The sequence below is a fragment of the Pinus tabuliformis genome, chromosome 7 (genome assembly GCF_031772625.1).
Source record: "Pinus tabuliformis cultivar Carrire ecotype Pingquan chromosome 7, CPIR1, whole genome shotgun sequence".
NCBI classification, from domain to species: Eukaryota; Viridiplantae; Streptophyta; class Pinopsida; order Pinales; family Pinaceae; genus Pinus; species Pinus tabuliformis.
Window position 1 is genome coordinate 1,362,244,525 of NC_142293.1, and position 72,089 is coordinate 1,362,316,613.

A 72,089-nucleotide genomic window follows, 5' to 3' on the forward strand; every position below is an offset into this window, starting at 1 on the left:
TGCAATAACCCCATCGAAGATTTTTGGGTTCATGACTCTTACAAATGGTTCTCTCCTGGAGTGTACAAAGTAGTGAATCCCATGGGAGTGATTGTTGGTGCTCCAACCAGTGCTCGGGTTGTTTCCATGCACACCATTTTGATGTGGGGTTTTGGTCCATCTAGAATTCTTCTACTATAGGGTCTCTTCTAGCCATCATGAACGCCTATATTTTCCCTAAGTTCCTCTTTGTCCTGCAACCATGGAAGCTAAATCCAAGATTCCTCTCAGAAGAGAGACATTTGGTTATTCATAACTTCCCAAAATTTGTGGTCCTGGATGAGGGAATGATTTCTCGATGCCATATTCCATATACAGACCCATTTGGAAGGTGTTTCCCCTAAGAATTGTTGTTGCATTCATATTCAGTGCGTACTTGTGAGACCATATCTATTTCCATAATTCTGAACCACCTTGTAGCCACCTCTGCCACAATTTTTCCCACATGACCTAGTTCAGGGTTGTTGGATCTCATAACCCCAAGCCTCCTTGTAGTTTGGGAAAATAAACCTTCTCCCATGCGACCAAATACCATTTCTTTCCTATTTGAACTCCTTTCCAAAGAAAGTTCCAAAATTTTGAGGCCAGATCTTTCAGAATGCACTAGGAGGCTGGGAGTGATGAAAACTGATACACTAGAGGAGCTTGTAAGACAAAATTTAATAAAGTAACTTTTCCTTCCAAGTTTAAAGCCTTAAATATCTAGTTAGCAAGCCTTTGATCTATCGTATCCAGTAAGTCCCTCCAACAGTCCACTCAAAGAGAGTTAATGGTGAGAGGCACTCTAAGATATTTACTTGGGAGGGAGCCAATCCATAATACCAGAGTGTGAGCCATATGAGCTTGGACACGATGATTAGTGTTGAAGAAGTAAATGTATGATTTATCCTCATGTTAGGAAAAATATTGAGAGGGGGGGAGGGGGTGAATTAGTATTTTAAAAAATTACTTTAGTTTTACTTCTCTTATTCCAATTTCTATACATGATTGTTATTCAGTGAACTCGCGTATATACACGACTATGATGAAGGAAAACTGTGTATATCCAATCAACTAGATTTAGATATAATTTATCATCTTTTAAAATTTAATCAATGCATCATTACTTCATTAAAACATGTATTAAGCAGAAACTATGAGAAATAGAGAGAAGATATATCATCAACACGTAAGAAACACATGAACACCAAGATTTTAGGTGGAAACCCAATGTGGGAGAAAACCACCACTGTTGTCATATTTATCTTCTTAAAAAAAATAATCTTCTTAAAATCTTGTATTGGTGCAGATTTTAACCAGTAAGCATACTCCTACTTGAAGAATGCTACAACCTTCTCTAATTTTCCAGCTCCTACTGGAAGGGAGCTACAACCCCATTTTTGAATACTGTTATCCTCAGCTCTTTATGGATCTATTTTTAGAATGTTTCAAAATGGATCCACTTTCAACTATTCCGAAATCAATTACTCAAATATTGAACCAACTAAATCATCAAATCAACCAATGTAACCATTGCAACTAGATCAGAACAGATCATGCCAATGCAAAGGCACTCACTAATATACCAAGCCAAACATTGTTACCCATCAAAGAAGCCAACTACTTCCACTGCAAACCCATCAAACATACATTATATTGTGTGTGCTATTGTTCTTAATCATACCTGTGTATGTACGCACTTCTCTTGAAGCATACCCAAGTATAGATCTCAAAATGCTAATAACTGAATCTAACTTACTGTCACATTGAAACAATCACTGCATCACATACTAAACCTATCATAGATCACAAAACCAAACACATATAATTATACAATAGAATCATCACTTAGTTAACATTTTATTCCATAATTAGTTCAACCCAAACAATACCGTCAAACAAAGATCATTATGAGAGAGACATCATTGACAGAAAATAAAAAAACATATATGAAATTATCAACCATCATTAATATTTCATGCTTCAAAACCCTAGCAGTTCTACGTAACTTTTATAATCACACCCACGTATGTACACACTTTTAATATTTCACACTTGCGTACAAATTCTGAAATTTTGCAAAATATATACCCAAACCCCCTGAAGTATATCCACATATGTACATTGTTATCACCTGGATTGAACCTCAGGCTGAAGGAAGGCAATGCCAAGGTAACAACAAACCACGCTTAGCCAAGTAGCTAGCTCTACTAGGCCGGGAGAGGGCTATTTCCGTAAGGATCTCAGCCAAGATAACTAGATCAGGTAAAGAATATTTGGCTAGGTACAGTAGCATGAAATATTGATTGGATTTTGAAGGGGTTTTGCTAGATCAGGAGGAGCTAGACAATTTAGGGCTAGGGAATTAGGTCAGAATTGTAGGGTGTTAAATGGGGCAAGTTAGGCATAAGGTTTACCACTCTAGGGCTTGATGGGGTGAGATGTTTTAGACTGGTGAGAAGCTAAGAAGAGCATGTGAAAACCATGGATCCTTCCTAGACTGCAGAAAACATGAAATGGTGAATGTTTTCCCAAAGCAAAGCATTGATGCGATGAATTCTACCTATCAACTTGAAAGCATTCACTTAGAAGCAATGAAATGATTAATGAAGTACACAAAAAACATTAACATATGATCACAAAATAAGAAACTGTACTAAACTTCATATCACATGGATCCCATAAAAATAGCTACAATTCTTATTATCTCCTGCTAAACTGCTTACAAAAAGATGTATAATCAAGGTCTGAGCATCCAGCCGAGTCCAACCCTTTACAATGAGAAAGAAGAAGAAGATATAGACATGAATTCAACCTCCTCCCACCCTCAAGGGTCGAATCCCTAAGATGAGGAGCTAATCTAACCAACACTGAACAAGAAACAAGAATATAGGCATCTCAACAACTTGCCTCTAAAAGTGAAAAATTGATTCATTTGAGCTCAAACTGACTTCTAAAGCAATGAATCTACCCTTTATTAATATTTATCTATCATAGCTACATGCCAAGTCATCATTTACAAATGTAAATCATCCTCCATGAGAGAAAATCCACGAACACAGTCAAAAACTGGAAAAATGGGCATCCTGTGCAAAATTTGCCCTACGCGCAGTGCCACTTTCAGGTGCCTTTTGGAGGCCTTCCCGACATCCAAATCGAGCTCATGATATCTCATTGGAAAGGTATTCAAGCCTACTTTACAAAAAAAACTAGTATTTCTGCATTTGAAGCTCATTTGACCCCTCAAAACTTGATTCTCCCAAGACTGCTTTTGTGTGTCCAAAAGGTGGCAGAAAAGTCATTTTTAGGGTGTTTTTTGACCTTTTGGTGGACTAGTTCTGCCCCAAAAACTTTGAAAATATCTAGGATGCATGTCATCATTGCTATGAATCCAAAATTGCAAACTATTTCTTCATTGAGTGCCCCTAGGAAAATCGTAGCGCCACCGACAGTTTTCCGTTGTGTAAAATTTCAAAATTTGCAAGTGACAAAATATCTTCCAAACTTGCTGAAAATTGGTGAGAAGCACCATCATCAAGTGTCCTGATGAGCCAAAGAATCTTTAGCAAGAATCCTAAGCCTATGCTCCTCCTTTTTTCCTTTTAAATCCCACCTAATTCTAGCTTTCATCTTTTTGATCCTCATATTACAAATCTTGTTTCGGGTCTTGTAATGATAGGTCATGTGTCTGATCATTTGATTGTCTCTATTGGCCTTCTATAGCAGCTTCTCAAGGTGCAAGTTGACTCTCTCAAGCTAATTATATCTATCATCTTCAATCTCCTTCTCAATAGGAGTTAAAGTGACTTGTGCCTCTTTGCCACTTTGTAATTTTACCTTGAGCAGTTCCAGCTCCATGAGGACTTGTTTGTCACTCAACTGCTTGCTTTCTTGTTCCAAATATGTGATGACATACTTTTCCCTCTCTAAGTTTTCCATCAGAGCTTGTACTTGAGCCTTCTTTTCTTGTATGATGATGTCTTTTATGGTTTCTTCGCCCTGAGCCTCTAATTCAATGATTTCCACTCCATGATGAGTATAACACTGCTCCAGCTCATCATGCTCTGTCAAGTCAAAGTCTCTTTCCTCCTCATCATCAAAACTCTCCTTCGACATCTTTTCCTTCCCTTTATGCAACTGTTGCACCTGTACCTGTTGCGCTGATGAAGATGGCAAATCCCCTTCCACATCCTGTGGAGCTAGCATTTGCCTATGGGTTGATGAAGAAGGTAGGGTCCCTTCCACATCCCGTGGAGAAATCACTTGCCTGTCAGTTGCAAATAATATCCTTGTGCCCCTCTGATATGTCATGAAGGTCCTGGACACCTCAGTAGCTTTGGTCTCTTTGGCCTCCTCATATGTTTTCACTTGAGCAATGCTAGAAGGCCCCCCTGCTTCTTGAGACACTGGTGGAGGAATTTGAGGACCCCTGAAGATGTCATGAACAATAAATGTCTCCCAAGAGATGTTGAGGAGACTAATATGATGAAACACAATGATCTTGATCAGGGAGTAATGATAGAGACTGCTCATCTGTTGAGGGTATGGCCTCTTCTAGAAAAAATGAGCCATCTTATCAATATTCCTGAACAAGAAATAAGGAAGGTTTAACATCCTCACCTTGGTAAAATGCATGAGGAGCCTGATGTGATAGGTGTACAGCCTGGAAAATCTGCCCTCAAAAGTGAAATATTTCATGATGATTTTCATCATGGGGACATACTTGTCTTCAAGAAATCTGAAAAAAAAAAGTCTCTTCACCTCATTTCTGTACTGGGGTTCGATATAAGGCTCATAATAGTGTTCGTTTAGGTCCTGGGACATGTACCACTTCTCCCCTACATTCGGAATCCTGGTTGCATCTGAAATGATGGAGGGTGAGACTATGAATGTTACCCCAATAAAAGTCACCTTGTTGTCCTGAAGATGAGCTACAAAAAGTGTGGTGAGCTCCGGATGATATTGAACTCTCTCTACCTACTCAGAGAACTCATAACAGCCAAGATATCTGAAACATGTGATAGCCAGCTGAGAGACCTGCAATTCTCTAAGGTTTGATGGCTCTTCTCTGATAATCCTGCCTCCCTTGTGAGGTTTTCTCTGCTGCCTAGCTCTATCTGCTAAGGTGTCACTCCCTGTGTTTTCCTCCTCCTAATTATCTTGGTCCTCTTTGTCCATGTTTACAGAGCTGAGATTGTATGAAGGGAATGAGTGAAAGTGTTTTAGGAGTGAGGGGATGGGAGATGAGCTTATGGGCTAGAAAATGAATGAAGGAGTAGGACTGATAAAAATGAAAGGGAGGGCTTGTTTTATTTGAGAAATTTCCCTTTGGGAAGAGGGATCAAAAGGGATAGGAATGATATGGAATAGGGATAAAGGGATAAGGGGATAGGGAAATAGGGATAGGAAAAGAGTTTATAGCTGTAGTGATACATGATAGGAGGAACAAATAGGGTTTAGGGTTTTTAGGCATAAAAGGGAGAATTTTAGGGTTTAGGCACTTGCCATGGGAAAATTTAGCTTAGAAGTTAAATTGCAAACCAATCAATGTATTATGGAGGACCACTTACTTGTATGCAGGTAAGAGAGGGAAAATTTGAAGTTTGTTGAAGTTTTGAGAGCTTTTGGGCCCTTCTGCTAAACGCGCAACACTGATGCACAGATGCGCAGCGCCACCCTCGAAGTGCAACGCAGTGTAAATTTACATTGTGAAATTTCCTAGATGCGCAGTGCCGGGCCTCAACGCGCAATGCCAAGTTCTCAACGCACAACGCCAACCTACCTTCCTGAAACGTGCATCACCAGTTTGCCAACGTGCAACACCACTCCTCCACTGCTCCAAACGCGTATCGCCACCCTCCAGAAGCGTAGCGCCAACTCTTCTTCGCCAAAAACTCGCTCAAGCTTTCCTCTTCCTCTCACTTTTGGACTTCTTACTTGCCAAATGAGAATAATGAACTTGAAAATGAAATGTGAGAGCTTAGATAGGAGTAGATTCTGATTTTTCACTTGAAAAACCCACTTTCTAATGTTTCTTGTCCTTCTTCAAAACTTCTATTTTTAATGCCTTTTGCTTCTTTGTGTCTTTTCAGGTGGATAATGCTCAATTTGAACTAATTTTTGCAGTGTTTCTTTGTCTTGCAGCAAGGAGAGATGCTCTGGTGCAGGTGGGATCATTTATTACATAAAGTGACTTAAAATTACATAAGAAATACAAATTAACTCAAAATACTCTATTTTCACCTCAAAAGCATGTTTTTGAGGTGAAAATTACATTAGGTTAAAAGATAATGATATAGTGACTATGACCTACAAGCCATCATTCTTGACTTATTTATCATCCTCATACCCTTTCTGCCCTTTATTTACATTTTTAAATCATGCTCTTGACCTTGGTGATGAATCCCTAAGATCTAATGAAAACCCTAATGAAAACATGCCCTATGACCTAATGAAAGCATGATTGCAAATTGACCATGAAACCATGACTGAAGAAAACCTGAAGAAGGGTCAGCAAGTATACTCTATGAGGGAGAACTTTGACTTCCAGAAGAGAAGAAAACCATCAGTGGATCAGTTTGACATGACCTAATGAAATGATGTAAAATTTTCAGTATGGGACCCCTAAAATGAAAATGCAAAGAGCAAATTTTGATCCTTGATGGAAGTATGCATATAATGACATTAACATTGGCCTTATTAGGGATTACATCTCCTTGGAGGTGTCAAGAACATCGTAGACCAAGTGCCTCATCCATTGGGTAATACGATCAAAACAAAAAAGTGAAAAATGACTCAATACAAACTGAAAACCGACTCACAACCAAACTGACTCTAAACTTGACTATAAACCAAATCAACCAAACTTGACACAAATCATTCAAACTTTATAGCCTTCACTTCGGGCCCCAATCTCAAATGACAATGTACTTGAAACCTTGCAAGGAAAAGAAAACTGGTATATACAATGAAGGTGAAGCAACTTCAGGGAACAACCTCAAAAGTAGTAGTGCTTTAGGAGCCTACCATTCACTGGCCCTCCTGAACATTCCTGACCATCCATTTCCTTCAACAAAAATGCATTATGTCCTCGATAAGCTGAGATTTTAAATGGTCCTTTCCATAAATTATAAAACTTACCATGCTTTCCCTTTTCCTCATTCCGTGCATCCCACCACAGCGCTACATCTTCCAGCTGAAACTTTTCTACCTTGGTTTTGCGGTCATAAATCTTCTTTATCGTCTCTTGCAACCAGAAAGTTTTTTGGGAAACCTCTTCCCCTGTTTGCTGAAGGTTAATCATTTGATTAATTATGTGTTGAATATCATCCTCTTTGCTGCCAGCTTCCTGTAATAATCTCATGACCGGGATTGCAAGTGATGTAGGAAATATTGTATCAGTACCATAAACCAACTCAAAAGGTGACATACCTATGGATTTCTTGCTGCTCATTCTATCGGCCCACAAGGCATTAATAAGCTTACGATGCCAATTCTTCTTGTTTGCCTCCAACATTTTATTAATAATGTTCACCAAGGATTTATTTGATGACTTGGCCAATCCATTGCCTTGCGGGTAGTATGTCGTAGAATGACCCAATGTAATATTGTACTTGTTGCAAAACTCAACCATCCTTTTGGACTTAAATGTTACTGCATTATCTGTTATAATCCTGTGAGGGCAAAACGAGATAAGGTATTAGATTCTAAAAATTGGATAATTACCGTATCCATGGCTTGCCTTGTCGGAATGGCCTCAATCCACTTGGTGAAGTAATCGGTAGCTGTCAAAATCCATCTGCGTTGCGCTGATGATGTGGGATGTAATTCCCCTATGAAATCAAGTCCCCACTATTGGAAAGGTTCATTTAATTCAACTGGATTCAAAGGAAGAGGAAGTAACTTCCTTTTTCCTTGAAAAACTTGGCATTCATGGCAACCCATCACTGTCTTATATAAATCTGAAAACAACGTCGACCAATAATATCCTGCTCTAAACACTTTGTTAGCTATTTTTTTCCAAAACAAATGACTGCCACAATCACCTCTATGAAAATCATTCATTACCTACTGAGTTCATCTTCAACCAAACAATTAAGAAGAAATCCTCCCGGGTCTTTCCAATAGAGAGCGCTATTTAAAATGCAGAATTTTGTAGACTTTAGTTTCAATGATCTACCTTTACTTCTTGACATTCTAGGAGGTGACGAAAGATGCTGAAGAACATAAACTATATCAGAATACCAAGGTGATTTGAGAAACATTTCTGATACTTGAATGAGTGAGCCAACATCTTTGTCCTCTGACATTGCTGTGATAAGATTTATGTCTAGAGCATGCAGATTTGATTTAGCCATCAGTTTTTCCAAGCCTTGTCCTTTGATCAATTTGGTAGGTTTAATCTCAAGATCATACTCCAACATTTCTACTATCCACTTACCTCTTCTTCCCTCTGGATCAATTTTCATGAGAACAACCTTGACTGCTGTGTTAGGAACATATGCTATAGTATGTGAATGCAGAATGTATACTTTGAAATCCTTCAATGTTTTTATAAGAGCCAACACTTGTTTTTCAATGATATTTTAATGCAAGGAAGCATCTCGAATAGTCCTACTGAAAAAAGCAATGGGTTGCTCCACTTGATCCCTCTGTTGCATCAATAACACAACCATGGTGTGCTTGGATGCAAATGAAAATATAATAAAATCATGAGTATAATCAGGACTAATCAAGACTGGGGTTGTATTCAAAGAAAAATTTACCAAATTGAATTATTTCATGGCATCCTCGGTCCATTTCACGGTGCTGTCATTTTCCAACATATTAGTTATTTCACGCAAATGCTCAACCAAATTTGGTATAAATCTGCGTAAGAAATTCATCTTACCATTGAAAGCCTGAATCTCCTTTTTGTTGCGCGAAAAGTCTATATGCTGGATTGCCTCCACCCTTGGAGGATCAATGCGAATACCATCTTTAGAAATTATAGGACCAAGGAGCTTACCCTTGTCCATGGAAAAAAGGCTTTTCTTCGGGTTTAGAGAAATCCCGAACTTCCTACATTTCTGAAAGACAATCCTTAAGTGGTGAAAATGTTCACCATCAGAACCAAAAATACTGTAAAGTCATCTAAATAAAACACCAAGTAAACATCCTTTTCATTAGCAAAAGCTATGTCCATCGCCCGCTGAAAAGTGGCTCCGCATTCTTCAATCCAAATGGAATTTTGGCATACTGAAAAGTTCCCCAAGGTGTTGTGAAGGCAGTTTTGTCTTGGTCTTTTTCATGCACCAATATCTATTTATAGCCTGAGTAACCATCAATTAGTGACATTTGTGATGCTCCAACTACTCTTTGTAGAATATGGTCCATCTTAGGAAGAGGGTAATTATCCTTTAAGGACACCTTATTGAGGTTCCGGAAATCTATACACAACCTTATCTCTCCGGTCTTCTTTCATACCGGGACCAAATTTGAAATCCAATCAGAAAATCTAATTGGAAAAATGATGCCAGCTTTAAATAATCTATTTACCTCTTTCTCAATGGATGGCAACAGCTTTGGATTGATTCTTCTCAACTTCTGTTTAAAAGGTTTTTTATCCGGATTGATAGGAATAATATGTTGAATGATATCTTTGTCATACAATTTCAAATATGGATAATCCCAAGCAAAAACATTAGAAAATTCATAAAGTAATCTAACATACTTAGCCTTTACTTAGGGGGACAATGTTTTTTATAACTTTACAAGCTTGGCTTGTCAGTTGTTCCAAGATTTACATCTTCAACTCCTTTTTCCGTGGGAACCAAGGTTGGTTTTCTTGCCACATAGTCCTAATCAAAAAGCTCCTCTAAAGGTATGAGACCTCTAGGAAAGATATTATCCTTTAGCTGTAAAACCTCCATCTGATTTACTTCAATCTCTTGTTCATTGGAATCACAAACATCATCAATCGAAGCATTCTTAAACATTCCTTCATTCTAAAAAAAGGCATTAATTTCATTATCATCCCAAAACACTTGGCAATACCTCAAATTATTAGGAACAACAGGCCTATGTTTGACATTGGAATCTTCAAATTGCTGGCTGTAGTGGCGAGTGAATTTGCAACGATGTTTTGAGTTTGGGGTACTATTGTCAAGGTATACTTTGGAAACATCCTCAAAATATCCAAAACTGCATTTTTGTAGGCTCTCATCCTTGGATGCTTTGCTTGATATTCTCCTTTTATTTGTTCAATCACCAGCTCTAAATCACCATAAACAGAAATCCTTTTCGCATCAAGCTTCTTCAAAATTTTAAGACCTGTAATCAAAGCCTCATACTCCGCTTCATTATTAGAGAAATCAAAAGCTAACTTGTAGGAGCATACTCTAACATTACTTGGAACTTTGGCAGGTTGGAAAGCAGGGCTTCAAATCCAAATTCCAATACCAGCACCATCCTTACCCACAACGCCATCAAAGTCCATGCTCCAAAGGCCAGCTTCATCTTCTAGATGCTAAAATTCTGTTTCTTTCTCAACCTTACCTTTGTTGATTACTTCATTTTTTTGTTCTTCACTAACCTTTTGCAGCTGTGTAGGTTGCTCAGAAGAAACTGCTATTTTTTCTTTTTCTTGATTAAGAACTGCTCTAAAATTCTCAGAAATTTCTGGTACATCATCTACTTCTACAAGTTGAATATCTACATCATTCAATCCACTATTAGAGTACAAAACAAAGGACTCTAAATTAGTATGTACAAAATTTATTGGATGATTCACAGGCTTCTCTTTACTAGTGATCATATACTTCATTTTCTTTTCTCGGTACAATTGTCTCAATTGACCGAAAACAGGGATGGTAGTATAAGAGAAGTCAAGTTGTAAAGTGCCTTTAAGTTTAGCACCCCACGATCTAGATAAGAGAATGCCTAATCGAGGCGGTATATCAACAACTACCACATCCATCAAGACATTTTTGGCTAGGATTTGATCTAAGGAAATCACCAAATCTTTGATGAGACCAATCCAATGAACTCTACCAAAGTCAAAGGAGTACAAATAATGGTATTTCCGGGTGATACCCAGGCCCAACTTTTCCATAATGGCTTTAGGCATCAAATTTTGGGAAGCTCTGGAATCTAACATAGCATTATGGAGAATGTACTCATGCAATCTAAGACTCAGATAAAAGGGAGGAACTTCACTATCTTCAGGCTGACCTTCTATAGCTGGACCAAAAATGAGTTCAGTATGATCATCCTCAACATTCACCATGTCTGACAAAGGATCTATTTGCAATATTCTAGATACATGGTGTTTGTAATTGCTATTCTTAACAAGCTCAATCAAAGGAATGGACACTTTTAATTTAGAAATTTCACTTTCTAAATTAAAGGATGAAACTTTTTCTACCTCTTTGACACCAATGTCCTTCTTATTTGCTTGCTCTTTTGCTTCACTATTCTTTTGCTGATTGTTCTTCCCATTTGCAGTGATACTTGTTTATGGTACCTTGCTAGGATTCATATTAGCAAGCTCTTTCCCTTTCTTCTGAGTGTTTGAGGAATCATTCTTGGATTGCACATCCTTTCTTTTCTTAATGGTATTGACCGGTACATATTTGCTCCTTAAAGAATACTGCCTTTGATGTGCAGTCAAAGCATTCATATAACCATGATGATAATCATCAGATTCAGGCTCCAAAATCACATCATTTTCTAAGATGTAATCCTCATCCCTTTGAATGTTTGGAACTTCTGCATATTCTTCATCTTCGATAAAAAATATAGGCATACCATCAGCAATGAAAAAGTGATTTGTTTCAATTACCGGATCTTCATCATCTTCTTCTTCCATTCCTTGAACATAATTCTGCTGTAAGGGAGTTCCGATCTACTGTTGTTGCGTTGGTTTCTCTGGTGCCTTTTGTTCTCTCTGCTTGATTCAGAATTGGGGCTGCTGCTCTCCTCTAAAATTTGGATTCCAAATTGGTGGTTTAGGTCTATCTATGATGGTTAACCGGTCAACCATCCTCTCGATTGTTCGAATCAATGTATCCATCTTTACATCTGAAGTAGATGCTTCTTCTTTTATGGTCACTCTTTTCTCAGATCTCATTCTTGCTCTTTTGGCCAGCAAGTTTGCTTCTACACTCACAACATTATCTTTCATGTCTTCTAGTGTGGTAGGATCACGTTCCCACAATTGATATGCCATATCAACATCGAAACCATTTGGAAACTTGAGCAAAGCCAATCCCTCTGGTGGTTTAATGTTGGCAGGAATAGCATTGTATATTGCATTAAACCTCACACAATAGTCTTGCACACTCTCACCGACATTTCTTTTGATGTTCTCATACTCAGACAAAATCTGAAGTGGATTCTTCTTCACCTCCCACTGATCCAAGAACTGCCTATGGAGGATTGGTAAAATGGTGATAGAAGCTGCGGGTAAAGCTCTGAACCATTTTTGAACTTCACCTCCAAAGCTTTGTACAAATAATCTCATCGTCACATCTTCAATTTCTACTTCATGGAGGTCAAATAAATCATTCATTTTATCAAAATGTTGCTGAACTGTAATGGTTTGAGTGGCATCAAAGAAAGGTATTTTGGTTTGTGGTGAGCACCAGTATTGTAGCAATAATGCTGCAACTCTTGGGGCTTCTGACTTTACTTTTATCAACCTGGTAGTTCCTAACAAACTTGGAAGTGACGGTGTTGTATGCACAAGTACTAGTTCTTACTGCAGGCTATCACTTGGTCAGTTGGCGCAATATCACTAGGAGCTCAAGCCAACGTCTATGAATTCTAGAAGAAGCTTTATATGTGATGAAATAAATCAAAGCTTACTCTACAGAGACTATTCTACTTGCAGAAAGAGAAAGAAGACCGAAATGTGAAGTAACCCTAGCAAACCCTAATTTACCGACTAACCCTACTTTTGCAAAAAGAGAGGTGAAAATCTAGGAAAGGAGTGCCATTACCTACTGAGGAATTAAACTACACCTATTCAAGCTATTTCTAGAAGGAAATAAGAAAAAAACATCTTTTTTGGATTTTTATGTATTTTATGTGAAATTTTTATGCATGTAATTTATTTGTTTGTGGATGTGGCAGCGATTAGGTGGCGATGGAGGGCGACTTTGGGATTTTCAAAGGTGTAGGAAGGTGTGGAGGGGTCCTAGGAGGCCTCTGGTAACCTTCTGGAGGCTTTCCTTGGAATCGGACTTCAAAAAACCATGTACAAGATATCCTACAAGAGGCTATAGGGGATTTACAGGAGGATGCCGAGGGCTGTTTTAGAGGGTTTAAAGGTGGAAAAATGGTGGGAAAGGGTAGCTGAAGACTAGAGGGATGTTTTAAGGTGTCTGAAGTTCATCAAAGATGATTAGGAAAGAAAATGATGGTTGGATTTGTTCAAGAGACGAGATGAAAGCTTATGATAAAAGTGCAGGAATTAGGGTAGATTTGTGAAGGGCTGTGAATGACATGTGAAACATGTAACAAAAGAGATGGTGATGACAACTTTATTGACTTATTATGAGCAGAGATGTACTGTAAGAGAGTTGCAAATCAAAACACTGAATCTGAGCAAGAAAAGAACTAGCTGCACCAAAAAACAGAACTATATCTCATGTTAACCTAAATTCTGATCTAGGAAAATAAAATGTTGAACAATGCTATATGGAAAGGAAAGCATGGAAAGAGATTTATTGTAGAAAAATAAATAAGTATGGAAAAATGGATCTGAAGGAAAGCATTAACCTCTAAATCAAGTTGTAACACTAGAAATTGCATGGAGGAAGCAAAACTGTGTTTTTATGGCAGCAAAAGCTGCAACAAAAGTGCGAAAATTTGAATAACATCCAACAACCTAATGAGGCCCTAAGCCTCTCTATTTATACCACTAGAGCCCCCAACAAATCTCCTAAAATCAAGGAGGCTTGGCTCCCAAGACTTAAGATAGACATCAGTTCCTCTTCACTTGCGCGGCTGCCCCTTTGATGCATTGATGTGGCTGCTTGTGCTCCGAGCCTTCTCAAGGAGGATTTGAAGTAGGGAGTCATAAATGAGGGGGACACCCTCCTACAAATCCTCTCCCTTGTTTTCTTCAAATATTGGCTGCCAAAGGCTCATTATACCTTTGATTTTGTCTCAAAATTGACCAAAAATCTGCATAAAGCACACATTATACTTTTTGGCATAATGACTAACCCAATTCACTCTATTAGCATAAATATAATAAAAAACATGCAATAAACTAATGAGAATGGTGGATTAAGCTAAGTTAGGAGGCCAAATGAGCCCATATAATTACACATTTATGGGGCTCATCATCACCCCCTATTGAATGTGTTGCTCATCCTTTGAGCAACTAGTCTATCTCCTCATCCTTGATGGCCCTGACGGAATCCCTAACACCCCATGCTTATGATGTGAGATCCTCCTCCTTATCATGGAATTCTGCCTTTTTGTCCACCTCTTTCCACTGCTTTTGTTCTGCTTCTTCTTTTACACCTTTTGGTAGGCCTAGCAGCAGTGGAGGACTCAATTTGAGGCTAATCCAATTGGCCTTTAAACTCTGCATATAGCACTTGTACAAAGGCACTCTCCTTAATACTTCTTTCATCCTTGTTGGGAAGTGATACTCCCTGATTTGCAGACTATGTGGGAGAGTGTTCCACCTCCTTATACAAGCATGAATACAGTCTTCCCCAAGTAATCTTTCCATGTCTTCAAAATGTGCAATAGCCTGGGCCTGCTCATTGATATACTTAGGGGCACTTTGAGGATTATTTGCAAGCAGCTAGTGGACACTGATGAGAGCCATGGGGTCTGCTGGCTCAGCTCTGATCATTAAGGGTTCATTTTTCTCTTCTGCCATAAACTTTTTGATTTCTGCTGCCCTTTTCTCCTCATGATTCATCCATGATGTCATGGCCATCAGCTGCAAGTCCCCTAGCCTAGCGTTGGGGTCCCATAGGTTTGTATTAGTGAGGGCCAAGTTATGCAAATAAAACTCTGCTATCTTTGCCTTGTCTTCTACTGAACTTTGGTCACATAGGTCCATAAACTGTCTATAATCTTGGAAATGCATTGTGCCTCTCTGTGCCAAAGTCCTGATCTGAAACTGCAGCCATTGGTCTTTGAGGTATACTCCATATGATTTTGCTGGTGTTCCGCACTGTAGTGCCTCCATAGACCAGTTGGCCATGCATGCCAATTGTGTCTCCTTTTCTTGTAGTTTTCTTCTTAGCAACTCATTTTCTGTTTCCAAGTGAGTTCTTGTGATTGCCTCTCTATGTCTTACAGCACTTAACTCCTTGCCCATTTCTCTAAGCTTGTTCTCCATGTGGCTAATATCCTCTACCCCCTGTCATTTTGCTTATACCCCTTTTGAACGCCCAAAATAGAGATGGAGACAAGAATTTTGAAGGAACAGGAAAACAAAGAAAAACTGTGTTTTTTTAAGAAAACAAGAATTTTTTTGTTTTTTATTTTGAATGGAATTCCTCTTCTTCTACGGGCTCAATTCCTCCTTAAAACTGTATCATTCTTTGCACATATTAATAATCAAGGTGGGTATGTATAGAAACTACCTCTTCAAGCCAGAATTCAAGCAAAAATCCCGTGTTTTCTCCTTAAAAACTGCTTACTACCCCTCCTATAGAACTGGCTGTAGGTGCTCCTGTAGAACCTGTTACTGCTCCTATAGAACGCCGATAGCAGAGGGATGGCTAAAAATGATAGAGAACGATGGTTTCAAGGCTATGGAGGTGGTATAGAGCTTGCTGTAGCTAAGTGGACGAGGATGAAATGGAAGAAAAGATGGTGAAGGAGTTTCGAGGAGGAGTACTTATGTTTTCTTTGAGATATTTCCGGTGATGGGATGAGCTAGCGAAAATGCACATTGCCAGATTTGGACCATTGGTCCCCACTTGCCTTGTAATCATGGTTTCTTCCCGCAATCACCTCTCATCATTGCATCGGAGTTTTCAAACCCTCCACTACCTGTCCTTGGGATTTTTCTCTGAGTTGACTATGTGCACGTGTGGTGGCATCTTCGGATGAGCGTAGTCAACTGGATGAGGGTGGCCAGTTAACTGGCCAACTGGCCACCTTGTCTCATTCAACCCTAACAATCTCATTTTCTTATGCATATCTTTCAAATACAAAAATGCAACAGAGGAGCGGCTTAGTCACTTACCTGTGAGTCGAATGTATGTGCTGTGAGGTATTTTGGCTCCTTTTGCTGCTGCATGTTTGTATTTCTTTTGTTGCATGCCTGTATTTCCTTTGCTGCATGCTCTCTGTTGTCTGATGTGTGGCTTTTTTTCTTGTTTAGGTATCCTCTGGCTGGATCTAGCTTCAAGAGTCTGCTTCAACCTTTAGATTTGCACCCTCATGCTGCTGATGCTAGATTTTAATGGGACAGTGACTTGTTTTGTCCATATCTCCCAAACGGTAGATTGGATTGACCTGAAATTTTCTGAGCATGTTTCCATCATCATTATGCACCTCCCATAGCAAAATTTTTGTCAGTGGATGCATGGATTTCGAGAAAAACTGAAAATGGCTGAAGGTGATGGAGGCCAATTTCTTGGAAACTGTGCACTGTAATTGGCTGAAATTGCTTGGGCATGTTACCATCATCCATATGCATCTCCCCATGAAACAATTTTTTAAATGGATGCACGAATATTGAGAAAATGCAAGAATGGTTGAAGGTGACGGAGGCCAATTTCCTGGTAACCGTGCATTGGAAGTTGCTAAAATTTCTTGAGCATGTTACCATCATCCATATGAAACTCCCCATGATTTTTTTTTTTTAAATGGATGCACGGTTTTCAAGTGATGAAAAAACGAATTTCTGTTCTATGCATTTTTGCATCCTATAGTTTTTTGGACAACAAGGAAAATGAGCTTGGGGTGCGATGCAGGCTTGAAAATGATGGAAGAGAGGTTTGAAGACTGCATGAGGATTATATATCTTGTATGAAGCTTCTCTATTCCCAAAACCGCCTTTAAAATACATTTCTAACTCTCTGTAATTCCTACAGGAGCCTCCAAAAAACACATTTTTCAAAAAAGAAGCACAGTGAGGTGAAAAGAATGTCAAGAATGATGGAGAAAGGTGAGGGAAGGTGGGATAGGTTCTGTTATTGGTTTCAAATCTCCCTTGGCACTTGTTGCTGCTTCCTATAGTCCTCCTGCACCTGCAATACAACTGGAAATTCATTTTTCTTTTTCTTTTTCTCTATTTTTTTTTTTTGAAAACAACTAAGGTGCCTCAGAGAGGTTTTCACCCTAATTGCTTGCCCTGGGCACCTCCAAGGGAGGTTTTCACCCAGGGATCTTATTATTTTTCCTCTTTTCTTCTTTCTAACCCATTGACTGCCTCATGGAGGTTTTCAATCAATGAGCCAATCTGAGGCACCTCCAAGGAGGTTTTCACTTTAGATTTTTATTTTTTTCTCTTATTTTTCATTTTTTCATTTTTTTTTCTCTCTAACCTACCCTACTTGAAAAACAAAATCATTTTCAAGTATAAGAATACTTCCAATGGAGCCATGTGCACATCGAGATGATAGACAAAATGATGTGGAGGCTAGAAATGTATGCTTTGACATATATCCGGATTTCAAAGACCAAATGATTTGACTTTGAAGGGATCAATCATAGTTGAGGAAGAGAGTGATGTTGCAACTTAGTGACTGTCTGGAACCATATCTCAATATAGTTGTGATGTCCTTGGCCCTTCTACTGATCTGGATCATTCTTCATGTATTCTTCTACCATGACCTTCATATATTCCTCTTTTTGTTGATTTTTCTCTTGAATACATGGAGGATTTGATGGTAACTATGAGGGAACTCTCTCGATCTCTGATTTGGATGTCTTCTCTTCATCAAGTGAAACCCATGGTTCTTTGGTCTTCTCTTTTGAATCTTATTCTGCTGGATGTGTTCCTTCAATGATATCAATATAATCTCTTTTTTTGCAATACTCTTCCTGAGCTATGGTGAATATCATTGAGCTCAAGAGGAGTTGTTTGGAAGTGTTGTATCTCACCATTGTAATTGGGTTGAGCTACTTCAATGTGCGGGTTTGGAAATGGTGGTACGGGTAGTTGAGTGGGAGTGTATTTTTGAGATGGATGTGGATGGGGTTGTGGGTGGGTAGGTGGTGGAGGCAGAAGAGCGGGAAGAGAGATGTATTTCGGCCTCCACCCTGATGAGATGCATTCCACTAAAGTTGCAGCTGAGCACAGGGTTGAAATGATTGGGTGGCTGGTTGGGCATGATATGGAGATGTGAATGACCAAGCAGGAGGTGTGGACTAGGAAGGATGAGTAGTGGGGCCCCAAGAAGGTATGGATGTGACTTGGTTGGGGTTGTAGTATGCCTGAGATGTCCCTTGCATCCCCTACTGGTATGGTTTAGGTCCATGCGGCCCCCTTTGGTTTATGTAATAGGTCTGTTCAGTGACTCTTGTGGCTCCTTGGTATACAACTTTAAGTCCAGGCAAGGAAGGGCACTTATCTGTAGAATGATCTTATTTGTAGACTGAACAAACCCTTATAGAGTTCAATGGGCATTCATTCCTAGGATGCCTCCTGGTGCATCTAGGGCAAAAAATGGCCAAAGCCCTCTCTGATTCCTCTTGTTTCCTTTTGATATGTAAGGCATCCATTTTCATGGCAAGAATCTGCAGCATCTCACTCTTGAGGTCTTCCAGCATGCTTCCAATTTCACCTTTAATGGATGAATTGGAAGAAAAGGTACTGCTCCCAACATTTCTATTTTCAGCCATTAGCTCTAGAGGAATGATTTCATCTTCTTATTCCCATATAGGTTCTTCAAATATGTCTAGCTGTTAGCTAAGGGATTTTCTTGATTGTAGCCATCGAAGAAGAGAGAAGGTTGGTTGTGTGAAGCAGTGGGGGTGTTGGGCAAACATTTTCTTGAATTATCTCTATTCCTACAAGGCATGAAAGGAAATCTTTTTGGTTGTTTTTTGTTTGTTTTCACTGCTTGTACCTGCAAAATTGAAATTGGTTGAACAAACAAATTGCAACTAACTGAAATGAACTTGTTGAAATGAAATTGAGAACTAAAAAGGAAAGAAAATGAGATGCAGAAAGGAAAGCAGGGAAATGACTAATCTACTTTTGTTGAAATGGAAATTGCAGAATTGAAAGGAAAGTAGGGAAATGACAAATCTACTTTTGCTGAAATGGAAATTGCTGAATTGAAAGGAAAGCAAGGAAATAACTAATCTACTTTTGCTGGAATGGAAATTGCAGAGTTGAAATGAAAGCAAGGAAATGGCTAATCTACTTTTGCTGGAATGGAAATTGCAGAATTGAAATGAAAGCAAGGAAATGCAAGAATTGAAAAAAACAACTACTCTACTTTTGCTGAAATAAACTACTTAGCAGAATGTTGTAGTAGGAAATAGAAGAAAAGAAGTAATCAAAAAATACTCTGACGTTTCCCTGGGAACGACGCCAAAAAGTGGTGAGCACCAATATTGTAGCAATAATGCCGCAACTCCTGTGGCTTCCTACTTTACTTTTATCAACCCGGTAGTTCGTAACAAACTTGGAAGCGACGATGTTGTATGCACAAGTATTAGTTCTTACTGCAGGCTGTCACTTGGTCAGCTGGCGCAAGATCACTAGGAGCTCAAGCCAACTTCTATGAATTCTAGAAGAAGCTTTATATGTGATGAAAGAAAGGAAAGCTTACTCTACAGAGACTATTCTACTTGCAGAAAGAGAAAGAAGACCAAAATGTGAAGTAACTCTAGAAAACCCTAATTTACCGACTAACCCTACTTTTGCAAAAAGAGAGGTGAAAATCTAGGAAATGAGTGCCATTACTTATTGAGGAAGTAAACTACACCTGTTCAAGCTATTTCTAGAAATAAATAAGAAAAAAACCATTTTTTTTGGATTTTTATGATTTTATGTGAAATTGTTATGCATGTAATTTTATTTGTTTGTGGATGTGGCAGAAATTAGGTGGCGATGGAGGGTGACTTTGGGATTTGCAAAGGTGTAGGAAGGTGTGGAGGGTTCCTGGGAGGCCTCTGGTAACCTTCTGGAGGCTTTCCCTGTAATCGGACTTCAAAAAGCCATGAAAAGGAAATCCTACAGGAGGTTGCAAGGGATGTATAGGATGATCTACAAGAGGATGCCGAGGGCTATTTTAGAGGGTTTAAAGGTGGAAAAATGGTGGGAAAGGGGTAGCTGAAGACTAGAGGGATGTGTTAAGGTGTCTAAAGTTCATCAAGGATGATTAGGAAAGAAAATGATGGTTGGATTTGTTCAAGAGACAAGAGGAAAACTTATGAGAAAAGTGCAGGAATTAGGGCATATTTGTGAAGGGCTATGAATGATCTGTGAAACATGTAGCAAAAGAGATGGTGATGGCAAGTTTATTGACTTACTATGAGCAGAGTTGTACTATAAGAGAGCTACAAATAAAAACATTGAATCTGAGCAAGAAAAGAACTAGCTACACCAAAAAAACAGAACTATATTTCATGTTAACCTAAATTCTGATCTAGGAAAATAAAATGCTGAACAATGCTATATGGAAAGGAAAGCATGGAAAGAGATTTATTGCAGAAATAGAAATAAGTATGGAAAATGGATCTGAAGCAAATCATTAACCTCTAAATCAAGTTGTAACACTAGAAATTGCATGGAGGAAGCAAAACTATGTTTTTATGGCAGGAAGCAGATCTTAACCTCAGTTCATGGTCCCATATGGAGGAAAGGAGGTCAAGGCCCTATTGATGGCATTTTTTTATCTTTCTCTTACCACTATTTAACCTACTTTAGAAACCAAAATGGAAACAACTATGTAAATCACCAAACAACAACCTATTTTACTAATGAAGAAATCTATCTAACAACAACTACTTCATGGACTGAAAAAAAGAACATATAAATACAAAAAAAGAGGTGTTGGGAATCTTGGTTTGGGCCCTAACCCAATAGCTTTAGCTCCCTGGAAGAACTCAGTGCTGGCTTAGAAAATATTTCATCTCCATTATCAAAATAATAGTCACATTACGTAAAATTGTTCACAAAAGTAAGCTCAAAATGAGCTGAGCAAAAGCTGCAACAAAAGTGCAAAAATTTAACTAACATCCAACAACCTAATGAGGCCCTAAGCCTCTCTATTTATACCACTGGAGCCCCCAACAACTCTCCTAAAATCAGGGAGGCTTGGCTCCCAAGACTTAAGATAGATAGTAGTTCCTCTTCACTTGCTCGCCTGCCCCTTTGATGCATTGATGTGGCTACTTGTGCTCCGAGCCTTCTGAAGGAGGTTTTGAATTATGGAGTCATAAATGAGAGGGACACCCTCCTACAAATCCTCTCCCTTGTTTGCCTCAAATATTGGCTGCCAAATGCTCATTAAACCTTTGATTTTTTCTCAAAATTGACCAAAAATCTGCATAAAGCACACATTAGACTTTTTGGCATAATGACTAACCCAATTCACTCTATTAGCATAAATATAATAAAAAAAATGAAATAAACTAATGAGAATGGTGGATTGAGCTAAGTTAGGAGGCCAAATGAGCCCATATAATTACCCATTTATGGGGCTCATCAGTTTGATAATCAGCAGGCATGGCACCAAGATTCTTAGGTAAAACAAGTGGTGCATACTGGGTAGCCATAACTCGAGGTGGAGGTGGTGGATTTAGAGAAAGGATTGGGCTTATAGGAGTTGATAAAGTAGTTGATGGAGAACTAGGAGTAATAGGTGATTGATGGGGAACGATAGGTTGATAGGGATGTGAAGGTATGAATGGAGGTAGGGAATGAACTTCAGAGGTTAAAGGGAATAATGATGAACTAAGGATAGTGGAAACCGGTTCATAAAGCTCAAGGATTTTAGTAGTAGTGAGGGATGATTGAGGGTAATTTAGAATATACTCATCAATTGACCGATTTTCCTTTTGGAGTTCGAGATCTGCAATAAACTTTGGATCTAGAACTATTTCATCAAGTGCACTTTCAAACCTGGTTCTAAATAGGGAAAGATCAAACGACATATCAAATGGGAGGTCTTCAAAAAATAACCACTCATCAGGGCATGAATCTACTTTTATTGAAGGTGTGGGATTGACTAAACTTTCTTGTTTTTTGAGTCTTCTCGAAATTAGATTGGGATTATCCACAACTGGGGCAGGGTTTGGATCTGGATTGGCTCTAGTGTACTTTCTCGAAGCCAGTGTGCTCAAATTTTGAAGTTTTATATATTGCTTTACAACTTTCCAATTTAGCCTAGTAAATTATAAAACTCATCATCCATAAGCTTAAGAATTCAAATGAAAGATACTATCGGGGTGATTAGTCTTTCACTCCCCAATACGGTCGCCGCTATGTTATCACCTCGATTGAACCTCAGGCTGAAGGAAGGCAATGCCAGGGTAACCACAAACCACACTTAGCCAAGTAGCTAGCCCTACTCGGCCGGGAGAGGGCTCTCTCTGTAAGGATCTCAGCCAAGATGACTGGATCAGGTAAATGATATTAGGCTAGGTATAGTAGCACGAAATATTGAGTGGATTTTGAAGGGGTTTTGCTAGATCAGGAGGAGCTGGACAGTTTAGGGCTAGGGAATTAGGTCAGAATTTTAGGGTGTTCAATGGGGCAAGGTAGGCATAAGGTTTAGCACTCTAGGGATTGATGGGGTGAGATGTTTTAGACTGATGAGAAGCTAAGAAGAGCATGTGAAAACCATGGATCCTTCCTAGACTGCAGAAAACATGAAATGGTGAATGTTTTCCCAAAGAAGAGCACTGATGCGATGAATTCTACCTATCAACTTGAAAGCATTCACTTAGAAGCAATGAAATGATTAATTAAGTACACAAAACACATTAAGATATGATCACAAAACAAGAATCTGTACTAAAATTCATACCACATGGATCCCATAAAAATAGCTACAATTCTTATTAATCTCCTGCTAAACTTCTTACAAAAAGATGTACAATCAAGGTCTGAGCATCCAACTGAGTCCAACCCTTTACAATGAGAAATAAGAAGAAGATATAGACATGAATTCAACCTCCTCCCACCCTTAAGGGTCGAATCCATAAAATGAGGAGCTAATCTAACTAGCACTGAACAAGAAACAAGAATATAGGCATCTCAACAACTTGCCTCTAAAAGTGAAAAACTGATTCATTTGAGCTCAAACTGACTTCTAAAGCAATGAATCTACCCTTTATTACTATTTATCAATCATTTACAAAGGTAAATAATCCTCCATGAGAGAAAATCCATGAACACAGTAAAAAACTGGAAAAATAGGAATCCTGTGCAAAATCTGCCATACGCGTAGCGCCACTGGCCCAACGTGTAGTGCCAATTTCAGGTCCCTTTTGGAGGCCTTCTCGACATCCAAATCGACATCATGATAGCTCATTGGAAAGGTATTCAAGTCTATTTTCCAAAACACTTTTAATTTCTACATTGTAATCTCATTTGACCCCTCAAAACTTGATTCTCACAAGATTGCTTTTGTGTGTCCAAAAAGTGGCAGAAAGGTCATTTTTAGGGTGTTTTTTGACCTTTTGGTGGACCAGTTTTGCCCCAAAAACTTTGAAACTCTCTAGCACGCATGTCCACATTTCTCTATTCCAAAAATGCAAACCATTTCTTCTTTGAGTGCCCCTAGGAAAAATGCAGTTTTCTTGTGTGTAAAATTTCAAAATTTGCAAGTGACAAAAAATCTTCCAAACTTGCTCAAAATTGGTGGGAAGCACCATCATCATGTGTCCTGATGAGGCAAGGAAGCTTCAGCAAGAAACCTAAGCCTATCCTCCTCCTTTTTTCCTTTCAAAGCTCACCTAAGCCTAGCTTTCATCTTTTTGATCCTCATATTGCAAATCTTGTTTCGGTTCTTGTAATGATAGGCCATGTGTTTGGCCATCTGATTGTCACTGTTGGCCTTCTGTAGCAGCTTCTCAAGGTGCAAGTTGACTCTCTCAAGCAAAGTCTCTCTATCATCTTCAATCTCCTTCTCAATAGGAGTCAAAGTGACTTGTGCCTCTTTGCCACTTTGTCGTTTTACCTTGAGCAATTCCAGCTCCATGAGGACTTGTTTGTCACTCAACTGCTTGTTTTCTTGTTCCAATTATGTGATGACATACTTGGCCCTCTCTAAATTGTCCATCAGAGCTTGTACTAGAGCCTCCTTTTCTTGTATGATGATGTCTTTTATGGTTTCTTTGTCCTAAGCCTTTAAGTCAATGATTTCCACTCTATGATGAGTATAACACTGCTCCGACTCATCATGCTCTATCAAGTCAAATTTTCTTTCCTCCTCATCATCAAAACTCTCCTCCGGCTTCTTTTTCTTCCCTTTGTACAACTGTTGCACCTATAATTGCTATGCCGATGAAGAAGGCAAAGCCCCTTTCACATCTTGTGGAGCTAGAATTTTCCTATGGGTTGATGAAGAAGGCAAGGTCCCTTCCACATCCTGTGGAGAAAACACTTGCCTATCGGTTGCAAATAATCTCCTTGTGCCCCTCTGATATGTCATGAAGGTCTTGGACACCTCAGTAGTTTTGGTCTCTTTTGCCTCCTCATTTGTTTTCACTTGAGCACTGCTAGAAGGTCCCATTTCTTCTTGAGACACTGGTGGAGGAATTTGAGGACCCATGAAGATTTCATGAAAAATAAATGTCTCCCAAGATATGTTGAGGAGACTAAGATGATGAAGCACAATGATATTGATCAGGGAGTAATGATAGAGACTACTCATCTGTTGAGGGTATGGCTTCTTCTGGACAAAATGGACCATCTTCTCAATATTCCTGAATAAGAAATAAGGAAGGTTTAACATCCTCACCCTGGTAAAATGCATGAGGAGCCTAATGTGATAGGTGTACAACCTAGAAAATCTGCCCTCACAAGTGAAATATTTCATGATGATTTTCATCATGGGGACATACTTGTCTTCAAGAAATCTGAAAGGAAAAAGTCTCTTCACCTCATTTCTGTACCAGGGTTTGATATAAGGCTTGTAATAGTGTTCATCCAGGTCTTGGGCCTTGTACCACTGCTCCCCTACATTTGGAATACAGGTTGCATATGAAATGATGGAGGGTGAGACTATGAATGTTACCCCAGCAAGAGTCACCTTGTTGCCCTGAAGATGAGCTACAAAAAGTTTGGTGAGCTCCCGGTGATATTGAACTCTCTCTACCTGCTCACAAAACTCATAACAACCAAGATATCTGAAACATGTGATAGCCAAATGAGAGGCCTGGAATTATCTAAGGTTTGATGGTTCTTCTTTGATAATCCTGCCTCCCTTGTGAGGTTTTCTCTGCTGCCTAGCTCTATCTGCTCAGGCGCCACTGCCTTTGTTTTCCCCCTCCTCATAATCTCGGTCCTCTCTGTCCATGTTTGCAGAGCTGAGGTTGTATGAAGGGAATGAGTGAAAGTGTTTAAGGAGTGAGGGGATGGGAGATGAGCTTATGGGCTAGAAAATGAATGAGGGAGTAGGAATGATAAAAATGAAAGGGAGGGCTTGTTTTATTTGATAAATTCCCCTTTGGGAAGAGGAATAAAAAGGGATAGGGATGACATGGAATAGGGATAAAGGGATAAGGGGATAGGGAAAGAGTTTAGAGCTGTATTGGTAGGTGATAGGAGGAATAATGAGGGTTTTGGGTTTTTAGGCATAAAAGGGAGAATTTTAGGGTTTAGGCACTTGCCATGGGAAAATTTAGCTTAGAAGTTAAATTGTAAACCAATCAATGTATTATGGAGGACCACTTACTTGTATTTAGGTAAGAAAGGGAAAATTTGAAGTTTGTTGAAGTTTTGAGAGCTTTTAGGCCCTTTTGCTAAACGCGCAGCGCCGGTGCATAGATGCGTAGTGCCACCCTAGAAGCGCAGCGTAGTGTAAATTAACATTGTGAAATTTCCCAAACGCGCAGGACTAGGCCTCAACATGCGCCGCCAAGTTCTCAATGCACAGTGCTAACCTGCCTGCCTGAAATCCACAACGCCACTCCTCCACTTCTCCATACGCGTAGCACCACCCTCCAGAAGTGCAGTGCCAACTCTTCTTCACCCAAAACTCGCTCAAGCTTTCCTCTTCCTCTCACTTTTGGACTCCTTGCTTTCCCAATGAGAATAATGAACCTGAAAATGAAATGTGAGAGCTTAAATAGGTGTAGATTTTGATTTTTCACTTGAAAAATCCACTTTCTAATGTTTCTTGTCCTTCTTCAAAACTTCTGTTTTTAATGACTTTTGCTTCTTTGTGTCTTTTTAGGTGGATAATGCTCAACTTGAACTGATTTTTGCAGTGTTTCTTTCTCTTGCAGCAAGGAGAGATGATTTGGTGCTGCTGGGATCATTTATTACATAAAGTGACTTAAAATTACATAAGAAATACAAATTAACTCAAAATACTCTGTTTTCACCTCAAAAACATGTTTTTGAGGTGAAAATTACATTAGGTTAAAAGATAATGATATAGTGACTAAAGATAATGATATAGTGACTATGACCTACAAGCCATAATGCTTGAGTTATTTATCATCCTCATACCCTTGCTGCCTTTTTTTTGCATTTTTAAACCATGCTCTTGACCTTGGTGATGAAACCCTAAGACCTAATGAAAACATACCCTAAGACCTAATGGAAACCCTAATGAAAACATGCCCTATGACCTAATTAAAGCATGATTGCAAATTGACCATGAAACCATGACTGAAGACAACCTGAAGAAGGTTCAACAAGTATACTCTACGAGGGAGAGCTTTGACTTCCAGAAGAGAAGACAACCATCAGTGGATCAATTTGACATGACCTAATGAAATGATGTAAAATTTTTAGTATGGGACTCCTAAAATGAAAATGCAAAGAAAAAATTTTGGTCCTTGATGGAAGTATGCAGATACTGACACTAACATACACGACCTTTCTATGTATAGATATGTAATTACTGAATCATTCCTTCACTGCAAGCATAAAACATATTTTTCAACCCTTCCTATCACATGCAAATGTCAGAATACCATTATCATAATAGATTTATCATTGTTAGTCATAATCATAAAGGATCAAGAAAGCATGTTTATTAGTTAGTGCAATGATTTCAGATCTATCCAATCTGAACCTCCTTCATGCTCCTTGGTGCATACGTATTTCATATCAAACCATTAATTTATAACCCATAACTTGCACACCTAGCACTTTGATCTCTATCCCCTTATATAGCTTAGGCGTTAGCCAATACCTTAGGCCAATCATTTAGAAATGTTGATGATATTCATTCCATGACAGGATCAAATATACATTATCGCGCTCATTACTATGGTCCAATACCATGGTAAATACCCCTGGTAAAAACCATGGTGTGGCAACTGTATGTGAATTTGATTTACCATGCATGTGTATGTACGTGGTCTTTACTCACAAGACCCGCGTATATTTTCCTACACTTTACTTTTATAATTCCTTTGTCTCTGAATTGATATTCCTTTGTCTCTGAATTGATATTCCTTTGTCCAACCTCTTTGTCACATCTGTACTAGCCTATATACTCATCCTGCTACCATCATGTTGACAATTTTATCAAGTAGGTTTCCATCAAGGACAACACATTGTTCATAATGTCAACAATCTCCCCCTTTGGACTTGATGTCAACCACTGTGGTGTTTGGTTACCACCACCTTTAAATACCTATAAGCACATATGTATATATGCCAAACTTCTTTCCCAAGTCACCAAGAATTCTCCAAACACCAAGCTCCTTTCCCCCTTTGACGTCAAGGGAAAAGGGTTGACCAATGCTAAATGAAGACTTCGTTCTTCTTTTCGAGAGATGAGTATTGTAGATTTGATGCTGTTGAATATGAGCACTGACCATGCTCCCCCTGAGCATATGCTGAAAATTCTAGAAGATATACAAAGAAGTACATGATGCTATGACTCAACCAAATATGGCTTTTCCTATCATCAAGGACTCAGACCGACATCAATCACCCAACACAGTGGGGTTACATATTTGACTCAATATTACATCAAGTTCCCAAAACAATGGGATTACATACATAATTGACTTGACTCCAATAGTCCAAACATAACTGAATATTACAATTTTACATCATGGGTCTTTATATGACCTTTACATCAAGAGACAAATATGACATTTATAACCAAAACCAAATACCTCAATAGAGAGGTAGCAAGACCATGATAGTCATCAACAACCATCATTCACCATATAAGAATTTGTACTATGAGCATCTGATAGAAATAATATGATCATCATTATGCAATAAGGAATTCTCAAGAACAGATGATGCCAAGAATCAACTATTAGAAATATAGTAAATTCTCCCCCTAAACCTGTGCCATCTGTTCACTGTCAGGACTGATCATATTCACAGTAAAGTCATCAAAGAAACTTCATCAATCAGTAAGACCATCAAAGAAGCAATGTCATATAGAAACCATCATAAGCCAATATTACTTCTAAGTTTCATTTGAGCAACAATAGACTGTAACCAGTCAACATCAGAAGCAGAGGGCCACAAAACCATTGACTAAAATATACCAGAACCTCTCCTTGAGTCTGTCCCATAGTTTCTTCTTCATAGAGAAACATATGCTACTGTCTAGAACCAAACTTGCGTATATACGTGACTGTCCCTCATGTGATCTGTGTATATAAAGTAAACTGTAGTAATTTCAGTCTCATCTCCTCCTGAACATGAAGGATCTGTCAGAATAATTAACAAAGTGATGAGGCAGAGACCACTCCTAGTTTCTATCTAAGATATTCAAAGGAATCATGTGGAAGTGGCTTTGTAAATATATCCACAACTTTTTCCTTTGAGGGAACATATTCCAGTTTGACGTTTTGTTCAAGAACTTGTTCTCTCAGAAAGTGATATTTGATTGGAATATGCTTGGTTTTTGAGTGCATGACAGGATTTTTAGAAATACTTATGGCAAGTATTATTATCACACATAATAGGTATAGGTTGAGGACAAGTGATTTGAATGTCTTTCTATGTTTGCATCATCCATAGAAGTTGAGTGCAACAATATGTAAAAACAACATATTCTTCCTCAGCAATAGATAAAGAAATGGAGCTTTGTTTTTTGCTGAACTATGATATGAAGCGAGGTCCCAAATAAAATGCTCCTCCACTAGTACTCTTTCGATAATCAATATTTATTGCCCAATCTGCATCTGTGTAAGCATGAAGTGAAAAATCTGCATCTTGGGGATACCATAGAACAAGATCTTGATTTCCTTGTAAATACTCGAATATTCTATTGACTACATGGAGATGAGTTTGTTAGGATTTGCTTGAAATCGTCCAACAATCCCAACTACATGCATAATATCTAGTCTTGTGCCTGTAAGATAGACTAAGCTCCCGATCATAGATCTATATTTTGGTTAGTTTACTGAAGGAGAATCATCATGTGAACAATATTACATAATGTTACCATAGGTGTGCATACAGTCTTTCCGTCTTCCATTCCATATTTCTTCAAAATCAGCTTGAGGTACTTGGTTTGTGAGAGAAGGATACCATTCTTTTCTTGCTAAAATTGAATACCAAGAAAGTATGTTAGTTCACTAAGTAAGGATTTTTCAAATTCTTGTTGCATAATTGAAGTAAATCCTCGACTCATAGATTCTTCATTGCTTCCAAATATGATGTCATCAGCATAAACAATAGCTATCAAAAGTTTATCTTTACCAATCTTTATAAATAGATTTCTATCTTCAAACCCCTTCTTGAAGCATTGTTGTTGAATATACCTGTGAAGACAATAATACCATGCACATGGGGCTTGTTTTAGCCCATACATAGCCTTCTTAAGTTTGCAGACAAGAGTTTTATCATTTCCTAGAATGAACCCTTCAGGTGTTTCAATACAAACTTCTTCTTCTAGATCCCCATTTAGAAATACAGATTTAACATCCATTTGATATACTTTAAAGTTATGAAAGCTTGAAAATGAAAGGAACATTCTTATAGCTTCAAGTCAGACTATGGTTGAAAATGTTTCTTCAAATTCTATTCATTCTTGTTGAGCATGGCCTTTGCATACGAGTCTTGCATTGTTTCTAGTTATCTCTCCATTTTCATTCAGTTTGTTTATGAATACCCATTTTTTCCCAATAACATTTTCATCTTGAGGTCTTGGTACTAGTTCCCATGTATGGTTATTTTCTATTTGATCAAGTTCTTAATTCATTTCCTTAACCCAACATTCATCTTTTCTTGCTTGATTTACATTTTGAGGTTCAATAGTGGATAGTAAGGCTAGATAACTAGAAGTTCACACAAGAGTTCTTCTAGTTTGTACTCCATCTTCCTTTTCACCTAGAATTTGATATTCTATATGTTTTTACTGAACATACCTTGAAGGAGTCTTTTCTGATTCTTTTGTGCTTTCAATTCCTTTTTCTCGTGCTTCGTTAATTCCCTCTTCTACATCCTTTTCATTTGTTGTAGGAACAAGTTCCTCATCTGCTGGTGCTTCCCTTTTGTTACATGTGGATGCATCATCAATTACAACATCAATAATTTCAACAATCTTTTGAATCCTTCTATTATAACATTTATATCCTTTGCTTCTAGAGGAGAATTCCTTCATCATCTCTAGATTCAAACTTTCCAATTTTATCATCATTATTCTTTATGTAACATTTGCTTCCAAAAACTCTGAAATGTTTGACAGTTGGGGGCTTACCAAACCATAGCTCATAAGGAGTTTTATCACTGTTTACTTGAATATGAGCCTTGTTGAGGCAGCTGTATGTGTTGCTTCTCCCCAGTAGGTATGAGTTGTTCCATACTCATCAAGCATGGCACATGCCATTTGTTCGATAGTTCTATTCATTCTTTCTGCCACTCCGTTTTGTTGAGGAGTTTTAGCTATAGAAAAATTCCTCTTGATACCATATTGTTCACAAAAGTGGAAAAATTCATCTGATATAAACTCTCCATCTCTATCAGATCTAAGGAATTTGATTTTTAAATCTAACTCATTTTCTACTAGTGATTTGGATACCTTAAATTTAACAAATGCTTCATCTTTATGTTTCAATAAGCCAATCCAACACATTCTAGTAAAATCATTAATGAATAGTATGAAATATTATTCACCACGAGGAGACTTATTTCTCATAGGATCACACTAATAAGTATGAATAAGTTCAAGTGGCTTACTTGAAGTACCTTATTTAGCATTGAATTGAACTCTGGTTTGCTTACTGAATTGACATGATTTTCATATGCTATTTTCTGGCGGAGAGATGTTAGGTAAGTCATGTACTACTCCCATTCTGCTTGACTTGTGTAATTGAGTGAAGTTTAGATGTCCCAATATTTTGTGCCAAATCCATCATTATTTTTATTTGCTCAAGTAACAATGCTCTTGTCCTCCTTCCAAGACATAGACATTACCTGGAGTTCTTGTTCCCTTTATTATGGTCTTACCTGTATCTAGATTTCATACCAAACAATTCTTAGATTTGAAAACAACCTCATCTCATTGGTCACATATTTGACTAGCACTCAACAAGTTATGTCTCAATCTATCAACAAACAAAACATTTCCATCTTTAAAATTATCCTTTAGCAAAACAATTCATTTCCTTTGATAGAATTAGGTGAGTTATTTCGAAAGGTTACATTCTTTTCTTTCTTTATTTCATTAAAGGACATAAACTTATCTTTATCACCTGTCATATGATTTGATTATCCACTATCAATGTACCATATATTTTCTTGATCTCCTGCAGACAAATATAAACCACAATTTTAAGATTCTACGGTTTACATTTTCCATACCTTGGATGTTGTTGCTTTTCGTTCATTCTGAGGAGTTGGTCTTATTATGCTTCTGCATTCGATTTCTCTATGCCCAAATTTATTGCACAAGGAACATTTTGTTTCATTTGGAGAGGCAAGAAAGTATTGTAAGAGTATTTATTTAATCCGATATCATTATTTTGTTTTCTTTCTTCTCTAGCCATGATAGTTTTATAAGCAACACATTGAGCAATGTTATGAAAAAAATTATGGAAAATGAAGCATTGACCATTAAAGTAGAAGTTACTTTGATAATAGTACCTTTTTGTGTAATTTCCCTTTTGATTGTGGTAAGGGTGATTTACATGAGAGACATTTTATCCTTCTTTCCTTTCTTGAGAGTTGGAATTTTGTTGACTACCTGCCTTTACTGCATTGATATAGCGTCATGTATATGTTTCAGAAGATTTTACAGTCTTTGATGATTCTCCATTATATCCAAAACCTATTTTTATTAGAGGAGAGCATTGTACTTTGATGATTTCTTCTAGGGTCTTAGATCCTTTAGAAAATCTAAGGTTTAGACCTTTTTTTTTCTCAAGTTCCTTTCTTAGACTTACTATTTCTAGTTCTAACTTTTCATTATGCCTCTCATTTTCTAGAATTTGTTTCTTTAGTGCTTCTTCTACTAATTTAGCTTCTTCTAGATGAATTTTAAGTTGATTTATTTCTTCAATGAGATTATCTTTTTCTTCTAAAGCATCCATAAAAACATCATTAGAGTCATCAATACATTTATCTTCAAATTCCATAAGTAATTGATATTCTTGATCAGACTCACCCTCTTCACCATTTGAAAGACCATCACTATCTTCATGTGTGTAGAAAATTTTCTTGTTTTCAAACCTTCCTCTAAAATTTACTTTTGTAGAATTTTTCCCTTTCTCATGGTTTTCTTTATAAGGGCATTTAGCAGCATAATGACCAACTCTTCCACAAGAAAAAAATTTGAAAGGAAGCTTACCTCTAAATCTGTCAATTCCTACTTGGAGTTTCTTTATAAAGTTCACCTCTTCTTTGTGTCATACATAACTTGATTCCTTAAGCTCCTCATTTTTTTCCTTTAGAAGTAGCTTTGAATGTTGCTTCTATGATATATGAAGGACCCCCTTTTATCATTTCATAATATGTTAAGATCCCATGAAGCTGATCAATAGTAAGGTTCTTTAAATCATGCATTTCTTCAATGGCAGATACTTTTGAATCGAATTTTGGAGTTAGAGATATTAAGATTTTCTCAACAAGCATTGATTCTTTTACTTCATCACCAAGATTTCTCATTGAATTAACTATCTCATCTACCCTAAGAAATAAACTTGCAATACTTTCATCACTATGCATTCTGAGGATTTCATATTGAATTCGAAAGGTTTGAAGTTTGGCACTCTTTACCTTAGTTTCACCTTCATAACTCTGAATGATCTTGTCCCATATAGCCTTTGCGGTATTCAACTTCATGACCTTTACAAATTCTGATTCGGCCAATCTTCCCAATAGAGCATTGACAACCTTTGCATTGGTCTCATATTTTTTCTTTTCTGCTTCATCTGTGGGAATGGAGGATGGATACTAATAGCCTCCTTCAATGATTCCCCAGACATCGACTCCATGTTACTATAGATAAGCTCTTATTCTTACTTTCCAAGAAACCAAGTTGGATCCATTAAGAAATGGTGGCCTGATAGATGCTACTCCCTCTTGATTTCTCATCTTGATGAATCTTCCTTCAAGCAATCAAGCTTCCTTTGAAGGACCTACTCTGATACCAATTGTTAGGAAAAATACTGAGTGGGGTTGGGGGGGGGTTACAGGGAAAAGTGTCTACACAGAACTGCTTATCCCACTAAGGTGTGATAGCTACCTTAGAAACAAACAAAGTAAAGCTACTTTCGTTTTTACTTTATGAAGTATAGATGAGAGAAGAACAAAGAAGACCAACCTCTGTCTTGCGCTAATCTCCTAGTTCGATTCCTCTCTCTCTTGATAGTCTTTCGCTACTTGTTCCCTTGCACGCCCAGCTTCACAAAGTACCTGTAAGATCACAGTAGCATAGCACTATACAAGAACATGGATCTATAATCATAAACAATCTAGGATCAGATGTAAATTGACCACACAAATGCAGTAAATATAAATGACACAAGAGTATGGAGGAAAACTTGAATAGCTTTTATTGATAAACAAGAAAGAGCCAAGGGAGTTACAACCAATTGTTTTGACCCAGCATCATCCCCTCAGCAAGGAAGCCCCTCTTCACCTCATACAAAGCTTAGATCACCCAACAATCTAATGTTGTCTCAAGAAACCAACATCAATTCCTTACAATATGCAAAATCAAGCCTCTAGATCTATGGGATGAGGGATCCATATATAGATATCTGTAAGGGATATGAGTCAGCTTGTGATTTGATTAGTGTCTTCCCTCTGATATTTCTTGCTTCCACTTGGATATTGATGATCTCTTACTCATCCTTGGTCGAATTCAGAGAGGCAAGTGTCACAGGAGAAGTTTCTGGAAGTTTTCATGCCTCTCCACCTCGCGGAATGATACTACCATTGGTCACTTCTCGCCCTTCGCACCCCATAGAAGGGATTTTTGAAATGCAATGCACCCACACAGTGTGTTTAGGTGAGATGCAATGCACTTTGCCTATGGAGCAGCTGAAATGATCCTGTTTTGACCAGTTCTGAGCAGTTTTTCATGGAGAACTTTTGGGAGAAGCTGTAACCAGTTGACCTTGTTCCTTTAGGGGTTAGAACAACACTTTTAGGGACTTAGGAGCCCTTGGTTTATGGACATTTCATGCTTGGGGTTGTTGTGCCCAAAAATTTCTATAACAGTTGCCCCCTAAAGCATGAGGTCGTGAATCTTTTGATGTCGGGTGAAATGCTTTATTATGAGGATCCGAAGTTCTTTCAAGCTGGGAGGAGACCTGTAATAAGATACAATACAATACATTATCTTCATAATATTTTCATGATCTAGCTGAGGCGGGCATTCCCATGCTCAGCTTTATAAATTAATTTTCATGTACATGGGACAGACAATCGTCTGAGTGTAGACTGATGATTCTGGTAGAGCCATCATCCCTTTGATTGGATGATTATCTATGTAGCAATGATGTACATTTGATATCTTTATTTCCCCGAATATATATCGCAGCTTGGATGGATGAAACTAGATCCGGGGTCTTCAATCTCATTCGATCTTCACTCGAAGTACAAGTCTATCCATGTGAGAGATGTTCTGGAGTCGAACATGGAAAGACATCGCCTGATTACCAGCCAATGATGTAAGCTGTTAACAGGCGTGAGAGGAATCACCGATAATGATAATGGCCCTCAAGGTACTGCAGTACAATTCACGTGGTGTGAATAAAGGACTTGGCGTCGAACACCACGCAAAATATTTCGGTCGAAGGCCATTGATGTAAACCTGTCGCCGGAAGTGAGAAACTTGCCATTGAGGCATGCAAGCTTCAAAGTACTGAGCGGGGTGTTCCTAGATCGACTTCTTGGATAATGAGCTGATGTCGACAAGAAGAGATTCATCATAGGAGGGTCTTAATGAATCCCACATCAATGACACGGAATGGAGTAAATGATTTTAATGGAGGTGAAAACAATCTGATGACATATGGTTCAGGGTGGCGGTCATGAAATAATGGAGTGTAAATGTATTGTAGTGGGTGAGACACAGGTGAATTCTCTGAATGAATTCTCTTGAACATATCGGTGACACTGATGTGATGGAATGGTAGCATTAACCCCAAATGTGGATGGTGTGATGGGACCATGGTGATGTGACCGGTGAATGAAACAACCCAACCCGACTTGGATGTGGAGTGAAAGTGTCATGTTCAAGAGCGACTTGCTACCAAAAAAGTTTCTTCAAGTTTTCTTCCCAATTTTCCCCAGTCATTGCTGACCAGTACCTCTTTATTTTTGTCAAGCTTGAGGAGGATAACATATGCTTGTTCTATAATTTTCCCTTCAGGCAAACCCATTGCTATGTTTTAACGAGCCTAGCGATAGTGAAACTCGTTCTTGTCTGCTATGGACAAATTTGTCGCTATTAAGTTTTAACGAGTTTAACGACAAAGATAACTTGGTCCTTTTCAATTTTAGAGAGTCTGAAAAGGAACGTAAAGGAAGCTCCTGTTGGAAATAATACTGAGAGGGGGGGGTGAATCAGTATTATCAGATTAATCAAACTTTTTAAATGCTCAGAAACATATACGCTACTTCAGTTAAGTGAACCAGCGTGTACACGCTACTGTGACGAAGTAAAACAGCGTATAAGAAGAAAACTCACAATTTAGTTAGCTTATTCTTCAATTAAGTGCATCAGGACATTATTCACCACATTAACAGTAAACATGTGCAGTATAACAGAACAGATAAAAAGCCACACACATGAACACCAAGATATAAGGTGGAAACCCAATGTGGGTGAAAACCACCTGCTGCAAGTTGTCTCTATCTTTCTTTAATATGAAACTTCAGTTTACAATCTTTTGTACTGGTGCAGCCTTATACCAGTACGCAGGCTACAACCTGCAGAAGGCTACAACCTTCTCTCGTTCTCCAAACTTCCTTGGAAGGGAGCTCCAACCCCCTTTACTCTTGTACTAGCCAAGATACTAGTACGTAGGTGCTGACCTACAATCTTCCTTCTTTCAGGTATCACTTTTCATACATTTTCAGACTTGGATATTCCTGAAGCACAACATTACAATCTGAAGACCACAATTCATTCAATTTCCACAACAGATCATTGAAGCATAAAACAACCAAACTTTGAATCACTGAACCACTGAACCCTGTCAATCACCAGTTACCAGAACACAGAGCAGACTACAGAACTCTGCAATAACAGTCAGACCCCACTGTAAACCCAAAATCAAGCTTCAAAAGATATACGCTACTTTAATGAGCAAAACCCGCGTATACACGCGCTTTTACCGAAGCCAACCTGCGTACAGATCTAAAAATAAACTTTCTCAATTTGCAGCTGTACCAGACATTAGTTAGACCCAGAATGTAACATTGCGACAATATGCAGATCTAGAAATACGCATAATCAACCATATCATGATAGTGCATTTCAAACCATTAGATCCCGATCTATCCTTAGATCTAGTCTTCCATCAACCGATGTGATCTCTCCTTAGCTTAGATCAAGCAACTCAGAACCTGCATATCAGATCTCTTTCTCTCTTAGATATTCAAGCCTTGTCGAAAGATGATTTTGCCTAATGATCTTCTTCTCCTTATATAGTCTTAGGCCTAGCTCAATACCAAGAGCCAAAACCATAGTAACACAATACCATCAATTTCAAAACTAGGGATCGACACGCCCGTCGAGACACAATGGTCCGAAATCATAGGCACAACTTCCAAGGACTAACCACCATGGACCAAAGATACTTTTCCACATACACGCGCTTTTTCTGAAACCAACTTGCGTGTACACGCGACTTGGGCTTAACGAACATGCGTATATGAACTTCCTTGGCATGCTGTACTAAGATCTGTCTTCTGATTAAGTTGCCATCACCTGTACCAACCTCTGAGTGAGTTGCCATCAAGGACAACACTTGAATCATAATGCCAACAATCTCCCCCTTTGGACTTGATGGCAACCACCACACCAAGTCACTCTCCCCCTTTGACATCAAGGGCAAAGGGCTGTGCTCCCCCTGAGGACATGCTGATACCTCTGCTTGGCTGTGCTGACTCGTGCTCCCCCTGACAGTAGGCCAGATCTGCAAAAGATGTTCTTCAACAAGAACCAAGACTTATACACCATAAGGGACCTTCCTATCACCAAAAGACTCAATACATCCATAACATATCAGAAACAACCAATTATATTACAGCATTCATCCCAGGCATAGTGGGGAAACCAACATAGGCCGTTACATGACCTTGACACCATAAAAGAGATATGACAAGAGAGATACATGACATAGAGACAACAGATCTAGACCAAGACTTAGGAAAGGCACCAGCAGCATCTGATAAACATCTTGTTAGATCAGCAACCAGAATTTCTTTCTGAGCTCCTCTTCCTGAAACCAAAACATCTGAATGCCAATAATGCTTTATGAGACTTTTAAGCTGCTCCCCCTGAAACTGTGCCTGTTGCACTCCCTGAAACTGTGCCTGAAGAATTCTGACATTCCCATTGCTGTTCAGAACTTCAGAGTTTTCCCTTGCTGTTCAGAACTTCATATACGCGATTTATCCTATATAAAACAGCGTATGTACGCGGATATTCTTACTGCAACAAGCGTCCAGTATACACGCGACTTACCCAACATGAATCCGCGTATATACGCGCATATCCCTTCCGTAACCTGCGTATACCAACTTTTTGTAGAACAAACAAACTTTAACAACAGGATGAAGCATCAACTACTCCCAGCTTTTGTCTGAGATATTCAAAAGTTTCCCTGGGCAGTGGCTTTGTGAGAATATCGGCAACTTGCTCCTTAGAAGGAACATACTCCAACTTGACCTTCTGCTCAAGCACTTGTTCCCGAAGAAAATGGTACTTGATTGGTATGTGCTTGGTCTTTGAGTGCATGACTGGATTCTTTGAAATGCTGATTGCACTTGTATTATCACATAAGATAGAGACAGGTGGAGTGCAAGTGATTTGAAAGTCCTGCAAGGTCTGCATCATCCAAAGAAGTTGTGTGCAACAAGATGCTGCAGCCACATATTCTGCTTCAGCTGTAGATAAGGCAATCGAACTTTGTTTCTTGCTGAACCAAGATACTAATCTGGAACCCATGAAGAAAGCACCTCCACTTGTGCTTTTCCTATCATCCACACTTCCAGCCCAATCTGCATCTGTGTAAGCATGAAGAGTGAGATCTGTATTTCTAGGATACCATAAGCCATAGTTTTGGGTCCCTTGAAGATATTTGAAGATTCTTTTGACTGCCTGAAGATGAGTTTCCTTTGGGTTGGCTTGAAATCTTCCAACCATTCCTACTGCATGTGTAATATCTGGTCGAGTACCTGTCAAATAAAGCAAACTCCCAATCATGGATCTATAAGTGGGTTGGTGGACTGCTGCTGATTCATCATTTGCACTGAGGCTGCATCCTGTAACCATGGGTGTACATACTGGCTTTGACTCTTCCATGCCATACTTCTTCAAGATCTGCTTGAGGTATTTGGTTTGAGACAAGAAGATACCTCCTTCATTTTGTTGGATTTGCAATCCAAGAAAATATGTCAATTCTCCAAGAAGTGACATTTCGAATTCTTTCTGCATAACCAAGGCAAAGTTTTGACTCATAGTCTCTTCATTGCTGCCAAAAATAATATCATCTACATAAACAACAAGAATTAGCAATTTGTTATTTTCAACTTTTATATAGAGATTGCTATCTGCTGATCCTTTTGAAAAGCCTTGTTGGTGAAGATATTTGTCCAACCGATAGTACCAAGCCCTTGGAGCTTGTTTGAGCCCATAGAGTGCCTTTTTCAATCTGCATACAAGGTTTGGATCATTCCCAAGAATGAACCCATCTGGCTGCTCAATATATACTTCTTCTTCTAAGTCTCCATTCAGGAAGGCTGATTTCACGTCCATTTGAAATACCTTGAAGTTTTGAAAGCTTGAGAGAGCAAGGAACATTCGGATGGCCTCTAGTCTTGCCACAGGAGCAAAGGTCTCTTCAAAATCTATTCCTTCTTGCTGTGCATACCCTTTACAAACAAGTCTGGCCTTGTTTCTAATTACTTCTCCATTTTCATTTAACTTATTCTTGAAGACCCATTTTGTTCCTATTACATTCTTATCTTTTGGTCTAGGAACTAATTCCCAAGTGTTGTTCCTTTCTATTTGTTCAAGTTCTTCATCCATTGCTTTGATAGCATTGTTGTTGTCCTTCTTCAAATATGTACAGATTATTTGGAGTTCTTTTGCCTTTGAGAACTGTTTTACCTGTATCAAGATCACGAACAAGACATCCATTCGATCTGAAAATAACCTCGGTTTTTTGATCACACATCTGGCTGACACTTAGAAGATTATGCTTCAATCCATCAACATACAAAACATTTCCAGCCTTGACCTTTTCTTTCAAAGGAGCAATACCTTTTCCTTTTATAGTTGCAGGAGTATCATTTCCAAAAGAAACTTTCTTTCCCTTTTCTAAAGTAGAATAAGATTCAAGTTTTTCTTTATCACCTGTCATATGTTTCGAACATCCACTGTCAATGTACCATAGATTTTCCTGTCCTTCTGCATAAAACGCTATCCCACATCTTTCTGTCTGAGGTTCTTTTATTCTCCATTTTTTGGTGCTCGTGGCTTGTTCCTTTTTCTCCTGAAACCTGCTCCTGCATTCAGATTCTTTATGACCAAAATTATTGCAAATAGAACATTCAACTTCATTTTCAAGAACTGAAAAGTTGTTATAGGTCCTCTTTGTAATCCCTGTCATACTTCTTTGTTTTTGAGCTTCCCTAGTCATGATTGTTTTATATGCAACACATTGAGCTGCTTTGTGACCAAAGTTATGGCAAGAAAAGCATTGTCCATTGAAGAAGCTTCTGCGGTTATTGAATCTACCAGCCAACTGATTGTAATTTCTATTTTCATCTATTCTTGTGCCAAACTGAGAAGATTTTACCTGTGGTTGGTTGTAGCTTTTGTTCACCCTTAAGAAGGATTGTCCCTGATAGTTTCTGTTTGTAATTCGTCCCTGCTTTACCTGATTATCTTCATTGTTCTTCTGCTCATTTCTTCTTGCTGCATCAAGATAACTTTTTGAGGTGGATGCTTGAGAGGTTTCTCCATTATAGCCCAAACCTGTCTTGTTTAGAGGAGACCGCTGTACATTGATAATCTCATCCAAAGTTTCAGATCCTTTGACAAACTTAAGATTAATAGTTTTTGTTTTCTCAATTTCTTTTCTGAGACCAACAATTTCACCTTCTAGTTTTTCAAGATGTTTTTCCTTTTCATCAATTTGAAATTGCAAAGTATCAATGATCACACTCTTTTCTTCTATGCATCTCTTGAGTCTAGTAATTTCATTATAGAGATTATCCACATCTACAGCATCCTCATAATCATCATCTTCAAATGCCATTAATAGCTTATATTTATTACCTTGTTCATCTTCATCACTATTTGATAAGCCATCACTATCTTCATGGGTGTAGTAGCTTTTCTTATTTGCACTTTGTTTCTTATTCCATCTAGCAGGTTCTTTTCCTTTATCCTTATTAGGACATTTTGCAGCATAATGACCTACTCTTCCACAAGCAAAGCATTTGAAAGGTAGCTTACCTCTGAACCTTCCAGCACCCCTTTGAAGATTTCTGCCAAATTTGATTCTTCTTCCTCTTCTTCTGGAACATGGCTTGTTTCATAGTAATCTTCTTTTCTTGATGCCTTAAAAGCAGCTTCCCTTCTGTCTGATGGACCTCCCTTTCTCATTTCATAAGCAGTTAGAATTCCATGTAGCTGAGACATAGTGAGAACTTTGAGATTTTCCTTTTCTTCTATTGCAGATACTTTAGATTCAAACTTGGGGGATAATGATCTTAGAATCTTTTGAACTACTATAGTCTCTTTTATTTCTTCACCCAAATTTTTCATACAATTAACAATCTCATCTACCCGAAGAAAATAATTAGCCACACTTTCATCATTATACATCTTGAGGGTCTCATATTGAATCCTGAGAGTTTGAAGTTTAGCTTGCTTTACCTGTTCATCTCCTTCATAGCTAGTGATCATTTTGTCCCATATCTCTTTTGCTGATTTGAAGTGCATGACCTTCATGAATTCTGTTTGAGATATACTTCCTAATAGAGTACTGACTGCTTTTGCATTTGTTTCATATGCCTTTTTCTCAGCTGGATCTGTAGGAGTAGCTGAAGGAAAAGCATAGCCTGTTTCTACAATGTCCCAAACTTCTGTACCAAGAGATTGAAGATATGCAGTAACTCTTACCTTCCAATAATTGAAATTTGTTCCATCAAAAACCGGTGGCCTGATTGATGCTTCTTTCTCGTAGTTGCTCATGATGAATGATCTTCCTTCAAGCGATCAAGCTTCTCTGAAGGACCTGCTCTGATACCAATTGTTGGAAATAATACTGAGAGGGGGGGGTGAATCAGTATTATCAGATTAATCAAACTTTTTAAATGCTCAGAAACATATACGCTACTTCAGTTAAGTGAACCAGCGTGTACACGCTACTGTGACGAAGTAAAACAGCGTATAAGAAGAAAACTCACAATTTAGTTAGCTTATTCTTCAATTAAGTGCATCAGGACATTATTCACCACATTAACAGTAAACATGTGCAGTATAACAGAACAGATAAAAAGCCACACACATGAACACCAAGATATAAGGTGGAAACCCAATGTGGGTGAAAACCACCTGCTGCAAGTTGTCTCTATCTTTCTTTAATATGAAACTTCAGTTTACAATCTTTTGTACTGGTGCAGCCTTATACCAGTACGCAGGCTACAACCTGCAGAAGGCTACAACCTTCTCTCGTTCTCCAAACTTCCTTGGAAGGGAGCTCCAACCCCCTTTACTCTTGTACTAGCCAAGATACTAGTACGTAGGTGCTGACCTACAATCTTCCTTCTTTCAGGTATCACTTTTCATACATTTTCAGACTTGGATATTCCTGAAGCACAACATTACAATCTGAAGACCACAATTCATTCAATTTCCACAACAGATCATTGAAGCATAAAACAACCAAACTTTGAATCACTGAACCACTGAACCCTGTCAATCACCAGTTACCAGAACACAGAGCAGACTACAGAACTCTGCAATAACAGTCAGACCCCACTGTAAACCCAAAATCAAGCTTCAAAAGATATACGCTACTTTAATGAGCAAAACCCGCGTATACACGCGCTTTTACCGAAGCCAACCTGCGTACAGATCTAAAAATAAACTTTCTCAATTTGCAGCTGTACCAGACATTAGTTAGACCCAGAACGTAACATTGCGACAATATGCAGATCTAGAAATACGCATAATCAACCATATCATGATAGTGCATTTCAAACCATTAGATCCCGATCTATCCTTAGATCTAGTCTTCCATCAACCGATGTGATCTCTCCTTAGCTTAGATCAAGCAACTCAGAACCTGCATATCAGATCTCTTTCTCTCTTAGATATTCAAGCCTTGTCGAAAGATGATTTTGCCTAATGATCTTCTTCTCCTTATATAGTCTTAGGCCTAGCTCAATACCAAGAGCCAAAACCATAGTAACACAATACCATCAATTTCAAAACTAGGGATCGACACGCCCGTCGAGACACAATGGTCCGAAATCATAGGCACAACTTCCAAGGACTAACCACCATGGACCAAAGATACTTTTCCACATACACGCGCTTTTTCTGAAACCAACTTGCGTGTACACGCGACTTGGGCTTAACGAACATGCGTATATGAACTTCCTTGGCATGCTGTACTAAGATCTGTCTTCTGATTAAGTTGCCATCACCTGTACCAACCTCTGAGTGAGTTGCCATCAAGGACAACACTTGAATCATAATGCCAACAACTCCAAAATTCCTTTTTCTTCATCTAATCCCTTAAGTCCGAAATAGTATAAAACAATACAGAAGGGATGAATTTTCGATCCGTTTAACGAGCTGAACAAAACAAGCGCTCGATATTTTTGTGTAATAATCCCTCGGGTCCAAAAATATTAAAATTTAGAGGAGGGATAGCACTTCCAGTCCCTTTAACGAGTTGGAGAGGCCAATGGGTCGGCAATATTTTCATATTTTACGAGTCAGTTGAAAAGAGCTTAAAGGAGACTCGTCTTTTGAGGAACGAGTGATAAAATTGGGTAGCAGCTGATTCCAAGTAAGGTTTAGAATTTTCCAATCACAACAGTGTTACAAGGATGGCTAGTGAGATCACTCTTCGCAGCTGTTCCTCAAAAGGGGTAAACAATCAAATGGAGGTGAATGATCGGCCAATACGGAGTGGAGGTGATGATGAGAACATGACCAAGGCTTTTAAAGGCTGAAGTACTACATTCACGATGGTTATTTACCGGGAAATAGTTCATTTTTTAATGAGCTTAAACGCGAGGGGAAACATTTGCTCATGGCTTATGTTTATTTTTTAACGAGCTTGAACTATGCGCTAAAACTGCTCGATGCGGGTCTATTTTTTAACGAGATTGAACCTTGCGGTAACATTGCTTGATTAATCCAGTCGTATAATAAGAATGTCCCATTTTCAAACGAAAATTTTTAGAGTTTTGCCCCACATATTTTCTTTATGCAAGTTAGGAAACGACCAATCCAAAAAACAGATCAATGATCATTCTTTGCTTGCATGCTAAAAGGTTTGCATGCCCCCAGGTATAAAACAGAGTTTCAAGGTCACCCTTCAAATCACCAACAAAACATTTGTTTTATCAGGAGAGGTATACCTCTTTCAGGTTACCAAAGATTGTTCTATTCACAACGCAAACAAAACACTTCCTCGGTGATGTCTACCGAAATAGACAAAGGCGAGTGGAGGAGACTACTCCACTCACATAACTTTGACGAGAGAATATTGTTCCAAAATAACTCCCTCTTCCAATCACGGACGGGAGTACAGACCAGTCATATATCTTTCGCGGAAACCTACCCTATACCCGAAGTTTTCCTGCCGAAGCAGACCAGGGTGCATGCCCCCTGGGTTTCAGTCATGTCCCTTGAATCACTCGCGCTCATCAGGTGGACGGACTGGAGATTGATGAGACATTCCTTGTGTGAAAAGACCATTTAGGGATGGTATATGACTATTTTCCATGTGTGAACCAGGAAATGAAAGCTCGTCTACGAGCTTGACCACTCTTCCCTCGTGCGGAAAACACATTACTCTAAAGAGTGATGAGACAATGGCTCCCATGCAATAAATATAGTCTCGTCCAAGAAGTAGATTATAATCCAGGGGTCCTTGAACTACCACTACGTTCATGTGAACGGTTTCCCCTCTCAATGTTATGGGCACATTGGGAAGGATCCCTAACGATCGACTGGTTCCTTTGTCAAAGCCTGTTAGATTTCTCATCTCAGGCAAAAGCGATGGCGAACCAAGCGCTTTCCAAGCAGTCGAGGAAAGGATATTCACAGAATCCCCTTCATCTATGATGATACCAGCCATAACCATTCTATATACTTGAGCAATAATTCGGAATGGTACACTAGCTGGTAAACGGGGTCTGCCTAGTTGATTCCAGTCAAAGGAGACAACTGGGTTGCTTGGAGGTGGGACTGAATAGACGGTCGGGTACGACTCTGACGAACTTCCTTCCTGCGGTAAAGGAATGGGTAAATTGCCCCCATGTTCATCGGAGTCTGTGCTTACGAAAAGAATTTGGACGGTGTCATCCTTATTCTCTTCTGTGACTGTATCATCTGAAGATGGAACCTCTGAAGGCAAGACCGGGCCAACTACCGCCTCGACCTTTTGACTTTCATCTGGTATGGGTTCAGATGGTTTGTCTTCAATGATATACGCTTCGGCCGACCACCTGGGCGGGTCAGCCGGCTTTTCAACTAGTGACGGACTCGGTGAGAGTTTTTTATATCTAGGAGGAAGTCGTAATGGTGAAACCGGACAATCGTCCAAAACTCTTTTAGCCTCATCTAAGAAGGGACAACGGTGGACGGCATGGTCGCCTTCACACAGTTTACAAGGAAATCTATATTTTCCTTTTTGTCCTGGGGCTTCACTTTCACTAGTCGACAGTGTGCTTTCAACATGATCATTAGAGGTTGACGACACCGGGTTGTGCAAACGAGGAGACCAGTCCCTTAAGATCCGAGGGATGCAAGGACAATCTCTATGATAGTGGTCTCCTTTGCAAATGACACATGGCGATTTAGGCCTGGTTAGTGCAGTGTGTGGATTTTCGCTAGACGACGCTTGGTTGCCCCCTTTCGCTCTTGGCTCCTTCTTCTTCTTCTCTTTCTTCTTCCTTTCCTTCTTCTTCTCAGGTACTTGATTTTTGGCTTTACCAACCCCATCAAGCGAAGAAGAAGGAGGAGAGGAAGAATTGGAGGAAGTAGAAGGTTAGTGGGTAACTCTGGATTCGTCTAGTTGTTGAATCGATTGTTCAGGAATTGCGGTGTTTTGAACGATAGAGGTTGAGAAGAGCCATACGGGAAAGCCGATTTTCAATCCTGGAAGCGACAATGTGGCCATATGGGGTGCACCAACATCTCCCCAAGAGGAGAAGGGACTAGGATTTCCTCCAAGGGGAATTCCTTGGTTGGTGGGTTCCATTTTCTCAACCTAAGATCAACGTAGGAAAGGGTGATGATTATTCCGTTTAAAATAAATTTTAGACGCTTTGACACAACTTGTTTTTTCAATTTTTAAGAGTCGAGAAAAAACAAAAGACGACTCTAGTCGCCTTCGATTTTTAATGAGCCTGAAGTGACAAGTGCTCAGATGGACCTTTTCCGTTAAGGAGTCTGAAAAGGAACGAAAGGGAATGATCTAGAAATCTAGGTAGAGGGGTTACCAAACCAATCACAAAACTGTAGAATACTTTTTACGGTACGGCAGTCAATCTTCCCGATTGCTGTGTTCAGTGCATTGCGATCGATAGGGCGGCAGACACGACTTCCTATGGATAAAGGATTAAGCCTATTGTGGTCTCCAAAATATACTCGACGGTACGTGGGAGCACAAGTCCGTACTGGTACTTATTGTCTCAAAGTGGAGAAATCACCCAACCATCAGTAAGAACAACAGTTACCAGGCTTTATGACGCCGGAATACGTCTCTAGCCTAGACTTCTAAATGTTGTGCGTTAGGTTCCAAAGCGTTATTAAATTCATTGAATTTATTTTATAGTTGATCTTGTTTATGAAGTTTGCCTTTCAGGTTCACCGCGAGATGTATATGTATAATTCCTAAAATGAAATCTAAGATGATAAACAGTCTTTTATCTTCTTTGTGCAATGAAAATCCTAGCTATTAAGGAAAGAGAGACAGTATTATTTCACAAAGAGCAAAGATCACACTCTAAATGCACTGTCCTAAATCAAACCAATCAAACAGTCTAAATGAAAATGCACATGCATGTATTTGTTTTCGGCTTTCTTAGTACGTGAATGAAAAAGAAAGCTAATGCACAAATCTGAATTACTTTTCAAGCGACAATTACCAACAAGTTTCTTTTCAAAATAAAAAATGGAGACAATCACAACACTTTACGATTTGGAAATTAATACTTGCTTTCGACACTAGAAAATTACAAATTCAGACCAAATACAATAGTAACAGGATAATTGACTATCTAAAGCAACCAAACTCTTTCCTATGACTGAAAACGACACTTGCGACACTTTCAAATCAAAGGACGACAATACGATTACGTTACTTTTGCAAAGGAGAACTGAAAATGACTCAACAAATACACAAAAACATTTACGGTTCTTTTGTACAAAGGAGGCAGAATAACAGCAAGGAAAAGGGGTTTCAAACAGAGATATACTGATCACAGACAGCAAAATTCATGAATAGAACTGCAAAGAATGAATCACATAAACCAAAACTGAACAATGCCTAGTCTAATCAGTGCACCTGTAACACAGGGAATTTGAAATGCAGCGCACCTACTACACTCGAGAAGTGCGCTGAATTTCAGATTCACAGAACAGTACCTACGTTGGGCCAGAGACGAGACTTTGCTTGGGTTCCGGGTCACAGTTTGCAGTTCAGTTCATGGATTTTGGTCAAGCAAATGGCAATCAATAATGCAACAATCAGGGGTAGATCTAAGGAGGATCTAAGAGCTATCATAAGGGGCAATCAGAGAGCTTGTAAATCAATTGTTTAATTTATAAACAAATCCCGGAGATTGACTGAAGCAAAATTTATCTACTTTGCATTTGCATAGCAAATGCAGTTCGAAAGCTACCTAGCTCGAATTCAGGCTCTGTCTGTAAGTTTATAAAATAGACAACAAGGAAGATGAACAAACAAACTAATTCGTCCCCAGTGGAGTCGCCATTTTGTTATAAGGAAAAGTGTCTACACATAACTGCTTATCCCACTAAGGTGTGATAGCTACCTTAGAAACAAACAAAGTAAAGCTACTTTCGTTTTTCCTTTATGAAGTATAGATGAGAGAAGAACAAAGAAGACCAACCTCTGTCTTGTGCTAATCTCCTAGTTCGATTCCTCTCTCTCTTGATAGTCTTTCGCTACTTGTTCCCTTGCACACCCAGCTTCACAGAGTACCTGTAAGATCACAGTAGCATAGCACTATACAAGAACATGGATCTATAATCATAAACAATCTAGGATCAGATGTAAATTGACCACACAAATGCAGTAAACATAAATGACACAAGAGTATGGAGGAAAACTTGAATAGCTTTTATTGATAAACAAGAAAGAGCCAAGGGAGTTACAACTAGTTGTTCTGACCCAGCATCATCCCCTCAGCAAGGAAGCCCCTCTTCACCTCATACAAAGCTTAGATCACCCAACAATCTAATGTTGTCTCAAGAAACCAACAACAATTCTTTATAATATGCAAATTCCAGCCTCTGGATCTCTGGGATGAGGGATCCATATATAGATATCTGTAAGGGAGATGAGTGAGCTTGTGATTTGATTAGTGTCTTCCCTCGTATAGTTCTTGCTTCCACTTGGAGATTGATGATCTCTTACTCATCCTTGGTCGAATTCAGAGAGGCAAGTGTCACAAGAAAAATTTCTGGAAGTTTCCATGCCTCTCCACCTCGTGGAATGATACTGCCATTTGTCACTTCTCGCCCATCACACCCCATAGAAGGGCTTTTTGAAATGCAACGCACCCACACAGTGTGTTTAGGTGAGATGCAATGCGCTTTGCCTATGGAGCACCTGAAATGATCCTGTTTTGACCAGTTATGAGCAGTTTTTCATGGAGAACTTCGAGGAGAAGCTGTAATCAGTTGACCTTGTTCCTTTAGGGTTTAGAACAACACTTTTAGGGACTTAGGAGCCCTTGGTTTATGGACATTTCATGCTTGGGGTTGTAGTGCCCAAAAATGTCTATAACAGGGGGGGGGGAATCAGTATTTTAAAAACTTACTACAACTTTACTTCTCTTATTCCAATTTCTATACGTGATTATTATTTAGTGAACCTATGTACATATGCAACTGTGATGAAAGAAAACTGCATATATCCAATCAACTAGCATTAAATAATTCATAATTTGTTAATATTTAACCAGTGCATCATTACTTCATTAAAACATGTATGAAGTAGAAAGTATGAGAAGTAGAGAGAAGATAGATCATCAACATATAAGAAGCACATAAGCACACATGAACACCAAGATTTTAGGTGGAAACCCAAACTGGGAGAAAACCACCATTGCTCTCATCTCTATCTTCTTAAAAAAAATAAAAATATTATAATATTGAACTAGTGCAGAATTTAACCAGTACGTAGGCTCCTACCTGCAGAAGGCTACAACCTTCTCTCATTTTCCAGCTCCTACTGGAAGGGAGCTACAACCCCCTTTCTAAAGACTACTATCCTCAACTCTTTATGGATCACTTTTCAGAATGTTTCAAACTGTATCCACTTTCAACTATTCCAAAATCAATTACTCAAATACTGAACCAACTGAATCATCAAATCAATGAACGTAACCAATGCAACTAGATCAAACTAGATCAGGACAGATCATGCCAATGAAAATCCACTCATCAATATACCAAGCCAAACATTGTTACCCATCACAAAAACCAATTGGTGCCAGTGCAAACCCTTATAAAATATAAATTAGATTGTATACAATATTGTTCTTAATCATACTTGTGTATGTACGTACTTCTCTTGAAGCATACTTGCGTATAGATCTCAAAATGCTAATACCTAAATCTGAATCGCTGTCACACTGAAAAAATCACTGCATCACATACTAAACCCATCACATATCACAAAACAAAATACAAATCATTATACAACAACATCATCACTTCGTCAACATTTCGTTCCACAATCAGTTCAACCTAAACAATACTGTAAAAAAAAAATCATTATGAGAGAGACATTATAGATATAAAACAACAAACATATATGAACTGATCAACCATCATTAGAAGTTCATGCTTCAAAACCCTAGTAGTTGTCACGACTTTTATAAAGCACACTCATGTATGTATGCACTTTTAATATTTCACACGTATGTACAAATTCTGAAATTTTGCAAAATATATACATGACCCCCTTAAAGTAGATCCACGTATGTACGTGAACTTTTTGCGTATGGATCTATAATTACTTAATCATTCCTTCACTGCAACCACAAAAGATATTTCATAACCCTTGCTATCACATGTTCATGTTAGAATACCATTACCATCACAGGTTTATCATTGTTAGTCATAATCATAAAGGATCAAGAAAGCGTGTTTATTAGTCACTACAATGCGTTCAAATCTATCCAATATGAAGCTCCTTCATGCTCCTTGGTGCACACGTGTTTCAGATCAAACTATTCATTTATAAACCATAACTTGCACACCTAGCAATTTTATCTCCATCTCCTTATATAACTTAGGCTTTAGCCAATACCTTAGGCCAATCCTTTAGAAATGCCGATGGTATTCTTTGATAGTATCAAATATTCATTGTTGCGCTCATTACTATGGGCCAATACCATGGTAAACCCTTGGTATTGATAAAACCATGGTGCGAAAATTGTACGTGACTTTGATTTACCATACCTGCGTATGTATGCGGTCTTTTATTACAAGACCCACATATATTTTCATACACTTTACTTTTATCATTCCTCTATCTCTAAACTAATATTCCTTTTTCTAACCTCTTTGTCACATCTATACTAGCCTATACACTCATCCTACTACCATCATGTTGATAGTTATATCAAGTAGGTTCCATCAAGGACAACACATTAGTCATAATGTCAACTTTCTTGCCATGTTTAAATCCATAAATGTCCAATTAGTAAGCCTCTAATCTATCTTATCAAATAAGTACCTCCAACAGGCTACTCAAGGAGAGTTAATGGTGAAAGAAACTCTGAGATATTTACTCAAGAGGGAGCCAATCCAAAATCATAGAGTGCGAGCCACATGAGATTGGACACAATGATTAGTGTTGAAGAAGTAAATGTATGATTTATCCCCTTTTATCTCAATCCTTGACGCATCTTGGAAGTATTCCAGGATAATGCGAAATTTCTGAGCGTCCATTAGAGTGGGTTTCCCAAACAACTTATTGTCATCAACAAATTGTTGATGACTTAGCGAGGGGACATGGGTTCTCAATCCAAGACCCATGAGTTCCCCTGTGCTTACCACAACTTTCATATATTGACTTAACCCCTCTACTGCAATGATGAAAAGGAAGGTAGAGATTGGGTCACCTTATTTTAGGCCCTTGGAACCTCAAAAGGTGCACGTGGGCAAACCATTCACAAAAATGGACTAAAACAAGGTTTGATCAAATCCACTACATTTATCCCATTCAACTAAAAACTAGAAAGCATCTGATACATTGAGAATATAATTCCAGTTAAGGTGATCATAAGCTTTGGATAGGTCTAGTTTGATTATCATACCTGGCTTGTGGGAAGTTTGCAACGAATAAGTGATTTCATGGGTCGTGATGATGCCGTCCATGATTTTCCTGCCTTCCACAAACCCTAATTTCTCAGGGCCAATGATGTTCTTCAAAAGAGGCTTTAATCAACGGACCATATCTCTTAAGATGATTTTTTTAGATCACATTGCAGAGAGAAAAGACCTAAAGTTTATTTGGTTTGTCACTTGTACTTTTTTGGGGATTAATGTGAGGAAGATGGTGTTGAGACCTAACCAAATAGATTTCTTCTGTCGGGAGACCTCCACTAGTGTGTGAATATCATGGCCCAAGAAGGGCCATCAAACTTTAAGAAACTTCGCGGTGAATCCATCTAGGCCTAGGATTTTTTTTGGGAGGACTTTGACTACTCCCTATACCCCCGAGTAAGAGACTTCCCTCATTAGTACCTCATTCAAAACTTCAGTTATCAACCACAGAATAAACTATTTAATCTGGGCGATTTTTTCCTCTCATAGGACATCCAGTCCAGAGAGAAAATTATGGTAATAAGAGATGAGCTCATCAGTGATTTCTTCATGCTGAAGTATCCTACTTCCTGCTAAGTTGTTCAGAGAGAAGATCTTTTTACTTTTCTTGTGTTGTAGCATCAATATGTGGATGAATTTGGTGTTACATTCCCCCTCTCATAACCGCTAAATTCTTGATATTTGCTTCCACAATATTTCCTCCTACTCAACATTTTTTATGCCCTTGAAGAAGACATCCCTAGACTTCCTCAACCAGTTGTTCGAATCTCCCTTCCTAGATGATATATTGTTGGATTTATTGCATCATTCCCTTTAGGCTCTTCTTCTCTTTATGAATGTTACCAAAGTCTCTTTAGTTCCATTCCTTGATATGTTTCTTCAACTCCTTTAGCTTCCATTGGAATTCCTCCATGTGACATCTCCATGGATGTGGATCTCAGCCCACCATTTTTCTAATTTTTGAATGAATTCAAGTCTCTGAAACCAACAGGATTCAAAATGAAAGGGACGATTCCTTGGAGCCATTTTGAGGCCTATTTCCAATCTAATAGGCCAATGGACATAACCTAGGTAGGGGAGGATGGTCGCTTCATAGAACATATCGAGATGGAGTAGCCACTCTGAAAAGAAGAATTTTTCCAACCTTGGAGCTATTTGATGCTTCCCCCCCCCCCCCCCCCCCCAAAATCGATTGTTCCATGTGAAGAGCCCATTGACAGTGTCCACATCCTCAATATGCAACTCTTGGATAACTTCTTGGAAAACATGGGAAGAAGGATCCATGTGATGAAGGCCTCCTTTATTTACATCCATATGTCAAATCATATTGAAGTCTTTGGATAGAATCCAATTCTCCTCTGTTTGAATGGAACAGAGCTGAATGAGATCCTAAAGGAAGCCCTTCTTATATCCCGGATTCATAGGGCCATAAAATTTTGTGAGATATGTGTTCTCCATTAAACTGATGCATATGAAAATAGTCAAACTCAATGGAATGGGATATGCTCATAGTCAAACTGTTGATTTCACACTTCATCTTGATATTTGACCTCCACCGACTCTAGTAGGGGCTTCGAGATGTTCATGTAGACAAAGATGCGTGCATAGGAGGCTTTTCTTCATTTCTTTGTAATTTCCAAGATCTATACGAACTAACCAATGTATTTTCCAATAGATTATAGTATATATAGCTCCCAAAATTCCTTAGGAAGAGAGTAAATATGGACCCATATGGGGTCTTCCACGAACTACTCCTTATCAGGGTTATAGGAGGGCTCCCAATATTGCATGAATAGTCCAACATTGTTCAAAAAATATGGTCCACCTTCAAACTACCTTTTCTAATCTTCCAAATCATGGAATATTGTAGTAAAAAACCCTTTAGCCCATAGTCAGATTTTGATGGGCACCTTCAGTGACCATTTTTGTTGGATCCATCTAAGGATTGTAATACCCCCCTCACACATTTACCCAAGTTAATTGGTCTACTGGGGTGAAGATGTGACAATAGGTTACTATGATGTGATTCAAATACCCATGTAACATTAAGGAAGTGGAACTGACAAAACAACACCATTTCTAGAACTTTAACACATCCTACAGAACCTTCTAGAGCCAACCAACCTTTCCAGGTGACCAACCCTTAAGAAAAATTGACATTTCACTGATATGGACCCTCAATTTCTCCCACAACAAGACATGCATGTGAATAAGGCCTTCCAATCACTCCCATAGTAAGGCATGCCAACGACTGTGGAATTTGACATCTAGTTCTGAGCCAGCAACCCCAGATTCTATGCCACTTTTTTAGGGCCAAGACACAGGCCACTACCTAAAACTTCATGAAACTTTAATAAGTGATCAATAACAATGGAATAAGGATAATAATGCAATCATTGGTACAAGTACTTGATCTAACCCATAATAGCCATGACATGCATTTTGTCAAACATGTCACCAATATGTAATCTACAGGTCATAACAACAAATCTGAGCATAGGGGTCTCATACTTATTTGAGATTTGTAAAGAAGCATTGTTTCTCTATCACAATAGCTGAATTATCATCTATTAGGTCATATCTTCATTGTACATTCATTTTCAAATCAAAACATGATGAGATCCATACAACAAGTATGTCATAAAACATACTCATAATCAACATATAATGAACAAAAATAACAAGGATATAAAAACCATAAGAATCACATATGAAACAATATATTTACAAATGAAATACCAAGGAGAAAGAGCTCTTATTAATGAATGCATAAGCCAACTAGGTCTAGGACTTCCACAAACCACCTGACCATAGATTGGTTGAATGAAATATTTCTTTCAGCCAATCACCCCCGTGCCATATTCCAAGCATGAATGTGGGACTCACAACAAAACCAACCAGGTTTCCTTAGGATTTATCACAATCCCCACCAAATCACTAGGCCCTAAACAAGCATGCATGCCACCATAATTCTCCACCTACACCATGAGAAATTTGTATACCTCCTAATCTCAAGGATTTACCATATATCCCGTCATTCACCAATCAAGGATTCATAGGCCCAATCGAGACTCCAACCTCCAAGATTTACCATATATCCCTTCATTCACCGGTTTAGGATTCCTATGCCTGATCAAGGGCACACACCTCTAGGATTTACCGTATATCCTGCCATTCACCAATTGAGGATTCTTAGGCACACCAAGGTACACAAAATCAGGCTTTACTACAATCCCACCTTCTGTAGTCTAGGAATTCATAGGCCTTGTGTTCTTATTTAGAGACCACCTCACTTATTTTCAAAACCATCCGAAAATCTAGCTCAAACAAATACAAGAGAACCCACCACATCATGGCTATCTGGAAATGGAAAGGTAAGGCTGAAGAACACTGACACACCTAGAAAATCCCATGCCAATGATAATAAGAGAACCAAATACACACATGCATGCCAAATATAGCAAGGAAATCACACATGCAAATTTATACCTGCAAGTAATCTTATTGTATTTGCTTGATCTTGCTCTTCCTCACTTGATCTTTGCTTTCTTTTTCCTTCTTTGTCCTTCCTTTTTTTTCCTTGATCCAATACTAGAGTGCTCCAAGAATGCTCTAAGTTTCCAAGAGAGAGAGAGAGATAATAGGGAGAGCTCCAAAACTAAACTGACAAAAGGTTACCAACTTATCCTCAAATACTTTTTATCATCGAGGCCTCCAATTTCTTCATTTTCCATTATTTTCCTTCAATTCCTCCTGACATTCAACATGTGACCTTTCACCTTCCTCTTCTCCTAATTTCATTTATTTTCATAAATAAAATTCCAATTAATGCCTCTTTCCTTTTCAAATCCTTTTCCATTTCCTTTTCCAATTTCCCCTTAGCCATAATAAAACAAAATAAACACCCACTAGGATGTTTTTCCCAACTTTCATCTTGGAATACATGTCCCATGACCTTGGTCATATATTTTCTTCATTAAATTTATTACATGGAATTTTTAATAGGGATATTACAAAACCATCCCCCTTAGGAGAACACCGTCCTTGGTGTTCAATGACACCTATAACCAAGAAAACCACTAAAAAAAACATACTCTCCATGGAGCTTTATAACCTAGTTCATTCCAGTATTTACAATGAACAACCTACTAAAAACATGACAATCATACCTGTTAGAGTCGGTCTAGTAGCCCTCCATCAACGATCAAATATCTTTGCATTTGCATAAGTAGGTGTCTCATCAGTGTCATCTTATTGCATTCCATTAGGCAGGCCATAACCCTGATGGAGGAACTTGTGTATTTATTCCCCTCTTGGCACTGCTGGATCCAGTTTGTTTCAGTCAATAAAATTCTTTACAGGGTCATTGGTCTTGTCTTGAAGTCAAGGTCCTAGGTTTAGGGTTTAGTCCAATTTTGTCTTTTGAGGTCATGTATTTTAAGGTCAATAAATTCCCAGCAGGCTAGAGGGATGTCCAGCAAAGCATCACTTCAAATGATTTCATAATTTTTACCTTGAGTTCAAAAACCCTGTTTTTGAAGGCAAGGTCATTTTCTCATTTTTTGTAAAAATTTGTAAAAAATTAAAACTCTCCAGAAGTTGGCATGCAGCCTTGGTCTCCTTTTCCAAGACTCCTCAGAAGTTATCCCGGCAAAAATTTTCCACAAAAAGCATCATTTCAACCAATTTCATAACAAAAGGAAACCTCAAGTCAGCAGCAATTAGTTTTAAAAAGTGTCATTGCATAAAGCTTATAAAAGCCCCTATCTTGTTGCAAGAAAAATTAGAGATGGCACAATGAAAAATCACATATTTAGAGCAGCGCAACAAGCAATTAGAGGATGAGCACACTCTCGATGAGTTGCGGAGGATCCGTGAAGATCACAACTTGGCTCGTAAGAGACCCGATGATTTGGTACCCATTGAGCGAGAGGCTATGCTTCTCTGGGTCAATGCTCATTTGGAGAGGTTGCTGGCCAAGGCTAAGAAAGATAAGGACATGCTCCGAAACATGAAAAACCATTATTGGGCTCGAATGCACGTATGTAAGGCAAAAATGAAGGTGCTCAATGGACGGTTGGCCAAGGCACTAAAACGAAGAAAAAGGCCCGATCCCCTCCACATCTTGGCTGAGGCTTACTTGAAGGAGCATGGTGCTAAATGACTTACCTTCTGCACAAATTTAAATTTTTTTTGATTATTTTTGGTCATTTGTGAATTTTTTGGGCAAAAAACAGGCTTTCTTCTCCAACGCGTAGCGCGCCGCGCGCTACCCTGAAGATGGGAAACTCCTTTTCATGAAAACTCAACATTTTTTGATTTTTCATGCAAAAGTACACTTTCTCAGCAATTGCCAAGATATTCCATCAAGTTTTGAGCCTCCAGAAGGTCAAAAAACAAGCAAAAAATGACTTTCTGCCACTTTTTTGACACACAGGAAGCAGTATTGGGAGGTTGAAATTTTGGAGGGGCAAATGGCCACCAAATTTCGAAATTCCACTTGGGTTGGAAATTTGACATCCAGACCTTTCCAACAAGCCCACTTTTTCCTCATTTGGACTCCGGGAAGTGCCTCAAAAGCAGGCCTAAAGGCGCGCTATACGTTGAGAATCAGGGCCCTACACATCAGGCTATTTTTACAGAAATGCACCTACAGCTCAGCAAAACGAAGTTTTGACTAGGTTTGACTTTTTGGAGTGGGTTTTGATCCTCCTTGATGTAAATGATGTAATTTTATGATACTTTGACACTTATTTATCTCTTCTAGAAGATTCATTCATGAAATAGGAAAAAATTTAATGAATGAATTGGTTTCCTAGCTTATAGAGGCAAGTTGTTTTGACTGCCTAGATTTTAGTGCTCAGTTTGGAATTGGTTGAAATAGCTCCTAGGATAGTGAGCTCGACCCCTAGAGGCAAGGAAAGATGTTAGATTGCCTATATTATGTACTTTCTTGGTAATTTTCATGGTTGGACTCTTGAGGGAGAAAGCTTCTATTGTATTACTCATTGTATCTCTGCAATTTTTGGCAAAGGAAGACCAGGGTTTTGCAGTCCTTTTTGGGATTCCTGTGGTTACATGTATTGATGGTGTGTTTCTCTTTGTACTTGTAAGTTTGTTATGTGAATCATCTTCTTAAATTTTCTTCTGCAAATTAGGCAAATGAAGTGTTAAGGTAGAATTCATGGTTGCTATGCTCTGCCTTTAAGTTTGCTTAATATCAATGTTTTTAGCTGTTTAAGGAGAATTCAAGCTGATTGCTTGCTCTCCTTAGCTCCTCATTAGTCATTCTCATCCATCCAAATCTTTCAAAGGCATCAATACAGTCTCCTACCTTGCCCCAAAGAACCCCCTGCGAAAACTGTGTCCAATCCCCGCACCCAAAATTGCCTTTCCCCAATTTTCCACCAAAACCCTAAAAATCCCAAATCAAACCTTTCTATCAGTTTACTAGCCTAAAATCAGTGTTCTTTATTGGTTATCTCTTCCCGTTGAAGATCTTTGCCGAGATAGACAGGAGAGAGCCCTCTCCGGCCCCGTAGGGCTAGCTACGAGGCTAAGTGGTTTGATGTTGCCTTGGAGTTTACCTTTTTCAGCCTGAGGTGAAATTTCAAGCGCTAACATATTGGCGACCATACTGGGGAGAAAAAATTGTTTGCTGATTGATGTGTTTATTTCATAAGGCTTAGACGGAGTCTGAAGATATGCCAGGTAGCCTTCGAAACGCTTTTGCTTTGCATAAGCACAAGTAGATAAACGCTGCTTCAGTCGACCTCCGTGAGCTTGTGAATGTAACACTTCATTTGAATTTCACCCCAGTATATTTGCAAACTCTGAACTTTTGGATGATTAGTTAAGAGTTTTCACAGGCTGATTGGTTATTTGTTCCTTAATATCCAAACTGGCTTCCGATTCTGGTCATATATTCAAATCTCATTCATGTCTAGATATTTTTGAGTATCTTGAAGACATTAATTTTGACGAGAGTTTTGAGTTGTCCTTGTTCAAAACCAAATCTGAAAGTGCACTTGATTCTCTAGTTCCCAACCCTGATTTTGCTGCTGCCCTTGAAATTGAGAGACACAATAAATTAGTTGAAAATTTCATCCTAAGAACTCTTCAGTCAGATATTCACGCTACCAATCTTGCTGAGTTCGTTGAAACTATATCTGTTCATATTGGATCCACTATCACGACGCATGAGCAGACCAATCCTCCTTTTATTTCTGTTTATCCTATAATCACTTATCCAGAATCTATAGTTGGTTCGCCCTCTACATCCCATACCACTTCTCCTCCTCATACTCCTCATACTATAGCTACACCTACTCCACCTGCTACTCCTAGACCCAATTTACCCAAAGCAATGGCTGCCCGATTTTCTCCCCTTGCTCTTCCCCAAACTCTGCATGATATGCCAGCCGACTACCAGAGTAAAATCCCTATGTTTGATGGCACTCCTCAAAGTGTCTCTGCTCAGCAACATATAGAGAAAATGACGACTTTCTTTGATCTATATGAGATAGATGAAGAGGATGTGACTATGCGTTTGTTTGTACAAACATTTGATGGAGAAGTAAGAAAATGGTTCAGAGTTTTGACAGCTAGAAGCATACCCACCTTGGAAGCACTTCAGAGGCAGTTTCTAGATCGATGGGAAATCAGAAAGGATCCACTTCAGATCAATGCTGAGTACAACAATCTCAAGCGCAATCATGGTGAGTCCGTTCAAGATTACATTATCAGATTTAACACAGTTTACAATGCTATTCCAGATGATTTAAGGCCATCTAGAAAATCAGCACTTCTCAAATTCCCGGATGGCTTTGATCCGGAGATGGCTTATTCATTGAGAGATAGAGATCCTCCTACCTTGGAGGATATGCATAAAATTACTGTCAGTGTTGAGGCAAACTTGAATGATAAGAGATCAAGGATGAAGGCGGAAAAACGAGTCACAATCAAAGAGGAAGCTTCTACATCAGATCAACTCCTCCGTAAGGTTGAAAAGATTGAAAGAGCACTTGAACATGTTCATCTTGACAAGCCGGAGCCTCAGATTCACAATCCAAAATTTTGAGGTCCGCAATAGCCGCAATATAGAATCAAACAGCGTGAAACAAGAGCACAAGAGGCAGCAGTTCAGCAACAAATTAAACCTCCACTTTAGCAAAACTTTGTGAGCCAAGAATCTGAGGATGAAGGTGATACGGTGGGAGAGGAAAATCACTTCTTCACTCCTGATGATCTGCCCACTTATATTACAGAAGAAGAAGAGTTGGTGAGAAACTCCACTATCCCTCAGGATGAGCATTATATCTTGTCAAATGATGCAGCGCTTGAAGAAGAATCGGAAGAGTATCAAAGAGGGTACTTGAATGCTTTATCCGCTCAGCAAAGACAATTAAGAAACTGAGTTTTTCCCATAAATCCCATCCAGAAGAGGACAGATACTTCAGCAAAAAATGGTTCAGTTGCCCCACAGAAAAAAGGGAAAGAGATAAGCGATCCTCCAGCAGGTCAATCATCATCAGCAAGCAAGATAGATCAACCATCAAGTACACTGAGAGATAAAGTTGAAAAAAAGAGAAGTTCCGGCCAAAGAAGGTGAGAAGGTTTCAGTTTTCAGTTTGGAGAATGAAATTTCAAAGTTGAAAGTGTCCATTCCTTTGATGGAAATCATGAAGAACAGCACTTACCAAGGCCAAATCTCCAAGATGCTGAATTTTGATCCAATGCTAGACACGGTGAATGTAGAAGATGATCAGCCAGAATTGATTTTTGGGCCTGCTTTAAATGGTGAGTCTCCCGAAAGTGATGTTCCTCCATTCTATATCAGTTTGCGATTGCATGAGTATGTTTTACATAATGCCATGTTTGACTCGGGAGCTTCGCATAATTTGATGCCGAAAGCAATCATGGAAAAGCTGGGACTAGACATCACGAGGAAATATCATGATTTGTATTCGTTTGATTCCAGCCGGGTAAAATGTATTGGTTTGATCAAGGACTTGGTAGTGAGCCTAGATCAAATCCTAGCAAAGAATGTTTTGATGGATGTGGTGGTGGCGGATATTCCTCCGCAATTCAGAATGTTGCTTTCGAGATCTTGGGGAGCTAAGCTCAAAGGTACACTTCAGCTTGATTTTTCTTATGCTACAATCTCGGTCTTTGGTCAGATGAGGAAATTATATCGGGAACAAAAGATGAAATACATGATCACTAGTAAGGAAAAGCCAGTTAATCATCCTGTAAATTATGTACATACAGATTTAGAGTCATTTGTGTTGTTTGCGAATAATTTTAATGAGATCGATAGTCAGTTAGTTCAAGCAGAAGATATACCAGACATTACATAAAATTTTAGAGAAATTTTGAGAAAGGAAAGTGAAGAAAGGTCCGCTGTCATGGAGCCAATAGCTGAAATCAATGGGCAGCAAACAGAAAATGCAGAGACATCACATTTTCAGCACTTAGAGGACGATGAGGATGGTCTTTGGACCATGGATTTTGATGGTGTTGTGGACAACGATGGTGCTGGTATAGGTGTGTGGATTCGAAGTCCATTTTCTGTCCGAAACAAAGTCCCAAGCAAGGTACGAGTATGTTCTTACAAATTGGCATTCGATTGTTCAAACAATGAGGCGGAATATGAGGCTCTCATTGCTGGCCTGAAAGTCCTTTGGAAGCTGAAGGCAAAGAAGACAACAGTATATGGCGACTCCGAGTTGGTTATAAAGCAAGTGAAAGGTGAGTTCCAGGCCAAGCATCCTTGTATGCGAGCATATCGAAATGCTGTCCTAGATATCTTGAAGCTGTTTTCTGAACATACTTTGACATGTGTGCCTCGTATCCAAAATGGTGTTGTGGATGCATTGGCTAAGGCAGCAAGCAATCTAAAAATTCCCATGAATTCCAGCAATAAGTTTGAGATTTATGTGAAGCACCGTCCTACAGTTCCAGACAATCAAAGATGTTGGCAATTTTTCCAAGATGACGAAGAAATCAAGGATTTTCTGCAAGTTGAAGGTGAGTTCAAAGACATCTCCATAGATACAGAACCTGAGGAAGTAAATTAGATGGATGTATTGCAACTTAAAGATAATTATATTCCTAAAGGATTAATTCCTTTGGAGGAGCTGTTTGATCAAGATGACGTGGCCCGCAAACCAACTTTGAGGCCAACGGAAGAAGGTGTTGAAGAAGTGAATGTTGGAACAACTGAAAATCCAAAGATGGTGAAACTATCGAAAGCATTGTCGCCAAAGGTAAAGAAAGAATATATCAGATTGTTGTCTTCGTTTTCTAATGTTTTTTCATGGGATTATTCAGATTTGAAAACTTATGACACAAGTATCATTCAACATACCATTCGCATAAAGCCAAATCAAAAGCCTTTCCGACAAAAGTTGAGAAGAATTAATCCTAAGTTGCTGCCTTTGATTGAGAAAGAAGTTAACAGGTTGTACAAGTTTGGAATTATAGTGCCAATCAGATTTTCCGACTGGATTTCCAACTTGGTGCCCGTGAGAAAGAAGACCGGTGAGATCTTTTTGTGTATAGACTTCAAAAATCTGAATAAGGTGTCGCTAAAGGACAATTATCCGCTGCCCAAGATGGATCATATATTGCAGCGGGTAGTTGGGGCATCAAGGATGTAACTACTTGATGGTTATTCCGGTATAATCAGATTTTGGTGCATGAGTATGACCGCGATAAGACTGCATTCACTACTCCATGGGGGACATTTCATTATGCCAAGATGCCGTTTGGATTGAAAAATGCAGGTGCTACCTTTCAGCGGGCGATGGACATGGCCTTTGCTAATGAGAAGGATGTCTTTTTGGTCGTTTATCTTGATGATTTAACTGTCTTTTCTAAATCTGATGAAGAACATTTGTATCATTTAACAATGGTGTTTCAAAAGTGCAGAAAATATGGTATCTCATTGAATCCAAAGAAGAGCCTTTTCGCCATGAGTGAAGGCAAGCTGTTGGGCCACATCATTTCCAAAGATGGCATTCGTATAGATCCTGCACGTGTGGAAGCTATTCAGCAATTAGAGTAGCCCCGAAACAAGAAGGAGATTCAGTCCTTTAATGGCAAGTTGAATTTTCTGCGTCGCTTTATTCCGAATCTTGCCGAACACCTCAGAGAAATCACTAGCATGCTAAAAAAGGATAGCTAGCTCAAATGGACCGAAGAGGCGGTAAAGTCTTTCAATTTGGTAAAGTTAATTTTATCTTCAGCCCCAACTCTAATCAGCCCGGATTATACACAAGATTTTATTCTATTTTCATTTGCTTCTGAGCATACATTGGTAGCTGTGCTGATGCAAAAGAGAGATGGAGTTGAGAAGCCCATTGCTTTTTTCAGTCGTATTATAAGGGACGGAGCGCTGAAGTATAATATCATTGAAAAACAAGCATTGGTGCTGGTAAAAGTCTTGAAATATTTCCGTGTGTACATATTGAATTCTCACATTTTGGCATATGTTCCTAACGCAGCTGTTAAAGATGTTTTGGTACAAGCGGAACCGGAAGGAAGGCGGGGTAAGTGGATTGCTGCACTATTAGAATATAATGTGGAAATTAAGCCTACCAAGCTGATCAAGGGTCAAGGTCTCGCTAAATTGATGGCTGGAACAAATCTCCATGTCCTAGACATTAATTTGATAGCTGCCCTATCTGATGAAGACGAGGAGAATTCAGCACTATAGGTATCTGACATCTTTATTTCTTCTCCTTGGTATGCTGATATTGTATATGTGCTTCAAAATTTGTCTTCACCTCCCGGGATGTATCGAAGCAAAGCTAGGACATTGAAATTAAAGGCTGCCAAATTTTGCATCATAAAATCTGCACTATATTGGAAAGACCCCGGTGGAATATTGCTGAATTGTTTGGTCAAGGAGGAAGCTAAGAGAGTTGTAGAGGATTTCCACAAAGGTGGCTGTGGGGGCCACTTGTTTTGGAAGACCACGGCAAACAAGATCTTAAGGGCAGGTTTTTATTGGCCTTCATTGTTTTCAGATGTATATAAAGCAATCAAGAGTTGTCATGAATGTCAAATTTTTCAAGGAAAGCAGAAATTACAACCATTGCCTCTCAAGCCCATTAACGTTAGCGCACCATTTCAGCAGTGGGGCTTGGATTTCATCGGCGAAATTCATCCAGCATCTTCCGGACAGCATCGATGGATATTGACAGCCACCGATTACTTCACGAAATGGATTGAAGCCATTCCCACCCGGCAGGCCACGGACTTGATAATTATTTATTTCCTTGAAAATAACATATTGTCACGTTTCGGCTGTCCACATAAGCTGATTACAGATAATGCAGCAGCGTTTAAATCAAAGAAGATGGTTGATTTTTGCTACAAATATAATATTACCTTGGGGCATTGGACCACCTATCATCCGCAAGGAAATGGGCTCGTTGAATCTTCGAATAAATCCTTGGTAAAAATCATAAAGAAATTACTGGAAATCAATAAGAAGAGCTGGCACAAAAAGTTAGTAAATGCATTATGGGCTGATTGTGTAAGTCAGAAAAAGTCAATTGGTATGTCACCTTTTGAACTGGTTTACAGGACAGATGCAGTGTTTCCTACTTCACTTAGTATTCTGGTAGCAAAGTTGCTTCAAGAAGTTGGTGGTGAGGAGGATTCCATGCAAAGGCGGATTGGTCAAATGATTCATTTACAGCAGACACAGGAGGAGGTTCTTCATAATACTCTCAAGTTGCAAGAGCGCATAAAGAAAATCTATGACAGGAAAGCAAAACCGGATGATTTCCAAATAGATGATGTTGTTTTGAGATGGGATGCCAGAAATGAAGACAAAGGGAAATATGGAAAGTTTGACAACTTGTGGAAAGGTCCCTACAAAATTGCAGCATACCGTGGTCCAAATGCCTTTCTTCTCAAAGAAATGAATGGTGATGATTGTCTCGGAGGGTCGGTCAATGGTCAACTGCTTAAAAGGTACCATGTCTGAGCATTTTCTGCTCTAGTCATTATCATTGTAATTACCATTTTACTTTGATTCCATTGCAAGTGTGAACTGATCTTTCATCTTTAGTCTGGGGCCCGCGGTGAAGGCTATAATTCTGAAGATGAAGATTAGTTGGTGTGATTTTGTCATGTTGTTTGTATCAGTTCATTTTTTGTTTAAAGTTGAAGTTAGTTTGAGTCAAAATTGGTCCAATTTTCAGTCACTTGTCAAGTCAATAAAGCTGTCCCAGTTTGGGTCAAATATGTAAATAATGACTCCATTGCCCAATGATTAAAAGGCATTGGTCTGCTCTCCCAGAGGTCTAAGGTTCTTGGCACCTCCAAGGAGCTACCATCCCCATTGGAGCCATGTTAGAGTCGGTCTAGTAGCCCTCCATCAACGATCAAAGCTCTTTGCATTTGCATAAGTAGGTGTCTCATCAGTGTCATCTTATTGCATTCCATTAGGCAGGCCATAACCCTGATGGGGGAGCTTGTGTCTTTATTCCCCTCTTGGCACTGCTGGATCCAGTTTGTTTCAGTCAATAAAATTCTTTACAGGGTCATTGGTCTTGTCTTGAAGTCAAGGTCCTAGGTTTAGGGTTTAGTCCAATTTTGTCTTTTGAGGTCATGTCTTTTAAGGTCAATAAATGCCCAGCAGGCCAGAGGGATGTCCAACAAAGCATCACTTCAAATGATTTCATATTGTATAGCTAATTTTTACCTTGAGTTCAAAAACCGTGTTTTTGAAGGCAAGGTCATTTTCTCATTTTTTGTAAAAATTTGTAAAAAATTCAAACTCTCCAGAAGTTGGCATGCAACCTTGGTCTCCTTTTCCAAGACTCCTCAGAAGCTATCCCTGCAAAAATTTTCAAGAAAAAGCATCATTTCAACCAATTTCATAACAAAAGGAAACCACAAGTCAGCAGCAATTAGTTTTAAAAAGTGTCATTGCATAAACATTATAAAGTGGGTTTGAGGGAAAATAAATTTAAATCAAGCTTATAAAAGCCCCTCTCTCCTCATTTTGTAATTCTTTTGTCTCCAAGACTCCAAGAGCAAGTGTGAAAGGCGATTTAGTGTGAAACTGGGCGAATTTGGTGACTGCACCTGCGCGCTACGCATCAGGGCCTGTGCGCTACGCGTTGGGCGCGTGCTACGCATCAGGGCAGTCTCTGCAGTGCAAAAATTGGTCGGGCGCTACGCGTTGGGTGTGCGCTACGCTCCAAAGCCCGTGCGCTACGCGTTGGGTTTCCACCTTCAGAAATTTGCCAGTGAGCCACAAATCGACTTCTTCCTCCTCAATTTCTTCAGGTAGGCCTCAAATCATTGAAGTTATTGCTTTGTAAAGATAACATGAGCGTGAAAATGTGTCAAATGCCATCAATTTGAAATAGAAAATTCATATGTATTATGTTTAAAAAATTCAAATGCATGTGAGCTAGGGTTTTACATTTGCTGCCCAAGGTCATCCTTTTTCACTCCCTCATTTCCCCACATTCCCATTATCCCCTCCCTTGTCATTTTCACCTAATCTCCCTAACAAAAAAAAAATCAAAAGCCCTAAAACCCTACCTATCCCTAAAATTCAATAAAATCTCCCTAAACCCTACCTCTTATCAAACCCCTGCAAATTATGATTATGTGATGATGTATATGTCACAATTCTTTCCCTAAATTCCCTATATATATATATATATATATATATATATATATATATATATATATTCCCTAAATCCCCTCAAAAGTCCCCTTCCCTAACATCTCCCTTGTGTTTTTTGTCCCCTTGGAGCAACATTCAAACAATCAAAACAACAGGTCATTTGAGCAGAAGCAGCAATACATTTCAGCCATTTTTCTCTTGAAACCATGTCAGAAACCGAAACAAATTATGAGAAAAGTGATGACCGTGAGTCAACACCGGAGGTTGAGGTGCCAAGGAGGCCTCACAGGGGTGGTAAGGGTGGTCAGCATGTGAGAGAGGAGCCCACCTCTTTGGCCTATTTGCAAGCTTGTCCACTTGCAGTCACATGTTTCCGTCATCAATCATGCTATGAATATTGCGAGAGAATTTCCCAAATTCAGCACCACAGGGAATTGGTCCGCTTGTTTGTTTTGCATTTGCACAACGGGCATGTGAATCTTGCAGGGGTGGATTTTACATTGTCACCTGAGGTTGTTGCTCAAGCAACAGGGATACCCAATGTTGGAGAAGAGTGGAACAAGCGCCAGCTGTTGGACAGATTCCAGTATGAGCCCTACATTAAACCTGTATATATGAGGCACCTAACTGGTGTATTTCCTTTCAGATTCTTGAGGGATGAGTATGCACCCTTGATGAGGCTCATCATTTGCTATTACACCTATGAGGGCAGATTTTCACGTTTGTATTCGTACCATATCCGCTTGTTGATGCATTTCACACGGGTACGGATGATGAACATACCATTTTTCATGTGCCGGAATATTAAGAGGATGGTGCCCTTGGTTCAGAGAAAGAGCCCAGCACAGCAACACAGGAGCATCTACCATTATGCTTTGATCAAGACTGTGGTCATGCATCAGTTGGCCCAGCAGGGTATTCCATGGGAGGATTTCATCTCTCGAGATTTCTTCACAGCGCCACCACTCCCTGAGGTTGTTCATGAGGAGGGAGGACCTTCACAGCAGTATAACATCCCTGAGCCCAGACATGTCAGCTCCCCTCCATTGGTCACATATCAGAGAGGCCACAGGGCCTTATTTGCATTAGCTCGGCGACTATTTTATCCACATCAGGTGGAAGGGTTCTCGCTTTCTTCATCAGCACCGCGAGTGTTATCTCCACACCAGGTGGAAGGGGCCTCGTTTCCAATAGCAGCACAGGTATCAGATAGGGGCAAGCAGCCCATGATTGAGGAGGGATTGTCAGGTGATCCAGATATTGACATCATTGATCTTGACACCCGTTTTCCTAGCTCGGAGCTTAAGGAGATCATTCAGCAATGGGAGGATGAAAATCGCTTGTTGCAAGAAAAATTAGAGATGGCACAATGGAAAATCACATATTTAGAGCAACGCAACAAGCAATTAGAGGATGAGCACACTCTCGATGAGTTGCGGAGGATCCATGAAGACCGCAACTTGGCTCGTAAGAGACCCGGTGATTTGGTACCCATTGAGCGAGAGGCTATGCTTCTCCGGGTCAATGCTCATTTGGAGAGGTTTCTGGCCAAGGCTAACAAAGATAAGGACATGCTCCGAAACATGAAAAACCATTATTGGGCTCGAATGCACGTATGTAAGGCAAAAATGAAGGTGCTCAAAGGACGGTTGGCCAAGGCACAAAAACAAAGAAAAAGGCCCTATCCCCTCCACATCTTGGCTGAGGCTTCCTTGAAGGAGCATGGTGCTAAATGACTTACCTTCTGCACAAATTTCAAAATTTTTGAGTATTTTTGGTCATTTGTGAATTTTTTGGGCAAAAAACAGGCTTTCTTCCCCAACGCGTAGCGCGCCGCGCGCTACCCTGAATATGGGCAACTCATTTTCATGAAAACTCAGCATTTTTGGATTTTTCATGCAAAAATACACTTTCTTAGCAATTTCCAAGAGATTCCATCAAGTTTTGAGCCTCCAGAAGGTCAAAAAACAAGCAACAAATGACTTTCTGCCACTTTTTTGACACACAGGAAGAAGTCTTGGGAGGTTGCAATTTTGGAGGGGCAAATGGTCACTAAATTCAGAAATTCCACTTGGGTTGGAAAGTAGACATCCATACCTTTCCAACAAGCCCATTTTTGCCTCATTTGGACTCCGAGAAGTGCCTCAAAAGCAGGCCCAAAGGCGCGCTACGCGTTGCGAATCAGGGCGCTACGCATCAGGCTATTTTTCCAGAAATGCACCTACAGCTCAGCAAAACGCAGTTTTGACTAGGTTTGACTTTTTGGAGTGGGTTTTGATCCTCCTTGATGTAAATGATGTAATTTTATGATACTTTGACACTTATTTATCTCTTCTAGAAGATTCATTCATGAAATAGGCAAAAATTTAATGACTGAATTGGTTTCCTAGCTTATAAAGGCAAGTTGTTTTGACTGCCTAGATTTTAGTGCTCAGTTTGGAATTGGTTGAAACAGCTCCTAGGATAGTGAGCTCGACCCCTAGAGGCAAGGAAAGATGTTAGATTGCCTATATTATGTACTTTCTTGGTCATTTTCATGGTTGGACTCTTGAGGGAGAAAGCTTCTATTGTATTACTCATTGTATCTCTGCAATTTTTGGCAAAGGAAGATCAGGGTTTTGCAGTCCTTTTTGGGATTCCTGTGGTTACATGTATTGATGGTGTGTTTCTCTTTGTACTTGTAAGTTTGTTATGTGAATCATCTTCTTACTTTTTCTTCTGCAAATTAGGCAAATGAAGTGTTAAGGTAGAATTCATGGTTGCTATGCTCTGCCTTTAAGTTTGCTTAATATCAATGTTTTCAGCTGTTTAAGGAGAATTCAAGGTGATTGATTGCTCTCCTTAGCTCCTCATAATTCATTCTCATCCATCCAAATCTTTCAAAGGCATCAATACAGTCTCCTACCTTGCCCCAAAGAACCCCCTGCGAAAATTGTGTCCAATCCCCGCACCCAAAATTGCCTTTCCCCAATTTTCCACCAAAATCCTAAAAATCCCAAATCAAACCTTTTTATCAGTTTACTAGCCTAAAGTCAGTGTTCTTTATTGGTTATCTCTTCCCGTTGAAGATCTTTGCCGAGATGGACCGGAGAGAGCCCTCTCCGGCCCCGTAGGGCTAGCTACGAGGCTAAGTGGTTTGATGTTGCCTCGGAGTTTACCTTTTTCAGCCTGAGGTGAAATTTCAAGCGCTAGCAATACCATTTACTGGAGATTTATAAAAAAAATCATTATGATATTTACAATAACCACCACATATAGTTATCCACATTTTCTTCAACCAACAAATAATCATACTGACTATGGAGCTTTATAAATCCAACCTGATACAGTATTTAGAATGATATACACACATACACATATGCACATTTTCTTTAACTAGAAAATAAAATGATACAATGTTTGCATCTACAACAAGGGAATCCAGAGGCTCACACCTCCACGCTTAAAATTAGTACCAAGGTTCACCTCCTTCCCAGGAAGTCTAAAATATTTTGCCAAACTCAAAGTTGCATCGAACGTCCAACACCATAATCCTGTGCCACTTGTCCTCTCAATGAACAGTTATTGACTCATTGTTCTAGGGCACACTCCCAATGTGCATCTAATTCCATATAGAAATGATAATGACCAAAACAAATGTATTCCCCGCCCTTGCCTTCTTTGATACACAAGTCCCTCAGGAAATTTGGTCACCCCCTTCCACGCAGTCACTCACCTTCCTAGTTCCCTGACATCCCCTATCCCAAGTGATCCATACCTTGGAAAGGTTTCCTCACATCGGAAGATACAAAAACTGAGGCATATCATATTTCAAAACCATCATACCAGTCATAGCATGCTCATAGAAATCAAAGGACACTATTGGGTACCAACGCCACACAATAGCCTTTCTCCTTAAGTGCTTTACCAACATTCTGCTGCCTATTTCAATCCCTTTTTGCTGCTGCTGGTAATTCTTGCAGTCAGTTCCAACTACCTGAACTAGGAATTTTACATGCTTTCTTGTACCAAGCACATAATTTCCATTAGATTCAAAACAAAATGAAATAAATTCACATCATACCTCATTGGTGGCCAGTTAATAAGGTACACTTGCATTCCTATTCACTTGTTGTCACAACAAGTCAAACTAGTTGTTTGATCAAATCATCATGAATAAACATATCACATCTAGTTAGCTCAAATAAAAATCGTCATAATAAAAATCATAGATCACATGTAACCATGATAAACTAGAATCATAGATCACATGCATAATTAAACTGAAATAAAATATTGATACTTATCCTTTAATCGATCCTTTCTGCATGCACACCAGAATAGTTGTTACATCTAGAAAAAACCATTTCCTTTCCTTTTCTTCAATCATGTACACATACATACAATATACATCACACATATAAACCCACACAAAGCATAAAACATCGCACAATACATGCACCTACACCCGACATGCAACACAACACATACAACTACACCCGGTGTACAACACAATACATACAACTACATCTGACATATGACACAACACATACACCTACATTTAATGTACATCACAACAAAATACATACACCTACACCTGGTGTACAACACAATGAATAAACTTGTTATGATGCCACGACTACACAATGCACATGCATAGTACTGCATGTACATAACACAACATGTACAACATGCACACATTATGACATGTACACCAGTACCACAAGTACAACATGTACACAATACCACTCGTACACAACACTACATGCACGACATGTAAAAAAAACCACATGTACACAACACCACATGCATGACATATACACAACACTAGTTGCACACAACACCACTTGTACAACATGTACACAACATGTACATAACACCACATGTACAATCATGCACACAACACCATATGTACATAACACCACATGTACAACATGCACACAACACCATATATACATAGCACTGCATATATAACATGTACATATCACCATATGTACACACCACTGCATATCCAACATGTGCACAACACCATATGCACACAATACCGCATATCCAACATGTACATAGTACGATATGTACACAACACCACATATCCAACTTGTACATAACACCATCTATACCCAACACTGCATATGAAATATACACACAATGCCATATATACAATAGACACACAACATCATATGTACACAATACTACATATGCTAGTACACAACACTAGTACTACACATCCTAAGACCACACCGTCCTTACCAAGCAACCTTGCTTCTAGTGTCTTATTCATGCTTGTCCCAACATGCTGCAGGTCGCACCACTTTCACTCTGTCGATGTATCCATCAGCATAACTTGTCCATAACGTAAACATAGACATAGTATAATCACATAATATCAATTCATATCGACATGATACTGACCTCAAATATATGTCAAGGCTATTCCTCCCACTTTTTCCTCATAAAACAAGAACCTCTTCATGCCATTCACCTGCATAACCAATCATTCATCCACAAGATTGATCCCTGGCAACCCTTTCAGATAGTGACATAGATAGATACACACACATATATAAACATTAGCATAAAACAATCATGATCCCTAATGAACCTATCAGACAATAGCACACACACACACACACACACACCTATATACATGTAAACACTAACATAAAACAATCATGATCTCTAACAACCTTGTAAGAAAATGGCATACATACATACATATATATATATATATATATATATATATATATATATATATACATCAACATAATCATGACCACAACATAATTACCAAACATCATAAGCTCAAGGTTAAGAGAACTCCCTTTATGTGTGCAACACATGCACAACATCGAGAACAATTCCCAACATAGCCAAGGTGTCTAACACCT